General features: G+C 43.2%; 8 protein-coding genes across 10 annotated transcripts in view; 3 read left to right on the forward strand and 5 right to left on the reverse strand.

Moving 5' to 3' along the window:
* map9 (microtubule-associated protein 9) overlaps positions 1–1215 on the forward strand; it is a 4103-nt gene extending 2888 nt beyond the window's left edge. The window contains exons 10-13 of the mRNA XM_068591974.1: positions 1–96; positions 184–329; positions 455–590; positions 716–1215. The exon at positions 1–96 is cut by the window's left edge and continues 66 nt beyond it. Of these exons, the coding sequence (XP_068448075.1) occupies positions 1–96; positions 184–329; positions 455–590; positions 716–832 (495 nt within the window). The 3' untranslated portion in view covers positions 833–1215. The remainder of the gene's footprint in view (positions 97–183; positions 330–454; positions 591–715) is intronic.
* A 717-nt stretch (positions 1216–1932) lies between these two features.
* Positions 1933–7323, forward strand: ugdh (UDP-glucose 6-dehydrogenase). 2 transcript variants are annotated; one of them, XM_068592043.1, is made up of 12 exons: positions 1933–2165; positions 3059–3220; positions 3704–3805; positions 3899–4099; positions 4192–4389; positions 4913–5060; positions 5149–5243; positions 5340–5470; positions 5687–5826; positions 6215–6306; positions 6422–6532; positions 6631–7323. In XM_068592043.1, exons 2-12 carry the CDS (start codon positions 3059–3061, stop codon positions 6739–6741), a joined length of 1491 nt encoding a protein of 496 aa, XP_068448144.1. In that variant the 5' UTR covers positions 1933–2165; the 3' UTR covers positions 6742–7323. The 2 variants fall into 2 exon arrangements, with proteins under 2 accessions (XP_068448144.1, XP_068448145.1); XM_068592044.1 differs by lacking the exon at positions 1933–2165 and adding an exon at positions 2519–2573.
* lias (lipoic acid synthetase) lies at positions 7219–14258 on the reverse strand. The gene is made up of 11 exons (XM_068592045.1): positions 14129–14258; positions 13710–13885; positions 12681–12774; positions 11717–11797; positions 11410–11566; positions 10944–11001; positions 10719–10847; positions 10203–10348; positions 10055–10125; positions 9848–9959; positions 7219–8001 (listed from the first exon to the last, which is right to left on the reverse strand). The coding sequence occupies exons 1-11, from the start codon at positions 14210–14212 to the stop codon at positions 7946–7948; spliced, it is 1164 nt and encodes a 387-aa protein (XP_068448146.1). The 5' UTR covers positions 14213–14258; the 3' UTR covers positions 7219–7945.
* A 485-nt stretch (positions 14259–14743) lies between these two features.
* rpl9 (ribosomal protein L9) lies at positions 14744–19179 on the forward strand. Its single transcript, XM_068592180.1, has 8 exons — positions 14744–14782; positions 15396–15442; positions 15563–15678; positions 16117–16212; positions 16731–16863; positions 17236–17316; positions 18273–18402; positions 19073–19179. Exons 2-7 carry the CDS (start codon positions 15397–15399, stop codon positions 18377–18379), a joined length of 579 nt encoding a protein of 192 aa, XP_068448281.1. The 5' UTR covers positions 14744–14782; position 15396; the 3' UTR covers positions 18380–18402; positions 19073–19179.
* A 1723-nt stretch (positions 19180–20902) lies between these two features.
* LOC137794802 (type-2 ice-structuring protein-like) lies at positions 20903–22309 on the reverse strand. The gene is made up of 5 exons (XM_068591819.1): positions 22211–22309; positions 21742–21890; positions 21513–21629; positions 21308–21416; positions 20903–21067 (listed from the first exon to the last, which is right to left on the reverse strand). Exons 1-5 carry the CDS (start codon positions 22269–22271, stop codon positions 20997–20999), a joined length of 507 nt encoding a protein of 168 aa, XP_068447920.1. The 5' UTR covers positions 22272–22309; the 3' UTR covers positions 20903–20996.
* A 1941-nt stretch (positions 22310–24250) lies between these two features.
* On the reverse strand, positions 24251–35027 carry rfc1 (replication factor C (activator 1) 1). Its single transcript, XM_068592127.1, has 23 exons — positions 34921–35027; positions 34315–34467; positions 34154–34229; positions 33849–33965; positions 32992–33296; positions 32802–32879; positions 32171–32248; positions 31609–31977; positions 31409–31522; positions 31148–31327; positions 30848–30952; positions 30069–30495; positions 29826–29941; positions 29547–29661; positions 29095–29183; positions 28686–28823; positions 28404–28499; positions 28079–28332; positions 27834–27951; positions 26330–26475; positions 25488–25701; positions 25211–25393; positions 24251–24814 (listed from the first exon to the last, which is right to left on the reverse strand). Exons 1-23 carry the CDS (start codon positions 34921–34923, stop codon positions 24710–24712), a joined length of 3579 nt encoding a protein of 1192 aa, XP_068448228.1. The 5' UTR covers positions 34924–35027; the 3' UTR covers positions 24251–24709.
* A 558-nt stretch (positions 35028–35585) lies between these two features.
* wdr19 (WD repeat domain 19) lies at positions 35586–48119 on the reverse strand. The gene is made up of 36 exons (XM_068592106.1): positions 47989–48119; positions 47033–47124; positions 46871–46936; positions 46636–46764; positions 46370–46485; positions 46145–46260; positions 45824–45904; positions 45497–45609; positions 45220–45393; positions 45068–45138; positions 44799–44971; positions 44560–44680; positions 44361–44467; positions 44124–44240; positions 43757–43912; positions 43246–43393; positions 42779–42992; positions 42339–42498; positions 42135–42245; positions 41844–41953; positions 41677–41734; positions 41115–41261; positions 40915–40997; positions 40745–40828; positions 40510–40656; positions 40306–40430; positions 40033–40142; positions 39864–39932; positions 39695–39772; positions 39072–39168; positions 38843–38967; positions 38681–38762; positions 38326–38476; positions 36664–36787; positions 36484–36560; positions 35586–35896 (listed from the first exon to the last, which is right to left on the reverse strand). The coding sequence occupies exons 1-36, from the start codon at positions 47992–47994 to the stop codon at positions 35782–35784; spliced, it is 4053 nt and encodes a 1350-aa protein (XP_068448207.1). The 5' UTR covers positions 47995–48119; the 3' UTR covers positions 35586–35781.
* Positions 48120–53188: 5069 nt separating this feature from the next.
* klhl5 (kelch-like family member 5) overlaps positions 53189–55000 on the reverse strand; it is a 52053-nt gene continuing 50241 nt past the window's right edge. For both annotated transcript variants that reach the window (XM_068591887.1, XM_068591884.1), the window contains one exon: positions 53189–55000. This exon is cut by the window's right edge and continues 794 nt beyond it. The gene's annotated coding sequence lies outside the window, so the exon portion shown is untranslated.

The following is a 55000-nucleotide window of genomic DNA, read 5'->3' on the forward strand; positions in this document are numbered from 1 at the left end:
AGTCTCAAGAAAAGATCCAAAGAAAAGCAGGACACACAAAAAAAAGTGCAACGAGCGACAGAAGAGAGCGAAGAAAAGAAGCATTCTGCCAAACAGGTTCCTCGATTGATTTTTTTTCTTGTGCATTACAGTGAGCCATTCCGTGTGACGGCGTGCTAATCGTTGATGTCATAAACCCCGCAGGTGTTTGAAAAATGGAAACGTGAGCACGATCAACTCCTCAAAGAAAAGGCCAGAAGACAAAGAGAGGCTGAAAACCAGTTGCGGGTCAGAAAGCAAGAGAAGGACGAGGAAAGAAAGAGAAGCAGCAGATCTGCCTTTTCTGACTGGTGAGTGGAAAGCGTTGACTTGCATCAGCAGTTCGTTCAACTCATGGGTGTAAAAGATGATCAACCACCAGATGGCAGCCAAAGCTTGATGTTGAGCCACGTCTTCTTTTTTTTTTCTTTTCAAGGCATGAAAAGAAGACGGTTGTTCTCCATGAAAAAGTGTCCACAGAGCGCGAGGGAACCCAAAATAAAGCCGAGGAGGAGCGCTACATGAAGGAGGAGAAGGATAAAATGGCTTTGGAGATGTATGAAAACTGGCTGGTGAGCAGAAAAACTTGTGAGAAGTAGCATCGAAGGCTCTTCATTTGTTTTAAAAATGGAAATGGTCTCACTCACTGTCAATCTGAGTTATCAGGAAGAGGTCAAATTTTTTTCCCCCCCAACAGGTACGGAAAGATCTGGAACAGAAGAGACAAAAAGAAGAAAGACGAATACAAGCGATCCTCCAAGACTCCCCTCCTCCGTGGAGCCCGCCCAATAAAACCATACCCTTTAGGAAATAAGTGCAACGTGCCGCCCTTAAGATATCTGTGGGCTTCTGTTTGTACTGTATGTTTTAAACACCGTTGATGGCAGCTGCTGAATTTTACAAACATATTTTGTACATGTTAGAGGTTTTGTTTTAAGCCCTGGTTCAAGTTTATATTTTTATGTGGGGGTTTTTTTCATGTGAAATGTCGCAGTATGTTGATAGTTGGAAAATGTTCCTTTGACGTGGCGACATGTTGGTATCAAAGGAAACCCACAGTAACAAAACTCTTTTAAAATTTTTTTTTACAAATGCTGTTATCTGTTATTGTCATGTTAGACATCTGAATGTAAAGCAGCAATAGCAAAACCACATTGATATCAAAAGCTAATATATTTGGTCTGCTGACTCCTCTTCTGTTATAGTAGTTTTATAGTATTGTTTTTTCACATTCCTAAAAACTAATCTGTAAAACACAGCATGCTTATTTTTTGTATGTCAACCTTTTTATGTTTGTTATTCATTTCCATTGCATTCAAAATTTGTCCATAATCAAAAACATTTACTTTAGACTCAAACATTTTTTAAAGATGTCTTTAGTGATGCAACAACACAATACACTTCAAACAGATTTATATAGAGAGAATCATGTTGTACTTTGAACTCAAGACACAGTCAATTTAATTGTCCGAATAAAAGACAGCTGTTATATAATTAGTTTATGGCCTACAGGTAGATCTGCTCCTCTTTTTTTCCATATAAAACTGGAAAATGTCACACATGTATCTCGATATGAGTAATAAATGAGCAATAAATACTGCAAACATAAAACGTTGTATATGTGTATATTATAATCGCTGTTTAGAGGCTTTAAGTGACCACGTAGACATAGCAAATAATGTTTAATGAATGCATCAGTGATAAACTATTAATACAATATATCATAATTCAACAGTCACAGAGGCAAATGCCCTGCATTGGATTTTTATTATATTTCCATTTGAATACTTTTCCATGTACACGCAGGCGTGTACTTGTATTCTTGGTATTGGTACTCAAATCATGGCTCGTTTGGTGCTTTTACTCTGAAATGCCACACCGGAAGCATCTTCTGCACTGCTTGGAGTCCTGCAGGCTGAGGTGGTAACACAGTGTAGGTATAACTAGGTAGTGCAGAACCATTTAAGAGAGCAGCCTTGATGGTTTGAGTTTGTTTGTCGGTTGAAGAGTTAGTTGAAGACATTTAACGTCCGTGAACCACCACCGGTTCCGGAAACGACGGCTGTTTCAACCCATTTGACCAGAGGAGCTAACGGTTACCGTAATCTGCGCATTCCTGAAGTTGGCTGGCTGTCGAGTTGGCAAAGGTAACGTAACGTTAGCTAGCTGACGGCGGCTGGTTCGCTCGCTAGCTGCTCAACACTGACGCCAATTCATTGGGGTTTCTTGTGTTTAGTTCGCTCTCTTTCTGTCAGAGAAGAAGAGGATACGTAGCGTAGATGCGGTCCTGTTTGCGCGTAACTGTTACACCGCGCGCGCTCACACTCGCCCCGCAGCGAAGCTGCAGCGAACCAACCGAAGTGCAAAGTATCTGAGAGGAAGAAAGGTCGCTGGTTGTCTCTGAGCCGCAATGAAAGGCTCTTTATTCTCCAGCAGGATGCGACGGTGCGGCTGGTACTGTGGCCCCGATGAGCCACTGCTTTACCCGGGGAGACTGGACGGTCAGGAGGGTTTAGAAAGAGCCGGAGACCCTGCGCAACTTTTCTGCGTACTATGTCAGTCTGTGGAGGTTACTTTTTATTTAGCACATTGAAATGAATGGACATGCTGCAACTCATGGATACTTTCATTAGCAATGACGCGGACAGTTTTTAAAAAAAATGTATTTATACATACACTAATTTCTGTGTGTGTGTGAATGTCGCTGTGTGTGTGTATACACATGTATACTCTTGTAAAACAGTAGGTAAAAGTATATTGTAAAGTTATTTAAATATACACGCAGGTATATATTATGTATGTATTATTTCTGTGTCTGTTTGCGTGTGTGTGTATATGTATGTGTGTATTATACATACATATATATGTGTGTATATGTAAAGTATGTATGTGTGTGTATATATACAGTATTTATCTGTGTGTATATATAAAGTATGTATGTATTTTAATATTACATACACATGTACACTGTTGTAAAACAGTATGTAAAAGTTACTTTCCCAAAGGTATTCAGGAATTCTGTCTCTCTCTACGTTCACAGATGTTTCAGATAAAGAGGATCTGCTGCATTGGTGCCGGGTACGTAGGAGGCCCGACGTGCAGCGTCATCGCTCACATGTGTCCGGAGATCACAGTGACCGTCGTGGACGTCAACGAGACCCGCATCAAAGCCTGGAACTCAGACACTCTGCCCATATATGAGGTATCATGTCAATGTGACGCTGAGCTGAGTGTATTAGTGCCCTTTTCCCTACAGTATTACTTCACTTTCTAGAACTATGTATCTTGAGGGAGTTGCCCGTTTAATGAGTTCCAATTAATCACAGTGTTGATAAAGTAGATGCAGCTAGGCAACTATTCCAGCCAATGTCTTTTTGTAAAATAACTCCCCGGCGTGGGAGCAAAAAAACATAAATTAGTTCCAGACTGTCCGGTGTCGCAACTTCTCTACGTCAGCCACGACCACAAGGTATTACATCACCATGACTCGCGTAAAATTGAATTTCCCTTTGGCTTGAATTTCCCTTTGGGGATCAATAAAGTAATTATCTATCTATCTATGTAAAAGGGCAGTAAGTGAGCAGAACCTTGAGAGCTCACTTACATTTGTAACTGTGCCATGTTTGTCTCACGCATTCACTGACACGCCCTCGACGACTAATTTTCCCCCTTCCTTCCACTCCAGCCGGGTCTGAAAGATGTGGTTGAGTCATGCAGAGGGAGAAATCTGTTTTTCTCTACGGACATAGACTCAGCCATCAGGGACGCCGACCTCGTCTTTATCTCTGTGAGTCTATCAGTCCGCCCCCTCCCGCCCGTGCACGCACAGTTTGACAATCTGCAGGAACAAATCTAACATGTATGTGAATTCCTTGGACAGGTCAACACCCCAACCAAGACCTACGGGATGGGAAAGGGTCGCGCGGCGGACCTGAAGTTCATTGAGGCGTGCGCTCGGAGGATTGTGGAGGTGTCCGACGGTTACAAGATCGTCACAGAGAAGAGCACGGTCCCGGTCCGAGCTGCCGAGAGCATTCGACGGATATTCGATGCCAACACCAAGCCCAGCCTGAACCTACACGTGTGTATTGTTGTAATAGAAAGACACTCTTTACATCTGTTGTTCTGCGGGTGTCTAAAGTTGTTGCTGTTGTTGTGCCGCCGCTGCTGTAGGTGCTGTCCAACCCAGAATTCCTTGCAGAGGGAACAGCGGTGCGGGACCTGAAGGAGCCGGACCGCGTCCTGATCGGCGGAGACGAAACGGCCGAAGGTCAAAGGGCAATCCGAGCGCTGTGTGCCGTCTACGAGCACTGGGTGCCGCAAGATCGCATCATCACCACCAACACGTGGTCATCCGAGCTGTCCAAGCTGGTAAGCGTAGGGCGGCGACTCCCAGTCATTTAATTAGCTATTTATTGTCTCAATTAAAGAAAAAAAATGGTCAGAAAATAGTAGAAAAAAAGGCTGTTATAATAATGTAAGATCCCAACAAATGTAAATGTTTTATGTTAACCATAAGAAAACTATACTGATGAGTCATAATACACTGTCCAGTGCCTCTAATCATATTGGCCCATAATCCGTCACCCAAAGGTATTGGGTTGACAAGACTCATGAAACTCCCATTTGAGATGCTTGAACCAGTGAATATTTACCACTTTTGAATAAAGACTGACTAAAACAATGGCTTCATAGGAATAGCTGCCGATTCGCTTTCTCGCGACTACTTGAAATTGTGTAATAAAAAACACTGGTGTGTGTGTGTGTGTGTGTGTGTGTGTGTGTGTGTGTGTGTGTGTGTGTGTGTGTGTGTGTGTGTGTGTGTGTGTGTGTGTGTGTGTGTGTGTGTGTGTGTGTGTGTGTGTGTGTGTGTGTGTGTGTGTGTGTGTTATAGGCAGCCAATGCATTCCTGGCACAGCGGATCAGCAGCATCAACAGCATCAGCGCCCTCTGTGAGGCTACCGGGGCCGACGTGGAGGAAGTCGCCAAGGCCATCGGGATGGACCAGAGGATCGGCAGCAAATTCCTCAAAGCCAGCATCGGTGAGGAACACGTGTCCAGGGGATCTCAACCTTGAGCTTAAATTTAAAGGCGGACTAAGCGCTGCCTTCTCTTAACACCCCCGGTCAGGTTTCGGAGGAAGCTGCTTCCAGAAGGACGTGCTGAATTTGGTTTACCTGTGCGAGGCCCTCAACCTGCCGGAGGTAGCCTCCTACTGGCAGCAGGTGAGCACTACATCTAGTTCTTGTTTTTAGTTTTTTTCTCTCTCTGGTGGCGTCTCCTCTTCACCGTGTCCTCGCGTCTGCTCGTCATGTTCCCAGGTGATCGACATGAATGAGTACCAGAGGCGGCGGTTCGCCTGCAGGATCATCGACTGCCTCTTCAACACCGTTACCGGTAAGAAGATCGCTCTGCTGGGCTTCTCCTTCAAAAAGGACACAGGCGACACGAGGTTAGTCTCATTTCAGGTCTGTTTTTCTTTTGCACGTCTTTTCCAACAGCGTCGTTGCGTTATCCATTAACCGAGGATTGTTTGTGTCGATTACGCTTCACTCCACATAACCCAACCTGACATCATAATGTCAGGTTGGGTTAGTTAGGCTGTGGCCCTGTTCGGAGTGGACACTAGAATGTGTGTGTGTGTGTGTGTGTGTGTGTGTGACTTCAGGGAGTCGTCCAGTATCTACATCTCTAAGTATCTGATGGATGAGGGAGCCAAGCTGTTCATCTACGACCCCAAAGTCCTCAAGGAACAAATCATTCATGACCTCTCCCAGCCCAACATCTCAGAGGACAACCCAGAAAGAGGTGTGTTTGTTGTTACTGTAGTGGCAGTATGAAGGAGGAAAGCAAATCCAAAATGCTGACGATATAACAGGTCACCAGATGATTCTTGGTCCTGTTATGTAGTTATGGATGTGTAATATATGACATCTGGATTTCTTCGCCGTCATTTTTGTGTTTTTGTGTTTTGACTGTTTCACTTTTTCTGACTAGACATTTAAAAAAAAAAAAGCCTTAGAAGTTATTCAAATGTGGCATTTTGATTTTGCTTATTCATTGGCACCTCGTTTTAGGAATGAAATGTAAAACAGAAGTAGTTCCTGATCAATGAGACGCTCGGCCGAATGCTTTTATTTTGAAAGATGAAACCATTCAGTCACTCGCTGACAGAGACTTGTTCTTTTCTTCTTAGTGTCGGAGCTGGTGACCGTGACCTCCGACCCCTACGAGGCCTGCCAGGGTGCACACGCGTTGGTCATCTGCACCGAGTGGGACATGTTCAAGGTCACAATCACGCATTGTTTTTTTTTGTTCTTTCCCCATCTTATAAATTGCTTCATCTTGGAGAAGAAGGGAAAAAAAGACCCTTTGAGTCTCAACCATCCTTCTTCCCCCACAGGAGCTGGACTACGAGAAGATCTACAAGAAGATGCTGAAGCCGGCCTTCATATTCGACGGCCGCAGAGTGCTGGACAACCTCCACGCTCCCCTCCAGAACATCGGCTTCCAGGTGAGCGGACGGGTGGGAAACACGCCGCACGTGTCGCTGCGACGCGTCGCCTCGCGAACACGATGTAAACAGAAGCCGCTTGCCTTTTCTGCCCACAGGTCGAGACCATCGGGAAGAAAGTGACGGCGGCGCGAATCCCCTACACGCCGGCAGCCGTTGGTCCCCGCGTCGCTGTCAGTGAACCTCCTGCCAAGAAAGCCAAAGTCTAAAACACACACACACACTTTTTATTGCTGGTGAAACATTTCCTTAAAAGTCCAACCCCACTCTGTTGGTACACGCATCAGGATCAGAGGAGGCCGAGCAGCGTGAGTAAGTGCTGCCCTGCAGGAGGTCTGACAGGACAAAGTTGAGCCTTCAGGCCCAAACTGTGTGAATGTCATTGAAAGAAATCACAAATAGCATTTATCAACCAAATATTTCCGTTGCACTCTCAGATGCGAGTCTACTTTCTTACAGTATTTGCTATGTAATCATGTATTGTTGCGTAATTGCACAAAAATAATTTTATACCGTTTAAAAAGATATTTTTATAAATCATCTTACTGTATGTCAATCAGTGTTTGTCCTGACTTTTTACTTAAACGATGCAATAAACGTGATGCCTGTCCTTCATTTGTGCCTGTTGATTGTTTCCGACTGGCTGGAAAGATGAAAAATAAAGTGACAGAAGAAAAGAAACGGGAAACGTTCACTAACAAATGTTTATTCTTTAAATACAAATGTACATTTTTAAAGATTTGTTTCCATCCCAAGAGTCAGTGCAGAAAATAAAACGCACATCTTTCTTGTCCAAGTGTAAAGTTTAGTTTTTTTTCTTAGTCAGAAAAAAGTAGTTTGAGCCAAAATGGTCTCTTTATTAAATACAGATATCAAACATACCTCCTCCTTCTGTACAGACTGAAAAAGGCCCATTTGAGGCTCAAACTGCACTTTTCTTTCACTTCAGAGGTTCATTAAATCAGTTTTGAACCAGCAGCGCACCAACGGGTTCATGAACGGAGCGCGTGGTCAAAGATCAGTGGCTCTCTGCCTGAAGCTCGTGGCCCCTGAGGGGGCGGGAGCTCGTGCGAGCTGTGATTTAGGGGCCCGCTCCCAGTTTATCTACAAACCAGCAGGCCTCTACCTGCGCTCTTTGATCTCTCCCTGAAGTGTTTATCCCTCACATCTGTGACCGGTGAACTGAGGAGTGTTGTTAAAGGGTCAGATGGGCTCTGTACTTAAGAGTTAACGTCATCTGCCTACTTTTTTTTTGGGTTACTACTCGTTTAAGGGTTGCAAGTGTTGCCCGTGCTGCAGCTTACAGCAATGCATGATGGTACGGCAGGAGTAAAGCGGTCACTAGCGGCGTATAGTTGTCTGGTCCGGGACTGAAGGGCGGACGGCCTCTAGAAGCTGCCGGTTCTGTGCGTTTCATTCGCCGACTTCTGTCTTTCTCTTCTCCAGGAGGGTCTTCAGGAAGAACTCTCCTATCGGGGGAAAAGACACATAAAAAGTTTAAATATGTATATCCGCTGGCCCTTATGAACAAATACATTTACCTTGCATATCATATCTCAATATAGCACTGGTTGGTAATTCAAAAAAGTAGATATTCTCATTTATTTTTGTTTTAATTGTTTTGAGGTCTCAAAGTAGTGAAAACGTAAAAGCTGAAAGAGCCGCAGACGTCACTGAACCAGTTTCACTGGACTGGATCATCATCATCATCATCATTGAAAGACTGCTGCTGAATGTAATATAGTAATTAGCACAAAGTAAATTTGTCTTCTCAAACATCTCGACCCAAATCCACCTGCATGTCTAGATACCAATAAAGACGAGAAAGTATATTTCGCCTCACATTTGGGTGAATTGACTGGCAGGACTCCCGGCATCCTGGAGAAAATGTGATAGATTTCCACCGTTGAAGGCTCACGTGAAAAAAAATAATGACTTCAACATTCTCCTAAATGTCTACTGCGGTGGAGCCAGCCTCCACTTCGAAAACCCTGCAGGTTGTTCTGCAGCACGTGTGTGCAATGACTCGGCATTACAGGACGGACTTCAAAATAAGAGCAAGGTTGCGGTTAACGTGAGAGGACGTGTGACATTTATTCAATAAGTCAGTCAATAATAGGTAAATACTTACAACCATTCGAAAGGTAATGAATGATAACTTGAAAGTTGGGAGTGCCATGCAAACCATGTCAAGGAAAAATGGAGTTCCCATTGTGTGAATACTTAGTCAAATAGAGATTATATTTCCAAAGGCAAGTACACTATCCAATTCAGAAAGTTACACTAAGGCCATAGTTCAACTTGATAGCAGACTAACTCCGAGAATATCAGGACATATGTAGCATTTCAGAATAAAAGCCCTTTAATATCTCATTCATGAGCCAACTTTCTTCCAATTTCAGATTTAGAGTTTAAAGAAAATCTATATAGTTACGAGACATTTATCTTTAATTTAATAGCACACATCTTTGGATAGGAAATAAACTTTATTCCTCCCAAAGGGGACATTTGGTTGTGGCAGCAGCAAACAAAATTACATATAAGACTAAACAATACAATAAAATCATAAAAGTGCCAAAATGAAAAGTATATGAAGTGTGTAAATAATTGGGCCGTCACTCGGGGATAATCAGGACATTCTGATGCAGGATTTCAAAATTAAAGCCTGTTCAAAATCTCTTTCATGAGACAATTTATCTCTAATTTCAGATTAGATTGAAAAGGAAGTGGTCTAAAGTTAGAAATGCTATATAATGCTCGCATTTGTCTCTTAAAATGTGTAACTGTAGTAGCAGTAGCTCGCAGTGGGTGTGCTTAGTCTGGTTGAATACTCTCCATGAGACACTTTATATGACGAGTAAACCAGTAAAGGTAAAAGTGCAGTGTGATGACTTGATAAGAGTCGGTGCTAGTTAATATCCATAGCAAACTCAACTCTTACCTAATATTTCCTCATCTCTAAGCACGTAACAGATGTCTTAAAGATATAGCCGCAGACTGCACTCCTTTTGAAATCAGACTTCCAGAGAGGAACATCTGAAACCTCTAGAAAGGAGTCTGGAAACTCTCTTCAAGCAGAGTTTTAGCTACAGCTGCAGGATGAAATGCACTTTAAATAAAGTCATCTCTTACGTCCCTGGAGTGAAATGGTCCATAAACTGGTTAAATTTCATTTCTTTAATCTCATAATAATAACATAATTTTGCCAAAAGGCTATTATTTGACGTATTTAATGATAAATAAGATAAAAAAAAGGACCAGGCGGACTGTCATCATTACAGCACTAAACGGGTTAAGATGCAGCGTGTTCCTCACCTGCTTTGTAGGAGGACCGCACTAGTGGCCCGCTGGCTGTGTAGGCGAAGCCCATGTCATTCCCAACTTTCTCCCAGTGGGCGAACCTCTCCGGCGTGACGTATTCCTCCACCTAAACCCAAACACAACGTCGTTGCAGCGTGCTTTAACTTAACCAAATGGGCGTTTATCTAGCCTTAGTACACAGGTAAAGTGTGAGGCGCTCACCTTGAGGTGGCGCTTGGTGGGCTGCATGTACTGGCCCAGCGTCAGACAGTCCACTCCTGCCTCTCGCAACTCTGCAACATCACCAGAACAGCGTGCATTATGGGACGTTGCTGTGCTTCGCGTCAGAGTCTTATCTCTGTGTACGCACCGGTCAAGGTGTCGAGTATCTGCCGGTCCGTCTCGCCGAGCCCCAGCATGATGGAAGTCTTGGTGAGCAGGGTGGGCTTGACCTTTTTAGCGTGCCTCAGGACACTCAGGGACTGGTCAATGTTCGCTCTGGGGTCACGAACAAACCTACCGACAGGACGTGAGCACTTAAAATGAATAAAAAGCATCAATAGACAAACAGATTACCATAAACAATTAACCTTACACTTTACACTTTTTACCGGAGCTGAACTGGAGCTGTTGTGCCCCCTGCTGGTCACTGTATGTATTACTGTCCTGCCTATGACTGCCATATTAAAATACAATTTTTGATTGGCGACTAGAAAAGGAAAGCCCAAATATGACACATTTTGAAATTGCATATCCTCGTAAACAACATTTTGTTCAAAGGGCAAAATGACAAGTTTGTGGTCTGAAACGTTCTTATTGAACCTCTAAAGACGCTCTAATGGTTCAAAAGCTTTGCTAATCTTTGGCTCGTCGGCTGAGGCAGTACCTCTGCAGCTCTCGCACCGTCTCCACGTTGTGGGCGTACACGTCCAACCCCGACAGGGCGATCTTCTCCACTGCAGCCAAGTCGCCGCGGAAATCAGGGGTCAGACACTCGACGAGGATCCGAGCGTTCCTGAGATGAGGATGGCAAAAACGCATATTTTTTTCATTTCGCACCAATGTCAGGCTACAAACACCCGATGAATCCGAAAGTGATGGGAGATTATACCTCTCCTTCAGGTTGGATACGGTCTTAGCAAAGTGATCCGCGCCGCCGTCAGCAATATCTGCAAAAGAAAAAAAAGACAAAAACGTGACCATGCAGGGCATCGCTGTTAACACAACTTAAGGTTGGTTGGTTGTTTTGAATCTGTTTGACACGTGTATCTTAAAGTCTGTTGAAGGGAAACATGTATTCTGTAAAACACTGTTTTGGAAATATATCTAATATAACTAATATTGTTTTACAAACATTGTATTTTTGCTGATTTATAAGTTGCATTTAGGGAAACAAAGCACGGTATGTTTGGAAAGAGTCGTGCAACGCGTTTAAAGTGGATGTTTACGTGTGCGTGTGTGTGTGTATATGTGTGTGTGTGTGTGTGTTGTTGAAGTCAGAGAAAAACAAGAGAGGGTTATTTTCCTCCTTGCAAAACTTAAACTTCAAACGTCGCGTTGAGTCGGGGAGCCGTTACCATCTCTGTCGACTGAGGTGAGAACCACGTAGTCCAGCCCCCAGGCAGCGATGGCCTTGGCCGTATTGTAGGGCTCGTCTGGGTCCAGAGGTGGAGGCCGGCGGGCCGTCTTTATGGAGCAGAACCTGCACCCGCGGGTACACGTGTCCCCCATCAGCTACATACCAAGAGGGCCAAACAAAAAAAGCAAGTGTAAGGTTTATTAAATGTGTGGATTGTGGATTTTACAAAAACGTGTGTTTCCACTTTTCTATGACTGTCAGTAGAACCCAGTCGCACCACACGACCAGTGTGCCGGGAGACTAACCATGATGGTGGCGGTGGCTGTGGCGTATTCTCCTCCTCCCCAGCATTCCCCGATGTTGGGACACCTGGCCTCCTCACACACCTGAGAGAAAAAAAAAAAAACACACACACACAAAGTCCTCAAATACACAACAAGTGACACAGGGTCACCGGCCAGGATCAGATAGATTAGTCTTTTATGGTAAAAATACACTATAACCACTCCACCCCGAGATCTTTCTGAAGAACACAGTCAAAGCAGGCATTTCTTTCGCGAATGTGCCTCAAGATATCAGTGACAGTCTGTATTTTACTTCTAGCTAAACACTGCTTTCCCGGGTCCAGACCCGCCTACTCTGCCGAGTTTGAGTATTATTAAGTTTAAAATGATCAAAAAATTGTAATCTGATGGTCATCAGTATGAATAACATTTGTTCAGAAATATAAAGAATATTTAGATAAACATGCTTCCCTAACATGTCATGTCAATGCCCCCCATTGAGTTTCTCCATATGCGGACTAACTGTGGAACTGTGTTTGAGTCATTGTAGGAACCTCAAATTGATTCCAATACTTGTGTTTATTGTATGTATTTATTGAGTCTTGGGGGAAAAATGTATATCTGCAAAAAAAAAAAAAAATCACTTTTAAAGATATTTTGATCGTCACTATGAACATCCAGCATGATATGAGCCAGGTTCCCCAATATTGCCTGCTAGAGCGGTCAATAAGACACTTTTTTAGGAAACTTACCCCCTAAAGAATCAGAATCTGTAACGAAAATCACAATAAAACAAAGCCTCGGCCTGTTAGGCAGGGGTTTCATTCAAAAAACTGTGTCGTTCAGTTCAACAATTTAAGAATGACTTATTTAATGCGAAAAGATTGTCTGAATGGGGCATGCTGGGACGTTAAATTGGCGCCGGTGGATTTCCGCGCACGGTTTCCAACAGGTTCACTGGTCACCTGTCTACACCTCTACTCACTGTGTGCAGGTTGAGGTCTCTCAGCGTGTTCTTCAGCCGGTTGAAGTTTTTCCCGATGGGGATCTTCGTCTTCAGCCATGGAGGAAGACGCAGCCTGTCACAAAGAAAAATGATTAAAACATCAGCAGAGACGTCGAACACTGAATGTGCAAGAGAGGTCTCGTCTCTGTGAAGGAGGGGATGAAGTCAGACACACATGCAGGAATAAAATCCAAAAGAATGTTAACTAAAGGGAAAATCAATTCTGTTTTTTTATGATTCTGAAAATGTGTTTATAAAACCTAAAAGCAGTCTGACTGAATACTGTGAGATGCATGTGCGCGCACAAAAACAGACATCCCTACTTTAACCTACTTTGAGATATCGTAATACACTATTGAGTCATCTAAATTGATAACGAGTCACACTGACAGATATTTTGAGGGAATATTGTTTGAAGATTGTGGTGTCGTTTGTACACAGCGCTTTACATTACTGCTCAGTTCAATGTGATCAACAAACTGTGTGTGTGTGTGTGTGTGTGTGTGTGTGTGTGTGTGTGTGTGTGTGTGTGTGTATTGACCTAAATCTGGACCTATTACCGCTCAGTATACCCAGAGCAACAGATAACAAGTACAATTCCTTGTATGTGTTCACATATTTAGCCAATAAAGCTAATTCTGATTTAAATGGACTTCATTTAATATTACAATACAAGAAACACGGATATTCGCAACAGTAATGCTGAAAATGTACTTTAACTATAAACCTGGTATGAACAATTCCCAACACACAAGTTGCACGTGGCCCAACCAAAGGCAACACAACCACTTCCTGGTGATCCCGAAAGGGATTCAACAGGTTTCAAAAGGGATCAATGTACACGCAGAGTCCAGCAGTGTTTGACAAGAGAGGTGCGCTTCATTCATTTCCACACGTGTCTTGTGGAGGAGTGCTTCGGTTTGATAACACTCTCCACTCACAGACACAACAGAGAACTATTCCCATGTTCATCCCCCTTGTTTTTCCCCAGTATGGCTGCCGTCTCACCTCTCTCCCTTCTCTCTCTTCAGGCTGCCTCTGTACTCTTCCCACTTGCTCTTCTCCGATAATTCCCCTGAAATGAAGTCTTGAAGATCGGGCCCGTCGTCACCCAGCGGCTTCTTCTTTTTGTCGGTCGGGTCCGGGGAGGATTTCGCCACAGTTGTCAGACTCCTGGTGTAAACCTGCAGAGGAAAATCCGATATTTTAGGTGCAGGGCCAACGGGATTGTTTACGAGTCAATATAACGAGCAACTTCCTCGGAGAGTTATGAACTGCCTTATTGTCAACACGGCTTGGTTACAAAACATACGTCGACCGAGGCCCGTGGTCAGGCTTTCAGCTCAGCTCAGGGTGGCCGGAAATAGATGACACAAAAGCGTCAATGTTTGTGACTTGGAGAATATTTGAACAGCGGAAATACTCACATGTGGGACGCATCTGGGACTCAGTCGTAGCTGTTTTGCGGAAAAACGGCCAGCAACACAGCAACTCTGTTTGAGCAGCGCCATGACTTTAGCTAGCAGGCGACTGTCATTGGCAATGGCAACAAACCTCGGCGAGCGGCTGCTTTGGTCTGGTGCTGCGTTCAAGGGGCGGACACAGAGTGGGAAGAGAAGGTTGCGTTCATGGGTCGGTTCCAGCACGCCGGTTGAATGCGCTAGACAAGTTTAAATTCCAAAGAAAAACATAATCAATACTTAATTTAACACGTTAAGCCTGAGGTTAATTCAGGATAAAAAAAAATATAATATAATCAAATAAGACTCAACATGTATAGAGCGATGAAGTGAAAGATTTTTCCCATTCGTCTGCTTGTAATTTCGGGCTTTATAAACGGACGTGAATGCGGCAGAGCTAGATGGAATACAGGAATAAACAGATACAGTATGTTGCTGACTGTACATTTGTGTTATTACATAACGACATGCGCCATAAAACTAATCATAAGGGTTTGTGATTGTTTTATAATGCCTGATGACGGTACGTACGTGCGCTACATTTGCGTCGTGACGTCACGTACGTGTGCTACATTTGCGTGGTGACGTCCATCTTTCCCCCTTTCCTCTTCTACCGACGAGGTGAGGATAGCTGAGAAACTGTTCCGTGGGTTTCATCTAACTCCATCTGTGTCATTTAAACGCATTTTGAGGCTGAATTGTATACCACCATATGCGGACATTATTGTAGTTCATTACATAAACAGTATTTTGCCTTTTTACTTTAGGTTTGTTGAGAAATATGTTGGTTGTTTTTCCATTGGTTAACGTTACGCTGTCTGGCTGAGGCCTGGTGCTGTAGCGCCGGGTCTCCGTGCTCAGGGCCGTTGCACTTTCAACACTATCATTTATAAAATACTATCACGTGTTCTTGTGGCGACAGACTCTAATCACGTTACTATGTAGCTTAAGTGTTCCTCCTCGGTGGTACACATGTGTGGCCTGACGGAGCGCTTCGTTGGCATTAGCACAGATGCTAGCTTGCTAGCTGAGTGAGAGCGCAGTGTGGCAGCTCTGTACTGGGGCCGCGTTTTCACGTGAAACCGGACATTGTCCCGTAGTATTGGGATGTGCAACATGGCGGGTCAACGTCGAAACCCCTTAACTTGAACTTGAGGAGCATAACTGTATCATATCATGGAGGACGCAAATAAGCTTCCTAGCATTAAACAAACTCACTGCCTCTCTCCCACAGAATGAAGACCATTCTCAGCAGTCAGACTGTCGACATCCCCGACAATGGTAAGACACCGGTGACTGACGCCTGTGGTTTTGAGTGAACCCATTTTTAACCTCAACTTGTGTGGAGTCTGACTTCTAAACGCTTGTCTCTCCTTGTCTCTCTCTCTCTGTTCCTCGCAGTCGAGGTGAGGTTGAAGGGACGGACAGTAACCGTCAAGGGACCCCGTGGAAAACTCGTCAGGGAGTTCAACCACATCAACCTGGAGCTCAGTATGCTGGGCAAGAAACAGAAGAAGGTAATGAGCCCCACGGTTCCACTAGGAAACACTAGAGTTTGATACGGTACCAGCAATGTGTAGGCAGGCTCTCAGACCACTGGCGAGTTCCCTCCCTTGTATAATAGTGTAAATGTTCAAAAACTCATCTTAGTAGTTCATTACTGCCTAATCATAACTGTCAGACATTTGTAAAATGACCAGTAAGTTGAATATCAATAACCTTGTGCACCTAAATGACTCGGAAGGCCAGCTCAATACTGTTGATCAGCTCTGTTACTGCTTTTTGTTGAGGGTCCTGGTGTCTGTAGGTGATGTACAGTTTATGGCTGCAACTAGCATTTACTGTATTTATTGACCTGTCCGTTATCAATATCCTAGAGATGTCAGTAAATGTCTTGTAGTTGCTTTTGTGTTCGCGATAGTGAAAGTCCTGAATTGCCGTACTGTCTTCCTCAGCTTCGTGTGGATAAATGGTGGGGAAACAGAAAGGAGCTGGCCACAGTCCGCACCATCTGCAGCCACGTCCAGAACATGATCAAGGGAGTCACATTGGTGAGACTACATTTCATTGAGCTGACGGTTTATCCAAAGGGACTTACAAAAAGTGCATTCCACCGCGATAACAAACTCAGAACAAGAAGAATCAGGAAAGTTCAATTTCTTCAATAAAGTCAAACTACAAAGTGCCATCAGTAAAAGACATTTAAGTGCTGCTACTGCGCTACCTTCTTTATTCAAGGCGTAGTCAAAAAAGATGTGTTTTTAGTTTGAGATGTAAGATGCAGAGACTTCCTGATGTCAATGTGGAGCTCATTCCACCATCAAGGAGCCAGGAAGCAAACAGTCATGACCTTAAGTGTTTAGCTTGCAGTGATGGAGCTACAAGCCGATTGGCAGAAGCTGAGGGGAGTACAGTTGAGTTTTGCCTGATGCCATTTGAGTTATTGCCAAAATTGTACTTTTATGTTTTGTAGTCATGATTTCTGTTCTGCCTGGCTGGTTATTGTTGGGAGAACAATAGCTATAGTTTGCCTCGACTCAGCGCCTCTGTCGCTTCTGTCTCACTGCAGGGTTTCCGGTACAAAATGCGGTCAGTGTACGCCCATTTCCCAATCAACGTCGTCATTCAGGAGACTGGAGCTATGGTGGAGATCAGGAACTTCCTGGGAGAGAAGTACATCCGCCGTGTTAGGATGAGGGCAGGTGAGTCTGCTGCAAGTTTTGGGGAATATTGTAGTTGGGGTCCAATAATATTGTAATTATTTCCTGTAGAAGTTTCTGAGAAGTGGTTTAATTGAGAGCTAATTTAAACACCATATAGATATTGTTTGTTTAGGGGTGAGTGTCCAGAGAACAGAATCACTGCAATTTCTGCACAGAAATGTAAAATACTGTTGCACCGCAGCCCCATCTCTGTGGGTAAATGTGAGGCATTTTGATGCAATGATCTTTTCCTATAGCGGGCTGTAAAAGGCAAGCCTGTTTTACCCCTTACAGTCTTTACTGTTCCAATGTGTGACGGTAATTTAAGCCCTTTGTGAATGTTAGAATCATATCTTCCATCGCTTTCCCCAGGTGTGAATTGTGCACTGTCAGCTGCCCAGAAGGACGAGCTGGTGCTGGAGGGCAACGACATTGAGCTGGTGTCAAACTCGGGTACGCTGTCGCCTTTTTCTCTCCAGCTGTTATATGTGGCACAGAAGCTTTTCTCCACAACAGAGCTGAAGGATTGGTATCGCTACCCAACTCTGCTAGGATCCTTTCCCCCATGTTCAGACCCACACGTAAACCTCTCCTCAGCCTAAATGTGGGGTTGTTTGTAGATATTCCCTCAGCAGGATCCCTGATTAGAATCAATTTAGTCCATTGATGCTGCTTTGAAGCTCGGTGTAGTAATACCGTCGGTAGGAAGCTTCCTCTTTACCATTTCAGGTGCATTCATAGCTTTGTCATTGATGGAAATTGTAGTTATATTAGAAATGTACAGTATGTGGTGACATTTTGTTAATTCCAGCTAAAAATACCGTATTTAATTGCAACAAGACAGACCTTCCCAAAACAATTTAGCTTAGTAGTAAAGCAAAGTGCTGACTTGTGAGCACTGGAACAAGTGACTTGAACAACTTTTAGACAAAAATAATTTGAAGCAAAGAAAAAAATGGCCTAAAAGGATATTTTCCAGCTTGCAATGTCTCAGTTACATCTTGCAACCCACTGACTTCAGTGGTCTATAATCTAAAGGATGTCGGCACCTTATTATTGTCTACTTTTGAACATATTGTGCAAAATATACTATCACTGTACCAAAGTTTAATTTGTATTTCTACAGTCGGTGTCTTTTTATTGCAAGCACCTTTCCTCCCTGACACCAGATAGTTAATGTTTAATTTTGCCAAATGCATTTTGATTACCTAAAAGGTTTAGGCTCATCTATAAAATCTCACCTGTCATATGATGTAGACTTGACTACCATCACATCCTTACAAATGTCAAACACGGAGCCAAAACATCCCGGCTGTCGTCATCCTACTTCCTGATCTTCCCCCAGTCTCTTTTTGAACCTCCTCTGTCATCGTTGTGTTGCTCATCATCCCAACGTCTCTCTGTTCCAGCTGCTCTGATCCAACAGGCCACCACAGTCAAAAATAAGGATATCAGAAAGTTCTTGGATGGTATCTACGTGTCTGAGAAGGGAACAGTCGTGGACCCGACTAAGTAAAAGTTACATCTGCGCTCGTTGAGGTCAGACAATGCTTCCCAAGCCTGTTCTCTGTATCTTTGCATGTCTTTGCATGTTCCTTGCTCAGTCTGATGTCTTGGTGGTGACGCAACATGATTCTGTTCTTTAATTGCCCTTTCCTCTGTTAGAGTTCTGCACTTTTTTCCTTTGCAATGAAAACACATTTAGTTTGAATGTAATTAGATCTGTGCAGAGTTAATAAATGTGTTGATGGAGTTCCATTAATTTCCTAGTATTAAAATAACAACTAGTGATTAATTCACCACTGAGCTGCAGCCTTGAGTCTAATTTCTGGAATAGGAAAACAGATGTTTCTGTCAATGGAGGAATGCCTCTTTTACCCGGACATTGAAACTCAGTACATGCAAGCTATCTGTATTTAGATTTCCTTTTTAGTTGATGTGAGACCACAGTTTTTGTGAAACATACATGGATCAACCGCAATATGTTCATTAATTACTGAACTGCTGCCCAGCCGAGTGTTTATAGCCTCAGACGGTTTGTTGCGTTTTTGACTTAAGTTTCATTTCTTTATTTAAGACTAACCACGGCGTCTGAAATCTATTCATTTACTTGTATTATTGAGACTCGATGTCGTCTTTTAAAGTGCTCCTGTCATTCAGGCCTCAGTAAGTTAGCATTTTGTAGTAATGTGTGTGTTTTTCTTTTCAGGCCACCGCGGTCAGAAAGGACATCAGGAAGTTCCTGGACAGCTTCTAAGTCAGCGAGAAGACCACGTCCTGTCATGACCAATAAAACTACCATCTTTTCCAATCAAATCTGTCTTCTGCATCTTTTTGTCACCTTTATTTGATTCACGTAGCTGCAAGTCACACTTGGAAAACAAGTCCAGAGTTTAGTTTGTCACCGGGGTTGCACAACAGAATGCAGTTTATTTATATTATGCCAAAACACATGGAAACTATATTGGCCTCGTATAAAGCATTAGTTTAGGCGCCTTAGCGCGAATATCTATGAATAGAGAATTAGTTGAAATTTGAACAAAGGTGCTTGGGGACTAATTTAAAAAAAAAAGAAGACTAAATTAAAACTATGCTACAAGTGATGGGTAATTGGGAACGGTGTGAAATCCTCCCGCTCCCATTTTAAGTCCCAGCATGCACCATTCAGACAATCTTTTGGAATAAAATATGTAATTTTTTCCATGTTTAAACCAGCAATTGTTTGACTGAAACTCCCTAACAGCCAAGACTTTGTTTTTTTTTTGTGATTTTTGATTCTTTAGGTCCTAATTTTTCCAAAAAGGTGCCTTATTAACTGCTCCAGGAGGCATATTTGGGGAATCTACCTCATTATGCTGGATGTTCATAATTATGATCAAAATATCTTTTATAAAGTGTTTGTTTTTGTTGCAGATATACATTTTTTCTCCAAGACTTTGCTGAACAGATACATACAATAAACACAAGTTTTTGTAATTAATTTGGGGTTTCTACAACGACTCGAACAGAAGAAAAAACTCAAACAGGGAAAAAGGTACAAATACAAAACTGGTTCCACAGTTTAACAGGTTAACTAAGCAAAGAGATGTTTCTACAGCTTTAAGATCATTTAGTTTCCTAAACTAAAACATTGTGATGTAACAAATTGAATGTCGTTGCTTTCAGAGCTTCACGGATGTGGAGTCTATAAACTCAGATTCAGGTAACGCAGCGTCCACTGTTCAAAACTTACACTGCAAAGTCATTTGCAAAGTTTAACAGTATGTTAATCAAATCCAAGATGGCAACCCGCAGAAAATTAGCAATTCTTTTAGCATGCTAACAAGCTAAACTAAGATGGTGAGCATTATTGACACTTGCTGTCTCATGACTTATCAGGAGATACTACGTTGGTGTGTCGACGCCGTCATAAGAGGAGAGTTCAATGAAAGGTCACTGGCCTTCTAACACGTGAACATTATGAGAAAACAATGATTAATATTGCGGTTAATAGAGAGTAAATAAGTTTTTCTTCCAACAGCATGCTAAACATTACACCTGATGAACATCCGCATGAAAACTTGCTTAATTATTCTTTGTGAATGGTTGTAAATTGCTAACACTATGTCATAATTCATCAAGCATTTTAATTTGTAGTTAAATCTCAAGTAAAGTGTCTCCTGCGTGTCGGAATGTTTGGCAAAACACACAAGATCGTAAGGGTTAAGAAAGTGATCCGTATGTGTAGTCACGTTCATCTTTAAGTCATAATTCCATAACTGTTCTGTAACATAAGGGATGAAAAAGTGTGAACTTGAAGAAAGCTGAACAGAGAATTCTGACAAACTCACAGAACACCTTGTTTCAACGTGTCAGCCTTTTAATTGGACATCATACATAAAAAGACCATTTTCATAACCATTCAATTCCGCCCTAAAAGCCCTCAGAAGCTTTTCCAGCTCTTCTCGTCTCTTCCTCTCAGGCAGCTCCAACAATAGCAAAGAATTAAAGATGTGATAGGAGATTTCCAACCTTCAGGTTGGGCATGAGGCTGTCGACACGGACACAGATGAATATGCAAACGCACACAATCAAACAATGCCATTGAATCAAAGTGTTTGCGTGACGGATTGCCTCTGTGTCAGCTCAGGGATTCAGTGGGTTCTCAAGATGCAGATTGATTCCTGGGCATTGGAACAAGCAATGTCATCCCAGCATTTGCCAACTGTAAGCACGAAAAACACAAGAAGTGAGTCAGCGCCACACCGACCTAAACCTGAAGCTGTCTTCATCACTACACAGATAAACCCACTGATAATGAGGCCAAAGCTACACATGAACTGAAGAACAAAAGGGATTAAAATGTGAAATTCTGAGAGTATTGATCTCAAGATAAACCAAATGTACTAAGCAGCACTACTGCCTTTGGTCATTGAACAGTTTGCTCTAATGTGTTGTGATTTACCTCCAGCAGTCAACTGCATACAACAAGTGCTCAGTTCATTGTCAGGTTTTGCAGCACACCAGGAAGCAAAAAACATAGGTTGACCATCAGTCCATAACCAAACACCTGCCTAGAAAACAGAAAGGAAAGAATATATGAATAGTAAGATAGTGAATATGTAATACAAATCATTTCTTTCTGACACCATTGCAATGCAATGTTTTACCTCCTGGCAAGCGGAGCCTCCGATCCAAGCAATATTAGCTATTTTTCCCAGAAGGAAACTCTGGTCAGTATAGCTAAGGATGGATGCAAGGTTTCCACCTCGCGTCTGGCAGTTTTTCTGGAGTTAAAAAATCAGTCAAGAGGATGCAAATGAATGGAGCATGCGAGGCAATACCATCAGAACAGTTTCAAAGCAATCTGAATCCGTGCATCTTCATTATCCTGCCTACCTCAGCCTCGGCCCAAGTCTTCAGTGTTTTCTCATGATAGTAACAGCGTTGACCGATGACATTCCAGCCGCTGGGACATATAATGTTTGCTCTGGGAAACAATAATGGTAGTGTAGCTGTATTCCTAATAGGCGCTGTAGCGTTGTCGTCTGAGGACAAACAGAAGAGTGAGTAACACGACCGATCACAGGCAGCCACCGAGTCTGGTTGTCAGAAATGTGAAGTTTTTAATCTTTTTATTGTCAGAGCGGAGAGAACGACGGTTTATCAGCTTTCTTTTTCTCCAACAAAACTTTATCAAGTTAAGTTACTGATAAAAATAACAAAAAATCAGATTCTAATCTTGCCTATCCTAATTTTTGGTTGCTATTACTGGGAATATACATACAGTGTATAAATATGTATACATATACTACATATTAATATATGTTTACAGACAGATACTACACACAGAACGTAAGACACTCACCGGCACCATTAACTCCAGTCAGAGCCATCATGGCACAAACCAGTAGAGACACAGTCAGCATCCTCGTGGTGGAGATGGTGCAGGCGATGAAGATGATGGATAGCCCTGCATCACAAGAGAAACACACAAGAGTTGCAATGAATTAAAAAGACAGCAGCGCAGACGCAGTGACTGCGGCGCTCGGCAAGACGGAGAAGAGGCTGAGAGGAAACCTGCCTTTGAAGTATCTTCTCTTGGTTCAGTGTCAGCCTGCTGCCTCTGCGTTCATGTGCTAAACTAGGGAAAGACCAGCTCTTATATATACAGCCGAATGCATTTCACAAGATGATTCATTGATTTTTTTTGTTATGGACACTGGAATCAGTTTGAACTCGTCAACAAATCAAAGGGCACCAAATCTAAAGAAATATCTAATTTATGGACTACTGGACCAGAGAAAGACCAGGAGATCAAGTTCAGTACACAAGGGCACCGCTGCAATATCAGCAAATATTGTATGAGGGGGATTTCTCAATAGTCCATCACTAAGCAGAAACAGTACGGGTTATTTTTGGGCTATATTGGGCATTATATTCAAGCATTTTAAACTTAAAAATATGTAGGTGCAATGATATATTATATAGTTATATGTTCAATAATATCTGGTGGTTCCTTGTAACATGTTTTATTGTTTTTAATAGTGCAAGTACTCAGATCTTTAACTTCAGTAGAAGTATTAATATGATGTATAGGTAAAGCCATTACAAGTAAAACGTATTAAATAACTATACTCAAGTAAAAGTGCAGACGTATTGTGATGTAAATATATGATAAAAGACCTTATTCTGAATATATATATATATATATATATATATATATATATATATATATATATATATATATATATATATATATATATTTGTTTACATGAATAGAGTATTAATATTGATGAATCCTAGTTAAGCTAATTTAAGTTCTGTAATATTGTCCAGAACCTCAACAGGGTCACAAAATAGAAAACATGAAGGGATCACCAAAGTCAGGCTGCTAGCTCGGCAAAAAGACATATTTTGGCAAGTATTCACACGTTAATAAGTGGTACTTCAAAAGGATGTCCATTGCATTCATCACTTCATATGAACTGAAGGAACCGAGTCACATTTCCTGGTGAAAACATTTATGGTTTACAGGCGTCTTGAAGACACAACTTTGTGTTCTCCAGGGAGATCTTTAGCCAGGACTTCTGCACATCCACTAAACAAGCCTTGATTTATTTCAACCTTCAGGCAGATTGAACTCTTAGGATTCACTTCCAGTCAACATGCTAATATCTTACAACCAGGTTATATCAACAAGAATGCAGACAGTCGATTGGCTATGAGAGGGCCGCCTCTATTTGCCTCTAAAAATTTGCCAGATGGCGGGAACGGGCATCGCGGGACGGAGGGATTTTCAGTAAGTCTCTGGTCAACGACACTATTTTCCTCAAAGTCAATATTGTTACACTCACTAGCGTGATGCAACGTTTGGTTCATTCCTACCAACAAACTTCTGTGGAAGATCAGATAAGCCAACAGGCTGAATATGTATTTTAATATAAAATCTAATTTTTGTTAAGCTTCATTGGTCGCAGTTCGATTCATAATTCAAAAGAAGAATTCAAAATAAAAAAACACAAAGCTTCAAACTAACTTTGAATTATCTCCCTCGTATACACAGCACATTTGAGTTTAAATATATTAATATTTCTTTGCTTAAATAATTATTTTTTGAAATAATAAAACAATAAAATTATTAGAGGACAAACACTCAAAGTCAAATGGGAGGACATCTGAGGGTTAATTTTGGTAATTTAACAAATATTTCCATAGTGTGAAAGCAACTAACTGAACATTTCATCTCAAGTCATAGTTTAGTCTGTAGGAAAAAGTTATACAAATCTCATAGTACTGTACGTCAAACATAATTAATTAACAACTCAGTTTGATATTAAATCTTTAAAATAAAGAAAACCTCCCTGAAACCATTTTCTAAAAGAAATCAATCGCTGACACTCCTGAGTGACATATTTCTCCTTTTAATCCTCATGAAATGTTTTTCTTTTTTTTACAAAAATTGCAATTTACAAAGAACATCAGTGCTAACCGTATGAAACATTTCTGTCTCGTCGTCGGAGCAAAGAGAGCAGAGTCACATTATTTACAGCCTCGACATCCACAAACTGACGACGCAAGAAATGCGCTACACTCCTGATGAGACGCGTCGCTCTGGAGATGTAGAGACATGATGATGGATGGAACAAGCAGAGGATGTACATCATGTGTCCGCTCTGAGGGAAAAACTCGAGGGGAAGTTAAAAAAGTGGAAACCTTTCTTACTAGCTCGGTGGGGTTAGCGTTAGTTGCCTTCAGTAACAACACTCTACTTTCCGATCCTCGCTTGAGGATCGCTGCAAGAATATTACAGTCTGTGGGGGCGGAGGGAGGCAGACCAGGGAGGGTTTCCTCCTCTGGTCATCGGTCATTTCCTCCCCTTGCCTTGTCCTTTCCCCTTGCCTTTGCCCTTCCCAGAATCTTCCTTCTTCTCTTTCTTTGTCTCCTTGGTCGCTTTGGCCTTCTTCTTCTGCTGCAGAGAGGAACAAGACACGGGCGACGCGTCAACAGGGCGAGATATAAAACAAGACACGCCAGGGTTCTTACACATTTGGACCAACGGATTTCCATGACTTTAAACCAAATGTCCATGACCAAACATTTGGTGCAATCTTGGTATGTATAGACTCTTAAAGAGTACTTATATCTTTCTTTTAAAAGCATATTCAGTTCTTTCAAACTCAGCGTAAATAAACAACATGAACATATGAATATAACACATTTCCATGCCTTTTGGGATTTTATTTTTTTCCACGATTAATCCAGGCCTGGAAATTAGCATTTTAAAATTCCATGACTTTTCCAGGTTTTTCATGGCCGTACGAACCCCGATACGAAAAGCTCCTTCATCGGCATCCCGCTGTCTTACTTTGATCATGGCGTCGGCTTTGACGCCCTCGTCCTCGGACTCCCGCGCCTCGTTGTCCACGTCCTCTCCTCCCAACTCAGCCTCCCCCCCGCCGCCACCGCCGCGGCCCTTCTTCACCGCTTGCAGAGAGTACGGCGTCAGGTGGACTTCTCTGTTGTAAGCTCGTGTGAACGCTGCTTTCACCTGCAAGGAAGACGTCGGTGTGTCTCAAGTCGTGGAGTACACATAGACCCCCCCGACCTCTCATGCCCAAGACCGAAATAAGACCATTACTGACCTTAGAGTCCAGTTTGGAGTAGGGGTCTGGCTGCCCGCCCCAGACGCTAACCTCCATGATGCTGTCCACGTCTTCCTTGATGAGCTGGTAGTTGTCCAGCAGCTGCACGGCGTCAGCGGCGCCCTCCGCTCCGAGCCTCTGCAGGGGGCTCAGCAGCGCCTGCCGCAGGTAGTACAAGTAGTCCAGGTTCACCGCCTGCCTGCTGCACAGCGTCCTGCACGAGCCCAACACAACGACACGCTCAGGTGTGCTCGAATGCGCTCGTGCGTGCAAATAGTTACAGAGAAATTACCGACTAGCATAGGTCAATTTTTTATTGGATTTCGGGAAACCAAATTATGGAATGACTTTTCCCACCGAACAAAGAAATATCCTTCTATACAAAGTTTCAAAAGTTGCCTAAAAGAGTCTAATTGCTGTTTTGTAAAAGTGTTTTATGGATTAGTGTTCATGTCTTTCTTGTTTTGACTGTTATATCAAAATGTTTAGCTGTTTTCACTCATGGGGACTTGTAGCATTACCATCGCTTAGGAAATACCACAGGGGTATAATCCAATATCCCTGAACAAACCCAAGCCATGCTTACTTTCACATGCACACACACGCCTACACAGACTCGATATAATCACATAATTATTCTTTCTTTTCTTCTGTTGTCTATCTTATGCATTTTCATTTTAGGTTTGTAACATTTTAATATGTTAAATAGTTGGAGGCTTCAAATAAGCCCTTTTTGTCTCTTCCTGCACTGTGATATTCATTTATCTCTGTTGTGATTTTTATTGTTGGAATTGTGTAAATAAAACAAATAAAAAACAGGCAAGCGGTCGAGGCCGACTCACTTCAAGCACATGTGCGAGGCGAGCTCCTGGGCGATGCGGGAGTGCTTGTTGGTGGAGGAGTGCTTGCCGAGCCAGCTGGGGAAGGTGGGGAACTGACTCATGTAGCCCTTCATCAGCTCGCCTGGTAACACACTGGCATAGACGGCCTACGAACACACAGACACACACAGACACACACCGGCACAACGATGAATCTCTGCTGCCCCGACACCGGAACGTTTAAATACATTTAAATGTCATCACCATTTTATGTCTTAGAAAAAATAAACTATAAAAAGCCAAAAACGAAGGTCATAAAAAAAGGGGAAAGTATATTCTATCACATAAAAAACAATGTACGTCATAAAAATTCATATCATGATATAAAAAAAATGAAATAATATGACTTAATAAAAAAGGTGGAGGACTTGTGATTCAGATTACTGAAGGTGTAGAAGTAGAAGTGCGTGTGGTGATCACATCGTTGCATTGATGGAATATGGTTTTCAAATAAAAATACATGATGCTCGTTTCCTTCAAAAAGATTCATCAAACAGGCAAAATAAAGAAATGAAGAAAAACGGCCTAAGCGTTAAAACCGACACAGGTCGTCATCAGGGACTAGGATTAGGTTTCAGATTAAAGAGTTCTGACTGCTTGTATTCATTCTTGGAGAAAATCCTCATATAACATGGTTTGGACGCCTTACATTTGGAATCATAAGGACAAAGTGATATGTAACTTGTTATGTTGAACACATCTGGTTTCATAACAAATATTTAGGAAGTTGACAATGACAGTGTCATGAAACTTGGGTCGAGTAAACACATACCGCCTACAGGAAATGTGTGTTCTGTCAAAGGCTATTTTGACCTCGCTACACCAAAAGAACAGACCATGTTTGGGAAGCCGGATGGGCTTTGTTTGAGTTTCAACCAGCGGGTCTGATTGATGGGAAGTGATGGAGGAGGGCTGAATTACACTATAAAGATTACGCTGAAAGTTTAAACTGTGGTCTTGTTGAATATGGTCATTCAAACACTTCCTGCTGGGTTACAACTCAAAATCATCGCCTCTCTCGGCAGAGGCCAGATGTTTGACTCAGACTCGCGGCCCCTTCCGCAAACATGTAGAGAAATCTGTGTGTAAACAGTAAAAAGCGATAAAATGTAGTATTTAAAATAACAATGAGGATTCACAGCTTACAGTAAACCTTAAATGACACGAATGAATGAGAGACAATAGTTTGATTAAAAGAATAAACATTTATATAGACGCCTGTATGTATGCCTGCTTATATTTTGAGCCTCTTTCTTTTAAAAGCATATTAATTATTTCTAACTCGGCGCAAATGAACGTCATGAATATAACACATTTACACAACTTTGGGGGATTTCATGTTTTTCAAGGACTCTTCCAGGCCTGAAATAACCATTTAAAAACTCCATGACTGTTCCAGGTTTTCCATGCGTGTAAGAACCCTGACGAGTGTGAGTGTGAGTGTGTGTGTGTGTGTGTGTGTTACCTGGGTGGGCAGCAACGACCAGTTCTGGCGAGAGCGGATCTGTCGGTCCACCAGGTCTCCGTCACAGATGGAGTCAGCCGTCTTGCTGAGCAACACCAGGTGGGACTTCAGGTCGCCGCTGTGAGAAGAGGCACACTGAATATTACGGAGACTTGTTCCACGTCCCCGGCAGATATTTGTTCCACTTTCTTGTGCGTTTAATTAGCTCGGCACAGAGAGACAGGAAAACGGCAGGCCTCTCTCACCCGGCGGCCTTCGGCCGAACGTGCAGGTAGTTCTCCTGGACGAAGAGCGGCGCCAGCGAGTAGTCGTGGAAGAAGAGGTCCGACTTGTCGATGAGGCTCATGTGGGCGCTCTCCTCGCCGGAGCAGAACACCTTCCGGCAGACATCAAACGGCCCCAGTTTGATGTCCTTGCGGGCACCGGTTGCGTCGGACTTGCACTGGTCGTACGTCATCACCTTGTCTTTGGCCGACCACATGCTCAGGTTGTGGATCACCTGGCAGATGAAAACAAACACAGTCAGCACGGCGAGAGGGTTCGCGAGCGGAGAATTATCCTCATCCTTACCTGTCGGACGTCCTGATTGGAGGCGAGGATCATCTCGTTAAGAGCTGGAGGCGGGATCTTGATTCCCTCTTTGAAGGCGAGGGACATCATGGCTCCCTGAAAGATTAAAAAGGAGAATGGAAAATAGTCAAAGGAGCGGGGAAAGTGGTTATTGTCTGTGGCTTCTGTGTCTCGTGTCCTCAACCTGTTTTTAAGCCGAATGCTTGGCACGTGTGGATATATGTGTGTGTGTGTGTGTGTGTGTGTGTGTGTGTGTGTGTGTGTGTGTGTGTGTGTGTTTACCTTGATCTGTTCTACTCGCGGCCTCTGGAAGCGCAGATCGAAGCAGTAGTTGGCCAGTGACCTGATCTTCTGGTGGTTACGATCGTTGCACATGAAGATTATTGGAATCTTTGAACTTCTGACCAGGCCGATCATCTCCTGCAGGAGGCAAAGGGTCAGAGGTCAGTACGAGAGGCAGCACACCTCCTAGGAGCAGTTATCGTCAATAAATATGCAGATTTGACAGCCATGCTTTTAAATGCGTTTAAAAACAGACGCAAATAGACGCACCAATGTCAGCACAAATTGAACACATGAACCCAAGTTTCTTTTTTTCCGTTAAACATCCATATTTTTATCTACAAATTAAGATCAACCATCCCTCTAACCTCATCATATTTTGAGAAAGTTTTTGGTTGTTTTTTTTAACCTGTATTCCTCCGCGGTCCTCGTTGCCGGCCATGCCATCGACCTCATCCATGATCAGGACGTGTTTACTGCTCACTGTCTGAGAGGTGCCTACGAAACACACAACCACAGTCACACAAAGCGCTCACGCATTGGGACAATGCTCATCCTCAAAGAGGAGATCATTTTACTTTTGAGTTAATTTGCTTTATTATCTCTAAGTAATCAGTAAGCGATTCTTGGGTCAAACTAATTTGATCGCTTTGATTTCCCAAATCCTCCTCAGTTGTCCTGCATGCATGGTATGTGACAACAAAGCTTTCTCCTGAGTACCTTAACAAGCTTGGGGCAAAATATTAGCACACCGCATCACAAGACGGTCAGTCCGCCCCTCTCAACAGCAGTAAAGGCTAGAGTCGGTTCAAATGTGTAACGGACGGAATCGCAGTGAAAACAATGAAAAGAGGGAATCACCTTTGTAGAAGCTCTCGATGCTGGTGTTGTTGAGCGACTCCGCGACGACTTGCTTCAGACTGTTTTTGCTGCGAGTGCAGCTCGCGTTCATCTCCACGAAGCTCAAGCCCAACTCCTGCAGACACAGTGGAGAGGATTAGCCCGAAAAAAGGAGGCAGAGGTCAAAGTTAAACGTTTAATTTAAAGTCAAGGGTGCAGCAATATTTCAAAAATACACAGATTATTGTGAATACAAAGGAAAGCACTTGAAGCCCGCCCTGTGTGCGTTGTCGGACTGACCTCGCAGACTAGAGCTGCTGTGGTGGTCTTCCCCACGCCCGGAGGTCCAGAGAGCAGCGCGGCTCTGTACGCTGATCCATCGTCTTTCCCTCCTCCGAACCTCCCGAACCTCGCGGCTGCACAGCAACACGCCGTTTAAAGCGGATACAGTTCTCAGATCCAAACTGAGCTCGGGAATCTAGTTCTCTTTTAATCATTACTCTGAATTGTTCTCGAGACGCAAAGAGAGGAACCGTCTACTACCTGCTGGCTTGGACGAGCCCCCGCTGTGGTGTTTGTTCCAGTTCTGCAGCCAGCGCAGCAGCTTATTGGCACAGCTCTGGTCTCCCTGTTGACCAATCACAGCCTTCAGAGAGCGCGGGCGGTACTTGTCCACCCACAGCAGACTGACGTCGTCCGCCATCGCCGCCGCCGGGGATGACTTTCCTCGGGCTGAGGATGACGAGGGGGAAGAGAGGCCGAGGTCCCGGCGGGCTGCGGGACCTGAGCCTCTCTTAGGTGGAGTGCCGCCACTTCTGGTCCTGGCGCCGTGGCCTCGGGCCAGGCCGGTCTTTGACGGGCTCGGGGTGTGAGGGGACCGGGAATTCCCCATGGAGGGAGAGATCTTCTGGGCTTTTGGGGTGCTCTTCAATGTCCTGCTCGGGGGGGTCCTGGTCTTTGAGGCTTTGCTCTAAAATTGGTTAAAAAATTGTAGATTAGTTACAACACATTCATTTAAATTAAAAAGAAACCTGACGTTCATGATATATATGAGGTTAAAGATCTACTTACCTTAAACTGCTTCTTCTGCTGTAAACAAAAATGCTTGATATTTTTTGCCAAAAAGCATTTTTAATGCATCTACTTATAAATAAAACCCTATAAAGATTAAAGACATTTGGAAAATCACTTTCACTGCAAATAAAGAGATATTTGTTTGCGATTTCCTGTTCCCTTAAAAAGAGTTTTGACATCTTACTTTCTGATAAAGCATGAAATAACAATTAACACTTGATATGACGAGGTAGTAGAAAAGCGCTGACCTCAGCCTCTGCAGTGATCTCGTACTTTGACTTCTTCCCTGGTTTGGTCCTGATCAGCTCCAGCAGACCATCCTCATCAAGGATCTTGGTGCCGAAACTCTCCGCCTGAGCAGGAACCCAATCGTACATACGCACCGTATTATTAGAGCTCTGATGCGCTCCCATTGCATCTATCATGCAGCAGACGCATCAGGGGTTCATACGATTAAAAAAAAAAAGTCATCAGCAATCAGTGCCCTCCTCAATCATCACACATTTTCTCCTCTGGGCGACTCAGTTAGTCCTGATCAGGTCGGTCACCTTCTCGAGCTTGGAGACTCCGCTGTCTCTGCCCTGCACCAGGTACGTGGTCTTCTTGCTGATGTTGCCCGTCACTTTGCCTCCGTAGCGCTCGATGAGGCATTTGGCGTCATCCCTCTCCATGGACTCCATGACCCCCGTCAGCACGAACATGCAGCCCTCCAAACAGTTCTCCCCACCCTGGAAAACACAAGCCGATTAGGAACAAGATGAAGGAAGGTCTGATATATGCATGCATGTGTGTGTGTTTGTGTGTGTTACCTGTGGGATTTCCTTGGAGCCGAGAGCTCGTGGTCCATCTCTGTTGAGGAAGTTCCTGTAAGCTGCCGAGTTGACTTTCTTCTTCTCCGCGTCCTCGGGACTCGTACTTGTGCTCTACTCGGATTGAGAGATAGAAAGGACGTTGTAACGTGTTTTTGAGTCGTTTTACTTTGCGTTCGTGTGCTTTTGTGGTCGCTCACCTCTGGTTTCTCGGGAGACGTTTTAACCGTGGCAGGTGTGCTTCCCGTTTTGGGAGCGGCCTTCTTGTTCGAGCTCGACGAAGCGAGGGGCTGCTTTTTGGGAGAGATTTGCATTTTTGTGTGCGAATCGGGCGTTTTTCTCCTTGGACCGTCGTCTTGCTCCTCGTCCTTTTTCTTCATCAGGGCCAGTTTGGAGCTGGCTTTGACGGGGCCGGGGTCCTTTGTAGGAGTCGGGCCAATCACATCCTCTGACGTGCTGCCCCTCCAGTCGGTCTGCGACCGGCCGCTCTTGGTGCCGGCAGCGGAGTCTGTCCGGCTCATTTTGGGAAGCGCAGCAGCGGCTGGCTTCTCATCGGAGCCTTTACGAGCCTGCATAGAACACACACACACACACACACACACACACACACACACACACACACACACACACACACACACACACACACACACACACACACACACACACACACACACACACACACACACACACACACAATTATATTCACCAACCACCAAGATTAAAAAGCAGAGGTTATTTTGTGCTGTTGTATGTTTATATGACCTTCTTTGCTTGAGGCTCCTCATCCAGCATGGCCAGAGTTCTGGCAAACTCCTCGTCCTCGTGGATCTGCTTCTCCAGCTGAGTGAGGTTGGATCAAGAAGGCGAGAATGAAAAAGCAGACTTTGACTAAAAGCAAAATGTGTGGTCTATGTTTCTCCTGGGACTTTTTACAGTCAAGTATTGAAGCAAACATATTATAATAATTTTAGTAAATCTCCAAACGATTCACTTTTTTAAGTCTTTTGCAGGTTTTCTATGAGAGCACCAGCTATCCTACTCCTGCAGGCAGGCACACATAATAAATTACCAACGACTATTTTTTATTATGAATGAATCTAAAGATTTGATATAAGATTTTAATGTAATAGCATATTTCTAAATAAACACCATTATCATTTTCCACGGCCAAACATAGCCTATTCTGTTTGTATTATCCAACTAAAAAGGTATTCAGGTTACAATTCATATGAAATAAATAAATAATAAGTCTATAAATCTTGGCAATGAAAGATCATAAAAAAGGTTAACTGATAACGAGAACGATTAAAACACGTTTTCTGTCAACCGACTACTTGTTTCAGCTTTAACTACGAGTGCAATGAACGAGCAGCTGTTGTATGGATCCGGCTACCTCCATCATGTCCTCATCCATCTGCAGCTCTTTGGCGATTTGCTCATCACTCATCAGGTCATCTGCTTCCTGTGCTGGCTGAGAAGAAGGTGAGTTTTCACAAAGTCAGGTTGTTATAAACAGATTCTTATTTCACACTGCAACGAAAGGCTGGGGAAAAGGTTTGGTTTGGGATGTAAAAAGCACTCACGGCCTTTCGTTTGGTGCTGGCCACGAGCTTCTTATCCGAGCGCTGAACGGCCGCACTGCCAAAGTAGTCGAGGACTGAGGTGGGGGTTTGTTTGCGGGATGGAGGAGGCGGCGCCGACTTTGGGGTGACGGGAGACTTCCCCGCGGCTTTCCCCTGCGCGCTGGAGGGCTTTGCCGGGGACCTCAGCCCCTCTTTGACCCCCGGCGGAGCACCGCCCGCACCTGGTTTGGCCGCCTTTTTGTCCGAACCGTTCTGCTTGGGTTTGGAGACCTTCTTCAAAGTCTGAAAGTTGTCACTGTCTGAGTCTACAAACAAAAGAAAGAGAAATCTAAATAAATTCCTCATATTCAAGCTGGACCCATCTTCCTACTAATGCGTTTAGAGTTTCCCCAATTCTTAATGGATGGTTGCATTTTGCCTGTTGCACTTCCAAACGATTTCTTTTCATATTAATCACTGAAGCATATTAAATATAGTTTCTGCTTAATCAGCTCAGGGTTCCCACTCTTTTCTAGAGATCACTTTTCATGACTTTTTCTAAGAGGATCTTGCTGGTATGACAAACCAGGCTGTGTGGAAGTCTGATTTCAAAGATGTGCAGACTATGGCTGTACTTATAATATAATACTTATGTATCAGATCATCTCTTTCCCCTCATTGTCATCAAGGTAAATGTGACAATTAGTCATGAGTCAAAGCCCAAGCATGTGTGTCTGCAATATAAGAAAAAAAAAACTCATCTGTTTATTTATATTACTTGACTCTTTAAATCTTATTTACTTGTGAGCAGTGTTGCGGTAATCCTGTAATTTCCCCACTGAGGGACTAATAAAGGATTATCATATTTTATCTTTTACCTGTTTCAGAGACATACTGCACAGGATCTTTTTTGGGCAGCGGCTCCATTTTGCCCGTCGTCCCCTTCTCTTTGGGGGACTTGTTTGACTTCCTCGCTGGCTTTTCATCCTCAGAGTCTGACGAGACAGAAAGACACGATGGCAATTCAATCGCATTGTCCACCGAGTGGCAAAACCTTTAGAACAACCGAATATATAAAAAAAACATCCCCTTTGCAGAGTGCCTCAGATGTGATAACAACACAGGAGAGGCGCAGACTGCATTGTGGTGCAGGAGGTTATGGAGAAGCACGCAACATACATACCGGACTCTATGACTGCGTGCTTCTTCCGTTTTTTCTCATTGTCCTTCTGTTTCTCCTCTGGTTTGGATCTTTTCACCTGAAGCACATGAACCACGATGAAACATGATGGATAATGAAACGGATGAATGCTGCAAGGTGGTCAGGCAACATCATTTCCTTGCCTTGGCGGTCTCCTTTTTCTTCTTCTTCTTCACTTCCTCGTCTGGAGAGAGCGGATTCTTCTTCTTCTTCTCCTCTGTCTTGACGTTTCCATTGGGAGCTGGTTTCTGCACCGCACACCTGTCTGACGTCGGTGCAAAAAAGCGCCTGATGTCCTGCGTGCAGAGTCGACAGGTAACGTTACGATGTTTTATTACAGCTGATAACGAAATGAACTGAACAGATCACAGCTGCGCCGCTGTCCTTCTGACGTCACTTAACTACAGCGTTGCACTGCGTGCAAAAGATGCTTTACAGTTAGAAGATTCTCCTTTCTTGAGTTATTTTTTAAATTTCTTTTAGGATAAAGGGCGTCATTTAAACTAACAAAACAGCAGGCACATGTGTGCTGTTGTGTGCCAACTGTGACAGGATAACACCGACTATAATAAAGTGTTGCGCGCTCAACTTCCACTCGCTTTGAGGACTACTTTTCCATCTTTAGCTGTAGCTAGCTAACACTAAGCGCTTAACAGGATTGTGTATTGTTTTGTTGCGTTTTGTAACCACGGTGTTCATGTCGGCAGCTTGCACACAGAGCGAATGAGTCCTTTACATGCGTAACTTACCATTATAAACAGGCTTTTTTGCAGTTCAGGGACAGGCTTGTTGTCAGAAAATGAACCAACTGCTTGGCGCGAAGCTGGAGTCCGCGCCTGAAGATGACGCAGCACCGGTAGTGCGTCACGTGCGTCACTGAACGTGCGTTTAGTTTTATCCATCACTTATTTTGTTAAAGAAAAACAAAGTAATCAACCAAAATTATGAAAAGAAAAGAACACGAGCAAGGGGACAGCAAACAGAGGTATTAAAGCAAAAAGTGTACATTGTCATTCAATTCTGTTTTACACCTTTAGTCCATTACCACAACTGTTTCTCTTTGTATTGAATTTAGGGCCAATAGACCTTGTTTATATAAAAGTATATGACCTCTGAAGGTCTTTTTGACCCCAGAGGACAACACACGTCATTAAATTCAATAAATCACCCACAATTCAATCAAATGTATTATAATCATGAAGAGCATAGTATTAAATTACCCTTATTATTTTCAGACCATTTGATGAATAAAAGACACATTTTAATGGGAAAAGAATAATTGGGAAGAGGCCCTTGAAGTTCTCAGAAACGGGTCAAACTGCTTTGTGAGTCATCTCTAGTAACTCACATTGACACTACTCCAAAAAAGCTGAACAAATACAAATATACAACAAGAGAGACAAGGAGTCACCTCAAGAGTTCTTCGTTTTGCTTTATTGTCTGTTGAATATTGGCATATCAAACGTCTTTGAAACTTCACTAATATTCCCACCATACAAAACTAAAAGCTGCATACAAGCCATCAAAATATATATATATATATATTTGACACATTTAAACAAATAGAAAAAGACACACCATCTATATACAGGTGACGAGTTGGGTTTTCTTCAATGATCCAGTTCATCGATCTGCAGGTATTTGGAACAATCCGGAACCTTCTTTATCTGTTTGACACTCAGAGTCTCGGAGCACATCGGACACACCGTCTCCGTTTCCAGCAACCTGGACACACAAACAGTTCCACAGTGTGGATTAGTTAATGTAACAATGAATGAGAGGCGTGAATTATGTGCACTTATTCGCTGTCCAGCAGCGAGTCCAATGCCGCTCATTGGCTTTAAAATTTTTTTTTTAAATCTTCTCGTCTATCTCCAGCCAAGAAAGTCGAGGAGCGTATTTCCCAAAATATTGAGCTGTTACTTTAAAATCAAGAAATCAACGTAAGAGGTATGGGATGTTACGTCCCTGAACTCACACTGTATCTAACCGGGAACTATTCTGCTTATTAGATTTTGTCTATAAATCTGGAGCGTTATGACGACACTACTGAAGTTAGACTGGTGTCACAATAATTTAATGGCCCTTCCTTCTTTCTTATATTCCTTGTTTAGATTGAGGAGAAGAAAACAGTGCCAGTAGTGTAAACCAGCAAGCTGCTATGTTGATTTGAGAAATGATCAGCTGATCCCTTTTCAAAAATGTCATTTCAAAGAAATTAAAAAGCTTTCTGAATCAACAGAAATACCGTAAGCTGCCGCATATCTGTATGTAGACAATTTAAAAATTAAAAATAAAAATTGATCACTTACAGAATTAACTGAGAGTAGAGTGCGGGGAATTCACAATGAGGACACATGGACCAGTCTTCTTTCAGCATATGACGACCCTGAGAGAATAAGGAAAAGAGGTTAAAATGATAAAAAAGTACAAGCGTGGGGTAAACTGTCTCGTTCAGCGTGCGCATGAAGCCGGTGATAATGCATTGGTACCGTGGAAATGCAGTAGGGCAGGTTGTTCTTGCAGGAGATGCACAGCAGTTCGTTCTGTGGCAGCTGAACGCCACAGAAGGGACACGGTGTCGTTTCTTCCTCCAGCTCCGACGTGTCCGGACGTCTGTTGAGAGCGAGCGGGAAGTAGGCGAGAGTTGGACAGATGATGAGGTGAAACACTTTTTGTCATACTTGTGCCTAGATTTTTCGGTTACGAGCATCCAAAGGCGTGAAGTGACAGGAGGATCCAGGGGAATGCCCACTGAACATTTTCTTTTAAATAGGACAATGTGGTGCATTATGGTCATGATATTTATCCAAATCAAAAGGCACCAATAAGCTATTTCTCTCCTTTCTCAACAAAAACGTGTTACTAGTATCTTTAGAACTTGAAAGGCAACCAGAATCTAAATATGTCAACTTTTTTTCTTCTTCTTTTCACATAACATATAGTGGCTTGCAAAGGTATTCATACCCCTCGAACATTTTGTCACATTACTTGCCACAAACATAAATATATTTTAATGGAATTTTATGTGAAAGACCAACACAAAGTGTCACACAATTGTGAAGTACAACGAAAATTATACATGTTTTGAAATTTTTTCACAAATAAAAAACTGATAAGTGCAGTGTGCAAAATTATTCAGCTGACTTTTGCTGCAATTACAGCTGCAAGTCTTTTAGGGTCTCTACCAACTTTGCACATCTAGAGATTGAGATTTTTCCCCATTCTTCTTTGCAAAACAGCTCAAGCTCAGTCAGATTATATGGAGTGCTTTTGCGGCGGTTTCCAGATCTTGCCACAGAATCTCGATGGGATTTAGGTCTGGACTGGGCCATTCTAACTCATGCATATGTTTTGTTTTAAACCATTCATTCCATTGGAGCCTTGGCTTTATGTTTAGGGTCGTTGTCCTGGGGTCGTTGCACCCGTACAGCATCATGCTCCCACCACCATGTTTGACAGTGGGGATGGTGTGTTCAGGGTGATGTGCAGTGTTAGGTTTCCGCGACACATAATGTTTGCATTTAGGCCAAAAAGTTCAATTTTGGTCTCATCTGACCAGAGCACCTTCTTCCACATGTTTGCTGTGTCCCTCACATGGTTTCTGGCAAACTGCAAACAAATTTCTCTTAAACCTTTGAGGCCGTCACAAAAAAAGCTTTATTTGTACTGAGATTAGATTGCACACTTGTGTACTATATTTAGTCATCAGGTCAACATTCAATCATTCAGCAGTCATCAGGCAACTTCTGAAGGCAATCGGTTGCACTCAGAAAAAAAGGGGGCTGAAGAATTTTGCACACTGCACTTTTCAGTTTTTTATTTATGATTTATTTTTTTAAAATCATATATAATTATCTTTGTACTTCACAATTGTGTGATACTTTGTGTTAGTCTTTCACATAAAATTCCAATAATATATATTTATGTTTGTGGCATTTAATGTGACAAAATGTGGAAAAGTTCAAGGGGTATGAATACTTTTGCAAGCCACTGTATGTGAAAACTCAAAAGCATCCCACATGGACGATGAGGGAACACAGTTCCCTTGTGGCAGAGATCCACCTGTAGACGTAGCTCTGCCACCCACGCACATATGTGAGTGAAAGAGGGAGGTCAGGAAAGAGCGGGAGAAAATAAAAGCGGACCCTCACCGAACCATAGCCTCGATCTTCTTTCGGTACTTCGGGTCGATCTCGTTCCGGTACTCCGGTCTCATCAGCATGGCGGCGAAGCTGAAGGCGGAGTTCTTCAGTCCAGCGCGGTGGCACTCGATGACCGCCGACGTCAGGATAGGAACAACATCTGCACAAACACACAGATGAGACGTCTGCTGGGCAACTGGATACAACTCAACTGATAAGACAGGGAAAGGGAAAGAGAAAGAGAGAGAGAGAGAGAGAGAGACAGAGACAGAGAGACAGAGAGACAGAGACAGAGAGACAGAGAGAGAGAGACAGAGACAGAGAGAGAGAGAGAGAGAGAGAGAGAGATTCACTATGGACTCACGAGCTGGAAACTTGCTGATGTTGTTGCTCACGCGAATGAGCATGCGTGCCCCTTTAAGGTGGTCCCCCCTCTTCACATGGACCTACACAATACAATGTAGTCAGAAACACTACACTTCATCATGGGACAGTCAAAAATGACTACAGTGAATAAGGTGAGCACCTTGACCAGCAGGTAAGAGTGAAGGATCATTAGATTGGTGGCCATCTCAGCAGGGATTTTTATCTTCTGGGCCTGCAGCTCTGTGTACATGCTGAACAGCACGTCATGGGCGTTGCGGTAGTTCCCTGTAGGGCAGCGCAGACGCAGGCACACACGATTGACATATATGTACGATTGCAGTACAGTGTCACCGGCACACAGAAACAAAACACTGTTTGTGTGAGCGTACCGGCACACTGCTCTTCTCTGGCGATGATGATGGCGGTGCGAGCGGCCTCCCTGTACAGCTGCAGAGCCATATACAGACGGAACAGGTACTTGGCATCCTGGGAGGAGGAGACAGCGGTCGCTTGTTAACCGAAGCAAGTTAAACCGACAGTGTCCCTCAGGGACAAAGTCACAGACATTCACTGAAATTCAGTTCTTCTGTGTGCTTTGTGTTCTGTGTGCAATATGCGTCTGATTTAGGGTCACAGCTGATGACACACGTGACCTTGAACACCACACAGCACCGACATCTGCGTCAGGAAACACATCAGCTGGTCAGCTTTTGGACTTTTATTCTTTTTGTCAAAGTTTAGAGACGTTTATGTTTTATACACCTGTATATATCTTTGCATATCAGTTGTCTCGACACATAGCAAATGAAAATATGTCCTCTCTTAATTTCAGATTTTAGCTCCCACTATCAAATTTAGGAATAAGAAAATGTGTTTGTTAAATCTGAGTGCAAATACATAAATCCACACTCACTGAGAAACACTATGATGGACCATACAATTGTCACAGTATAGTACGTCATAAAATGGCTTGAAACGTTATAGTATAGTATGTAGAAGGGGGAGGGATTACCTTGGGCATCCCGTCGCTCTCTCCCATCAGGTAATCTATCAGCTGATTGGTCAGAGAACTGTCCTTAGCTTGACCCACCTGAGGAACACACGCATCCAAAACACTCGCTTAATGGTTACGTCGTTTGGTGATTGCACTGGGGATGTTCAGCGTGACACTCGGCTCTCACCGTCTCGATGGCCATCTCCACGGCCAGGTTGTCTTCAGTGTTGGGACACTTCAGGAAATGCTTCAGGGCCTGAGGAGCAAAGACAAAAAGGACTGACAAATGAGTCCATGTCCAGGTCAACAGCTGTTAGAAACGGTGGCATAAGAAATGTATAAAGGAGCATTCTCACTCTGCTGTACTGCCCACACTTCTGAAAGAACTTTCCGGCCTGGAGGTGCTTCTTTTCTCCCTCGAAGTAGAGAGCAATGCTCTGGTAGTCCTCCTGCGTCGCCTCGGGGCCTGATGAGCACACACAAGTAACACTGACCGCTTCATTGGCGCTCGAGAATCATTCTGCAAATTTCATCGCGACGGTTCAGAAAGTCGGGCTCGCTCAGAGTGCTCGTTTCAAATTGAGAAATTGTCTACATCGTCCAGGTGATCTCTCGGCGCACAGACTGACCGATGATGTCCGCGTACACCTCCATCTGCCCGTGCTGCTGCGCCAGCTGGAAAGCTTCGTCGTTGCACTGAGACAGAACAAGGAAGTGGATGGCGGAGCCGTAGTCGTTCAACCCCAGGAAGAACCTGAGGCACACGCAAACTATGCCGTTCAAGGTCAAAGTACACAAATGGAGGTGTGGGGTTGCGCTCTCTATTGTCCTACCTGGCAACCATCTTGGCCCCGTCGATGCTCTGCGTCTCCCTGACGATGCGAACGGCCTCCTCGGGGTTGTTCAGGTGCTCCAGCAGCACGCGTATCACGTTGTCCCAGTCCTTCGCACTCTCGTACGCCTGTGCAGCGTCTTTATACCTGGAACACACCGACACACGTCATATCGGCTCCCTCTATGACGACATCACTACCGCCACAGTCACAGACATTCACACTGAGAACTCACTTGCCGTCCGCCTCCTTGGCTTTGGCGTACTGCAGGTGGATCTTCGGAGAGAAGACGTGCGGGAGCAGCTCGCCCACCTTCGCCCTGAGTATGGAGTGACATGACAAAGTGGAATTGTTCACAGGAGGAGGGGGAACGTATCGGTCTGTCCGTGTGGACGTTTGTCTCACCAGTTCTTGCAGCGAATGTAGACGGATGCAGCCTTGTCATAATACTGTCCTTTCTCGTAGAGCTGAGCGGCTTCAGAGAATTGCTGGAAGAGAGAAGACCACGTGAGCACAAAAAGACATTCAAAAAACACAATCTGATGCTAGATGCTGCCAGACGAAAAATAGTTTACAAGAAGAGAGAGCGGAGGCGGACTCTCTACCTTCATGCCCTCCAGGATGGCTCCACATTCCTTCTTGAGGATCCTGCTCGGGTGCTGAATGACCTGAGCGGCTCCTCTCCTGATGTCACCCATCCGGATGGACATCCTGGCAACACCGGCTTTACACGCCTCGTCGTGCTCTTGGAACTGCACAGCGACGGGGGAAATGGAAAGAGGAGACTTCAAGAGTAAGTACACTTCATAATGACCACCACTACTGACTACATGTGTGCTAAGTGCTCTTGGTAAATACAGACAGAGTGGAAACTGTGCAGACTGCAGCACATGAGACCGTGTGGTCTTTTTGGCGAGGACGCATCAGACACTAAACGTGGACTGAACATGCTCTGGTTATTGAAGGACATAATAGATCTTTATGTCTCAAAGGAAGTGATTAACCATTAGTGTTGAAGTGTTGGAAGTTCACAGTTTGACAGCTAGTGAGGTCACGCGTGGAAAGAATGAAGAGAATCTGAAGGTTCGAGAGAAACAACGCTCACAGTTTCATACTTCTTATTCCGTCCACACATAGAAAAGCTGAGGTCAAATATGTTGCACTTACTGTGTTACTGTGGGTCATGCCTTTTTCATAGTGTGCGAGAGCATTCACATAGTCACCACTGTAAAGAGAGAACAGGAGAGGGTTAAGATACAGTGTAGATGAAACAGGTCTACTGAATGGTGTCTGACAGAGAGAGTGTGTGTGTCTTCGTGTTTGTGTGTACTTACATAAACTCCAGATGTACAGCGTATTCTTTAGATATGAAGGGAATTTGGTCTTCTGCTAACCTCTTTGCTAACATAAGAGCACTGTCCCATTGCAACAGGTCTCTCCTCATCTAAAACACACGCACACACATACACATACACATACACATGCACACACACGTACACACACAGACACACACACACACACACGTACACACACAGGTTTAAATTCAAACATACATTCCCAATCTTTGGCTTCAATGTTGTTTGTACTCATATACAAACAGCTGAACCTGCGTCTATGTGATTTACCTCCAGGGCAGCAATTGGGCAGCCTGAGGACAGGTACAGGTCCTGGGCCAGGTTGTAGTCCCCCAGAAACATAGCCAAATGTCCTGCCCGTAAATTAATGTCCTCGATACCCTGCAAGGGATAAGACAGAGATGGGGCGTCACACTGAAACGATTTGTATGAAGAGGGAGTCAATGAGCCATGGATTGTGTGTGTGACTCGTACCTGGATGCCCTGCAGGGACAAGACCATGCCCACGTTGCTGCTCATGCGGTAGACCTGGATGGCCAGTTCCACCTCCATGTGGACCAGACAGGCTTTGCCTACCTCTTCCCAGTCTGTGTTACTACCTCCAGACCTGCACAGTCCACATGCTTCATGGAACCTGGAATACACACACAGACACATTTTTTCACCACAAGGGAGAGCCAACTCACTGACTACTTTAGAGTGAAAATGTAAAGGTGTTGTGAGAGGAATGGATGAGGAAAAAAAAGAATATCCTGTGAAAACTACAAAAAAAAGCATTGATAATCCTGAAAACTGCATTTATGACTCGTGTTTGCATTATTCCTGGATCTTACTCCAAGTCTGCGGATATCTATTCTACCAGTCGACAAACGTATAAAAGATCTCTTTGTCATCAGTGCATCAACACGACTGACCTCTTCAGCATCAGCGCCTGGGCGAGCTGCTTGCCGAGCTCCGGCTGAGGACCCGCCGGTGTGCCGCTGGCGTTCTTGAGGAAGGAGTGTGTGCTCAAAGCCACTTCGCTGGTCTTGCCGCTCGCCGTCTGACACGTCAGCTCGCCGTTGTGCAAGAGCAAAGGCTTCTGGGAAAAGAGGAGTGCCGAGCTCCCCACCAACACCACCCGGGGGCCTGGGCAGCGTGGATGAAAAGAGAAGTAGACGAAAGGGAGAGCTTCAAAAGCTTCAAATAATGGCCTGGCTGTCTCTTGCCAACATCGACATCACAGGGCGATGATAACAGGACTTCTTTTAAGGCATGCATTAGATGATATTATTCAGCTTTACTTATTCAAATGGATGCTGTTACATTAATTGAAGTCCCTCAGAATAGGAAAGTGGGATGTGTGTGTGTGTGTGTGTGTGATGACATCGCATTGCCGTACCATATATGGTGGTTTTGTGCAGGGCGTAGGTATAGACCTTGTCCTCATCATAAGCTACAAACACTCCCCGGTCAGCATGCCAGTTGTCCCACAGCACCCCTGTGATGGTGGGAGAGAAGTTGGGGAGCTCAAAGCAGGAGTCCGTTGCCTGGAGAGGACACACACACAGGCACACACAAACACATATTAAATAAAGCTTTCGCTAATCCAAATCTGTCATTTGAAATCATAATATTTTTCCCTTCAAAAGCACTTTGTGATCTCTGGTTTTGATACATGCCATATAAATAAACCTTATTATATATCATCATTAATTTTTTTACTTTATTATCAGTGGTGTTATCGTCATATTTCATTGCTGAATATTTGATAAACTAGTTTCAACCGAGTGCAAAGAACCTCAGAGTGTGTGTGTGTGTGTGTGTGTGTGTGTGTGTGTGTGTGTGTGTGTGTGTGTGCGCGTGTGCCATAAGTTGATCCGTATGCAGGTCATGTGACCACATGTACTGACGTTCGTAGGGGAGAGCAGGAAGCCGCCGTTTTTGTCGTCGATGAAAACTAGCCGTGTGCCATTCAGGTCTGGGAACACTTTCCTCACACCGACCGGGTGGCTGTAGCTGCTCACAGTCTCCCAGTCCTCCACCAAGACGCACACCACGTTACCCGACTGAGTGGCAGAGAGACAGGGACGTCCATTGGAAAGAGAAGAGGTGGGGAGGAAAGGAGGGAGAAGAAGATGAAAAGAAGATGAGCACGGTTTCTGTTCATTACTTGTGGAGCAGCTTCATTCACCTCAATTGTGTCCTCCTGCTTTGTCCTTCCGGGAAACAAAAAAAAACGTAGCAGACTGACTGAGGTGAGAATGTGCTGAGACTTACATCGGTGCCGTAGTAGAGGAAGTCAGCGGTGAGAGCGTGGCAAAGGATCCGACCTTTTCTCTCATCCTCTGGAAACAACTTCATTTGCTTCTTCTCATCGTGGTCTTTGCCTTCAATCTACACACACCCACACACACATAGACCTTCAGTGTGTTGATGCTTAAAAACAACAGTAAATAATGAAGCCTGCAGAATAATTTATTTTTAAAAGAAAAGAGAAACAAAGTGGCGACTCACCATGTGCAGCTGCACTTTTCCCTCAAACAGCGCTGCTGCGTAGTCCGAGTTCAGGGACATGCTGGCTATCGTCCCCAAATACTCGATGTCTTTCAGCTTATTAAAACCTGAGCAACACACAAAGCGATTACTTTACATGATTAAGCCAATAATAACACACTTGAGACATGGTTCGTGGCTAACACACACACACACACACAGGGTTCTCGGTCCACCAGGGCGTAGAACCAGGCTCTGTTGTTCATTCCCACAGCCACATGGAATGGTCCCATCGCAATGAAAGTAGGCTCCACTTCCACTTGTATGGCCACGGGAGTCTCCTGAAAAACACGGTGCATCAAAAGAAGGATTTTGGGGTGTTATTATTGATCACGTAGCGAGCAAGTGAAGCAACGTGAGTACTTCAGCGTGCATTTGTGAGTGCATGCGTGGCCTCACCCCCTCCAGCTGGTTGGACACGGTGACCTCCAGCAGAGAGGTGAGGTAGGCCAGACGGGTGCCGAAGCTGCCACCCAGGATTGGCAGCTTGGTCAGGAAGACATGAAGTGTCCCTTTCTGTGTGGAGACGGCCAACAGCTGGCCGTCGTCCGTCCAGTTCAGTTGGTCCAGACCTGGAGGAGCAGAGGGAGAGGCAGGAGAAAGGGGAAGTGAGTGGTGCGTTCGAGGCGGCCCTTTGATAGTGGCCTGAAACTGCGGTACTGTCTCACCTTTGGTCTCGTCATCCAGCTGCACTACATTGCTGATATCGTTGAGCTCGGACAGCTCGTGGATCTTTATGCTGCACCAAGAAACACTGGGATTTAGTTTTCTTTCACAAAAATAGGACTGGCTGCTGTTTCTTTTCAAAGCCTGTGTGTACCTGTTGTCCCCGCAGGAGGCGGCCTTGTTTATTGCTGGCGAGATGGCCACACTGTTGAGGCTGTCCCTGTGGTTGTGAGCCTGATAGATCTCATGCCCGATCTCCCTAATGTGCGTGGAAATGACCACGAAGTACCCATGAGAGAAGCCAATCAGGATGTACCCATCCCCGTACCTTGAAGACACACGCAGGAGAAGAGAAGGAACCTGAGCACAGATTATCTCGCTGCCAGGATTCGGCGCTAGCGTCTCGTCAATTGTGTGATCGTGTGCAGTACCAGCGATAGGACACGATGTGCCCATAGTGGGGCTGGAAGGTCAAGTTAAACGGGTTTTCGGGGTCGTTGATGTTGTAGAGCATCAGCATCTTATTGTCCACAGACAAACTCACCTGAAGGGTTAATAAATGCAGGTCTGTAAACGCCATGAAGTGAAAATCAAACATTGTCATCGTTCATATCATGTTTAAATCTGGGTAACGTTTGAAAAGTTTCTTCACAATGGAAGTACTTAAGACAAGGTTGAATATTTTGACCCTGTAGGACAGAAATAAACATGCGACAATTACCAACTCAAGACAATAAAATGATAAAACACAAACTTACAGTGTTCTCTCCCTGCCCGGACCTTTCATTGGTCTTCATCACTGAAAAGTTAATCTCAGCAGGCTTGCCTTGAACAGTTGTCTAGAAAAAGAACAGAATAATATACTTTTTTTTTTTTAATCGCTCTGATTCCTCTTCCTCCACCAAGTGATATAATGCTGTTCTGCCATTTTTCCAAACATCTGTAAAATTTGTTTACCTTTTACTTCTCCATCATGCACAGTATGACCATTTACTATCGGTTGCTCGTAATATGAGTAGCCTAGAAACCTGAGGCGGTGCTAAATCAGCCTGGATGACACTGAATGTACGTGCGCTTACCTGGCTGATGGTGTCGCCCTTTTCATTGCTGATGGTCAGCGTCTTGTCATCGCTTCCCAGAGCCAGAAGATTCTGAACACTCCAGCACCCACAAGTGATCTTCTCGGTGTGTTTACCTGTGTGGTGAGGATGAGAGAGAGAGAAAGAGAGACCATCAATATGACAGCAGTGACTAAAAATTTACCGAACCAGAAGCAACGGTATGTGGTGTTGCGTGTACATTACCCTTGACTGGGATCTTGACTAAGGTCTGCTGATTGTATATCAACAGATTTCCTTTGACTGTCCCAACTGCTAACAACGGGCCCGTCTTTGACCACAAGATGAAGGACATCTGATCTCTGTTAAAACAAATTCAAGATATTTCCAATATATTCATCTTTCATTAAGGTCTGGAATTCTGAATGCGCTAAACCTGGCATCAGATTTCCATAGGTTTGTGGTAAGACTAACTCTTCCCTCTTTGGAAATGAGAGACATGTTCGTCATACCTCGTCATGCCGCTTTCTATCTGGGATGTTTTGTTGACGCTGGCATCCCAGAGGTAGATGGAGCTAGATTTTGCCGCTATCACAGCCAAAATGTCCCCATCTTTATCCCAGTCCATCCCAACACAGCGCCTAATGGGAGTGGGAGAAAGAAGAGAAAGTGAAAAGGAAATTTTGTGTAAAATAATCTCCAGCAGACAAAATTGGCTAGTGCCAAAAATGGCAATCTTGCACGTACCCCGGAAGGCTGAGTTCAGACCACTTGTGTCCATGTCGATCGAATATTTTCACTGAGTTGTCCTGCCTGTATGATGAGAAATATTGTGCACATTTTTAGGTACTGTGCTGATGTAGAAAAGTCGATTATCACACAGTTCTCGTTGTAGTTTTTTTTACTCACCCTGAAACAGCGATATAATTACCAAGGGTTTTCTGCCACTTGTACAGCAGGTTGGAACCCGCCCAGGCTTTGTCGGTGAGGATGAAAACACTCTGTGGACACGAAGATTCACTTTTAATTCAGTTAGCAATACTTTAAATTAAAGTAGCATTCATATTTCCCAATAGATACTTTGAACAGAAGTTTCCTCATAACCAGTGATTACTTCCTGTCAAAGTGAATTTAACGGCTATGAGGAGTACACACTCAGCCGGTGACAGCAGATGTTTATTGTGTTTCTGTGGTTTTCCAGGAGCTTTGTCAGGTCTATGAGAATGACTAAAGGGACAGCACTTTAGTTATATTAGTTTGGGCATTGGAGACTGCACATTTTTAAGAGAGAGGCTTCATTTCAAACTGCATAGAAATATCAAATAGCTAGTGAGGTGTCTGTGTAAAGCCTTTGCTGATAGTGACAGCAGCACCTCTTACAACACCAGTTTTGATCTCCCACAAGGGCCCAGTAAAATGTATTTAAATCGCAGCGTTTTTCAGTGTAACGATAATGTACAGTGTATTACAGTGTTACTTGTAATTTCTGGTTATTCATAAGGTTTAAATAAGCTACTTATTTGAATAAAAACGCTCAAATGTACGTTAAGCTGCTTCAGGTCACACGGACAGTTGTGTGATAATGCTTTAATAAGTTATTCTTAACTCACAAACCGTCACTTAGCTTTAATATAACGCTTCAGCCAACAACATAGCAGATTTAGCTAACGAAGCCCAATGCGGCAATGTAATAGGAACGCTAGCTTGTTTGCAGGAGTTGCCGAACTAGCTTAGTTACGCTGCTGTTAGCTGGCGCCGTAGTTAGCTCGGTTAACGTGAACGTTAGCTAACCAGCTGAAGCTCAGCACTGAGCCCTTTGAACCGGAGATGACGCTGGAATTTTGAATTAATTTGCGGCGACCAACCTTCATCTTGTTGGCGGTTTAACCATTTCAACTTTAAATCGACATTTTCTGTTGGAAAACGTCTTCGACACAACTCTCGTGTGTCTCCCACAGTGCTTCACTCTGAAGCGTCTGCAGAAGCTACGGCGATGTCATAGCAACAGACGTCAGCCAATGAGGTGCCTTAATGTTTGGTCTCATGGTCTTAAAGAGACAGTCCACCCAACGTTAAACAACCCCCCCCTTGTCCTCTTACTGTAATACTATTTGTCAATGCTAATAGTTTTTTGCCTAGTTTTGGAGATATCAACCTTTTTAGAAATATGTCTGTAACTAGAAATCATGATCCGGTAGTTTAAGGTAATTCATATACATGGTTACCTATATTTCCCATGTTATTTTTGTGTATATTTTTATATTGTGTCAAGTGAAAAGATCTGCTGTGAAAAGGGCCTCCTATTATATATTATTGAACAAATGTTCCCTTCACAGTAAACAGAGACACTATCAGAAAATGGTGTGGATTTGACATTTACAAGGACTGAATCCTTCCACCTAAAATAGAAGCACTGAACAGATTGTGAAGCAGAAACAACAGACGAGGATTTAAAGTCTCTCTGCCTTCATTCCCTCTTCAGAAAAGTTATTAAACAACCTCATATAAAGTAAGCCTTAGGGTATTATATTGCGTACACAATCTCTGTGTGCGACCAGCTGCGTTTGCTGTGGAGATGTACTATATATTACATTGTATTGTCTCGGAGCGCCTGACAAGTATTAAACAACTGCAATAAACTGAGAGAGCAGATCGTTAATAACAATACAGACATTTATTTGATGTTTAATGTAGTCCTACGTGGCAAGTAAAGGAAATGATATTTTCTTTTTTAAAAGCAACTTCCTGTGCAGTGTTAGTCAGCCCACCGAATATATGGTCCCAACTGGTGCATTGGTGCAAATGTAGTTTGTAAAGATCCAGCAAGCTGCAAGACTAGGGTTGAATACTAAATCTGTGCAATCTCCCAGTGGCTGTTTCTCATGGCCAGTGGTGAAAATGTTTAGGAAACTCAGCTTCTATATTACTTTAAAATCATCTTATACTGCTCGTTCTATGGTGCACGTCTACAGTCATCAGATGTCGCCTTTGTGAGTCTTTGTTTGGTGGCTGTAGAAGCATCTCTATCTTCACTCATCTTTCTCTGGAAACAGACAAAGTTAATAGACACAAGTTTAATATAAGTATTGAACGCTAAACAGCAGTGACAGACTTATAATGTGGCGATGTGACTTTGGTGATCGGGTCGACTCGTTTCAAAGTTGAATGTGATCGGTTTGATGATGCAAAAGATACCAGAGAAATACAGACATGTTGAATTACAGTAGTCAATAAATGCTAAATTCAATATTCTTGTGAAAGCTATACCAATACAAAACATTCCAACATAGCCTTAAGGAATGGCTTGTTGCCAACTAATATATCCTAATGTTTTTATTAGTTTTTCACAATTGTATAGTGATATATATATTCCAGATATTGGGAGTTGATAATATACATTAGAGATACTGGCCTTTAAATTTGTAAATTATGTTTTATAATAATCCAAATGCTAACTGGTAATCTTACCTCCCTCGTCATTGGAAGCATGTTTTAATGGTGGCCAGAACACTGAACACGGTGAGATCATTGTTTTTTTAGATTAGAATTAGAATACGTTTTATTGCCACGTAAGTTATCACAAACGAGGAATTTGTACTTTACTTGAAGAGTAACTTTACATTACTTTGTGCTTCTATAAATATTGTACTTTATTACTTCAAGACATTTATTTCGACAGCATTAGATTTGTACACAAACAGGTAAAAACCAATAAAGTGTTAAAGTGTGTTATAATTGCTTAAATTACCCAGCAAAAGTATGTTCAGTAATAATAATTAGCCACACTTTTACCTGCTACAACATTAAAAAGATGCTACACATAAATGCATCAATAATTACATTAAAACATACAATGTGTCATTCGGAAACGGCTGTTCTGCACAATAAATACTGTACCTTTGGTATTTTAAGTATATTTCGATGCTAATACTTTTTGTACTTTAACTGAAGTAAAGTTTTGAAATGAAACATAACGTTACACCACAGAAACCTCACAGCAGTTTTACTGTCGGTAAATCCTGTGATCCACTGTGTGCCTCCACCTCAGATCCAGTAGACGGCAACCTTGCACTATTTTCATAATTCCACTGTCACAGTGTTCCTCACATCTGCTCAGTCTCATCTAATCCTTCATGTTATCCTGTTATCAATCAGTGTTGCTCTGCAAAAGAGAGGATACACCATCTTCTCCTACTCGACACCGAGCATGCTCCCTCCATCCTTCTGTTCATCTGAAAAACATGGAGGTCAGCCTCTCCTTCTCTTGTGCTATTTCATTATTGATGAAAAGCAGAGGAAAACACTCTGGTGACCCAGCACCTTCTGTACTTTCCCATATGTTGACGGAGGGGTGACGGCTTATTGTCGCCGCACAAACCTGGGAGCTGGAATGAAATGCCAGCTGTGTGACACAAATATTCTGAAGCAGAGAGCACCCTGCTGACTCAGATCTCATTAAGATGCACCGGAGGGAGCAGCTCTGTGATTTTCAAGCAAAATGCTAAAATTAGAGCAGGGCGATGAAAGAAAGAAAGAAAAAAGATGAAAAATGAATGTTTTGAAATGTTTTTGCCAGTTAGACAATAAAACCCAAGTGTGTAGAGCGACTCATTGCTTTTGTAATCCACACAGCACGTTCTTTGAATTCAAGTGTTGTACAATCCAAAAAAAGGGACATGAAATTGTTTTAAAAAATGCTTTCCTAATGAGATTTTCAATAAATATGAACAATATTGAACTACATATGCAATCAGTATACAAGCATACACAAGACCAAGCGAAAAAAATGAGGATACACAAACAAAAATATGAAAACTGAAAAGAAATAAACACACCTAAAATAATACGAAAAATATATTTAAATTAATTGAATAAATTGAAATGTCATCCATTCAATCAGCATAAAGCAGTTAAATTAAATAAATAAATGTCCTCTCTATTCTCAGCTGGGTTCAGGTGTGAAGGATCCTCGTAGGGATTACACAGGGATGAGGTAGCGTCTCACAGGACACCTGTATATCTTGTGGGATTAGATCCTGTAATTTATGGCAGTAGTGAAGAACATAACAACTCCTGCAAGATTCTGATATGAGCTGGTGAATTCCTGTTGGACCGCTGGCTATATCCCCGTGGGACCGTCTCATTTTGTAGGATACGTTGAATCAGCACACTCCACATTTTCACTAATTAAACAAAAATCTGCCACATATAGATTTTGGTGAAATGAGGAAGATATTTCAGGCATTTGTTGAGGAACACATCACTTTAACCTTTTGGAAACATTTTAAGTCCCAGCATGCCCCATTCAGACAATCTTTTGGCATAAAATAAGTAATTTTTCCATTTTTGAACCGAACGACAGTTTTTTTTGGCTGAAACTCCTTCCTTAAAGGCCAAGCCTTTGTTTTATTGTGATTTTTGATGCAGATTCCGATTCTTTAGGTCCTAATCTTTCCAAAAATGTGTCTTATTGACCGCTCTGGGATGCATTTTTGGGAAATCTGGCTCATATCATGCTGGATGTTCATAGTTATGATCAAAATATCTTTTAAAACGGATTTTTTTGGCAGATAAAAAAAAAAACATCCTAAGACTTTGCTGAATAAATACATAAAATAAAAGTATTGTAATTAATTTGGGTTTTCCTACAAGGACTCAAACACAGGGAAAAAGAGGTCTGAACTCGTATTTAATATAATATCAGTCCAAACTGAACAGTAACCCATCATAAGACTGAAGAACCAGAGCACAGAAGGATGGGAGCAGGTGGGGCGCCTCCCCCCCAAGCTCGAACCAACCACAGCAAACGTGCTCTCTCGGAGGCCTTATGGTCAATAAAACAAGAAGACGTGCCCTCTAGGGTGCCTACCAGTTCATAAAACATTATAAAGTGCCTCCGTAGGGTGCTCTACCTTCACATTTACTCCACTATGGAAAAAAACATACTAGTGGAAGAAACATGATGACGTGCCATACGGTTGGAAATGTAATGCATTTAAGATGATCTTAGAATTGGGAAAAACATGCCATATACCATAGGCTGCCCTATTGCAAACAAACCTTCTGCCTGCTGCTGTGCCACGGCACCAGTGTTTTTTTCAGACTCGTATCACGTGTGTAATCTGTGTTCCAGCTCTTCATAAGAGCAATATGATTATTATGTTTATTCTGAAGGGATGAAAAAAAACGTAAGACTCTGTGTTCCTCATGGCTGTAGCATTCAATGAAATGGAAATCTTCTTCTTCATCAATACACATGACTCACTGAGGCGCCAGAGAGCTGATTACGATGCCTGCTGGATGCAGATGTGTACACCTGGGCGTAGCACTGCCAGATGTGCAGCTGCACGTCTGAACTGTTTGCAGGTTAACTCAACATTTGGATGTCGAACATGTGGAGTCAGACAGCGGCCTTTCGATCTCCTTCTCGTTCCTGTCAGGCGTAATGGACTCAGGTGCTCTTAAGGCGGCAAGACAAGGTCACAAGCGTCAGTTCTCAGCTCCACCGGGAGCCGTTTGTCAAAACCGGTTACGATTAAAAGCTTCCCCCGCCATAAATAACAGAGTGAATCAGTCGGCTTCTGGCTGCCGTCCCGGTGTTTAAGTATCTGTAAATTGTGAGCATTCCTCTTCGTCATAACATCCCTTTCCCCCTGCGAACGTTTCAACCTGCTGTCACGTCGCTGGCTCGGGCTGCGGCTTTAAAGATAGAGCACCCACACTTAAAGAGTAATAAGGATTCATATCAACCTGCAGGCCCAGAAAATTAAGAGCAGAAAAACCTGCGTTTAAACGACAGAAACCTCAGGGCCACCGCTAGTGCTGCTCTGATGGGGATGTGGTTCGAGGTTAAGAGACACATATAAGCATACGACTTAACATCATAATGGCATTCACATTGCTTTTTGTGACAAATGGAAAGTGCAAAAAACGACAGTACCATAAACATACTTTAGCTGTTGAAGCTATTGCGCATAGTATTTTACAAAGGGGGGAAGAAAGAAAGAAAAACAAGTGTTCAATCACATCTTGACTTTAATGTATAAAAGACCAATAACAGCATGTTACAGCAGCATATATTGGACATACATAATTCATACTGTAAAAGAGGAGAAGCATTATATTGTGATACAAAAAGAGGAGATGTATCATTTCTCACCAGCCAACATTTTATTATACCCTTTCATCTTAAGACACGGTACAAAAAGAAATGCACAATAACATGTGGTAGATTTAGTGGGCACATAATATACAGCATAATACAATACGACTACATACATATATATTTAATTATGTACATAATATACACACAATACATGGTTTGGTTTGGAATGTCTCTTTGTTTTTAACCTCTGACTGAAATCAAACTCTCTGACTGCCTTTACACAGCGGAGGTGACACACTTCTGCTGCTCCGCACTAAAGAGAATTACTCTTCTCAATAAACAGCGGGCTGGTTTGAAGGGGGAAGAAAATAGAATAATGCAGCCGTGCATTAGGCTTAAATCAACATCAGTTCAGCGGCGGGGATTCGCTCGCCCTGCGCTGACTCTGCTTTGTAGATGTCATGCCGGCAGATCTGGGAGGCTTTTCAATCCTCACTGGCTCCCAGGGCACTTGGCTTTCAGCTGTGTGGTTAAGTGTGAGTGTGTGCGAGTGATTGTGCGTCTGTGATATGACTGTGTGTGTGTGTGTGTTTGTGAAGCGCATCCTGGGGGCTACATTAGCTCTAGATCTGTCAGTTCAGACAGGATGCCTGCTTTGCCTCTCATTGTCAGGAGTTTACTTCCTGTATACTAAACACAGACACAGACACACACACACACACACACACACAGATAAGAGAAGCCACACCAGGGAAATATACACAATTAGGTACATGCTGTTAGATGATTGTGGCGTGTGTCTGTACTGAACCTGTCCGCATCTTTGTGTTCTTGTGGTTTCTCGACATGTAAGTTTACGCAAACACGGCAACACATATGAGCACATGAGGTTGTTTCACGTGTTACATTTTCACAATCATGTCCCATAATTTGTCTGCAACGCCGTCAAATCTAACAACACTTTGAACTCGACATCAAACAAAACGTTGGCACCGGCTGAGTCGACCATATTAAATTCATGGCCTCATTATATGGTCTGTTGTTCATTTTTTGGCCGGGTATTCAATTCTGCTCTAAAAAGTAGTGATGCGTGTCTTTGTGTATATGTATATTTGTGTCCGTGTGTGTGGTGATGAAATGGAAAAATGGGGACGAAAAGAAGACAGCAGGGAATTGAAAATACGGAGAGGTGAAGATTCTCATTTGAGATACGAAAAAAATATACTACTTGCAATCTCTGAACACCTGTGTAAACACACACACACACACACACACACACACACACACACACACACACACACACACACACACACACACACACACACACACACACACACACACACACACACACACACACACACACACACACACACACACACACACACACACACACACACACACACACACACAGTGAAAACAGTGGAAAAGTAGCAGGTGGGACAGAAATGCCCCGGTGTAAAACCAAGCCTGTAAATCGCTGGCCCTGTGTGCTGTGAGACATTTAAAACCATGATTACATTATTATTCCTCGTTATAAAACAGAGTTAGTGCTGCTGCTTAATGGATCACAATTATGTGAACCATTAAGCAGAATGTGAAAGTAAAAAAAACAAAAAACAGAGGCAAAAGCAAAAAAGTTGGATAATTTGCCAATGCAGCTTGTATAAAAGCTCCAATAAATTGCACCTCACAGTGTATTGTGTGCTTCAGATGTGAGCTGATGCAACATAGGAGACACACACACACACACACACATATTAAGATAAAAGCGT

Source organism: Clinocottus analis, unplaced genomic scaffold (genome assembly GCF_023055335.1).
Source record: "Clinocottus analis isolate CAN_PGR_092001 unplaced genomic scaffold, fCliAna1.0.p SCAF_26, whole genome shotgun sequence".
Classification (NCBI taxonomy): Eukaryota; Metazoa; Chordata; class Actinopteri; order Perciformes; family Cottidae; genus Clinocottus; species Clinocottus analis.

Coding starts and splice junctions, on each gene's coding strand:
- ugdh (XM_068592043.1), top strand. CDS start 3,059: ATGTTTCAGATAAAGAGGATCTGCTGCATTGGTGCCGGGTACGTAGGA. Junction 3,221..3,703: donor ACACTCTGCCCATATATGAG/GTATCATGTCAA, acceptor CTTCCACTCCAG/CCGGGTCTGAAAGATGTGGT. Junction 4,100..4,191: donor AGCCCAGCCTGAACCTACAC/GTGTGTATTGTT, acceptor CCGCTGCTGTAG/GTGCTGTCCAACCCAGAATT.
- lias (XM_068592045.1), bottom strand. CDS start 14,212: ATGGCGCTGCTCAAACAGAGTTGCTGTGTTGCTGGCCGTTTTTCCGCA. Junction 11,002..11,409: donor CACCTCAGTCGACAGAGATG/GTAACGGCTCCC, acceptor TTTCTTTTGCAG/ATATTGCTGACGGCGGCGCG. Junction 10,848..10,943: donor GTATCCAACCTGAAGGAGAG/GTATAATCTCCC, acceptor TCCTCATCTCAG/GAACGCTCGGATCCTCGTCG.
- rpl9 (XM_068592180.1), top strand. CDS start 15,397: ATGAAGACCATTCTCAGCAGTCAGACTGTCGACATCCCCGACAATG. Junction 15,679..16,116: donor TGGGCAAGAAACAGAAGAAG/GTAATGAGCCCC, acceptor TGTCTTCCTCAG/CTTCGTGTGGATAAATGGTG. Junction 16,213..16,730: donor TGATCAAGGGAGTCACATTG/GTGAGACTACAT, acceptor GTCTCACTGCAG/GGTTTCCGGTACAAAATGCG.
- LOC137794802 (XM_068591819.1), bottom strand. CDS start 22,271: ATGCTGACTGTGTCTCTACTGGTTTGTGCCATGATGGCTCTGACTGGA. Junction 21,630..21,741: donor AGACTTGGGCCGAGGCTGAG/GTAGGCAGGATA, acceptor TTTTAACTCCAG/AAAAACTGCCAGACGCGAGG. Junction 21,068..21,307: donor TATGCAGTTGACTGCTGGAG/GTAAATCACAAC, acceptor TCGTGCTTACAG/TTGGCAAATGCTGGGATGAC.
- rfc1 (XM_068592127.1), bottom strand. Junction 34,230..34,314: donor AGAAAAAGGAGACCGCCAAG/GCAAGGAAATGA, acceptor CATGTGCTTCAG/GTGAAAAGATCCAAACCAGA. Junction 33,297..33,848: donor GCAGTATGTCTCTGAAACAG/GTAAAAGATAAA, acceptor TTTTGTTTGTAG/ACTCAGACAGTGACAACTTT.
- wdr19 (XM_068592106.1), bottom strand. Junction 46,937..47,032: donor AATTATATCGCTGTTTCAGG/GTGAGTAAAAAA, acceptor CTCATCATACAG/GCAGGACAACTCAGTGAAAA. Junction 46,486..46,635: donor ATAGAAAGCGGCATGACGAG/GTATGACGAACA, acceptor TTGTTTTAACAG/AGATCAGATGTCCTTCATCT.